At 45.8% G+C, this 72,089-nt stretch overlaps 1 protein-coding gene across 1 annotated transcript; it reads left to right on the top strand.

Annotated features, from left to right (window-relative positions):
- Positions 1–32,931: 32,931 nt before the first annotated feature.
- On the top strand, positions 32,932–44,623 carry LOC149331183 (uncharacterized). Its single transcript, XM_089555899.1, has 4 exons — positions 32,932–33,042; positions 38,388–38,462; positions 41,467–41,520; positions 44,515–44,623. Exons 1-4 carry the CDS (start codon positions 32,932–32,934, stop codon positions 44,596–44,598), a joined length of 324 nt encoding a protein of 107 aa, XP_089412025.1. The 3' UTR covers positions 44,599–44,623.
- Positions 44,624–72,089: the final 27,466 nt, after the last annotated feature.

The raw sequence follows: 72,089 nt of genomic DNA, 5'->3' as shown, positions 1-72,089 counted from the left end.
GCCGGCTGGCTGGCCGGCTGGCTGGCCGGCTGGCTGGCCGGCTGGCTGGCCGGCTGGCTGGCCGGCTGGCTGGCCGGCTGGCTGGCCGGCTGGCTGGCCGGCTGGCTGGCCGGCTGGCTGGCCGGCTGGCTGGCCGGCTGGCTGGCCGGCTGGCTGGCCGGCTGGCTGGCCGGCTGGCTGGCCGGCTGGCTGGCCGGCTGGCTGGCCGGCTGGCTGGCCGGCTGGCTGGCCGGCTGGCTGGCCGGCTGGCTGGCCGGCTGGCTGGCCGGCTGGCTGGCCGGCTGGCTGGCCGGCTGGCTGGCCGGCTGGCTGGCCGGCTGGCTGGCCGGCTGGCTGGCCGGCTGGCTGGCCGGCTGGCTGGCCGGCTGGCTGGCCGGCTGGCTGGCCGGCTGGCTGGCCGGCTGGCTGGCCGGCTGGCTGGCCGGCTGGCTGGCCGGCTGGCTGGCCGGCTGGCTGGCCGGCTGGCTGGCCGGCTGGCTGGCCGGCTGGCTGGCCGGCTGGCTGGCCGGCTGGCTGGCCGGCTGGCTGGCCGGCTGGCTGGCCGGCTGGCTGGCCGGCTGGCTGGCCGGCTGGCTGGCCGGCTGGCTGGCCGGCTGGCTGGCCGGCTGGCTGGCCGGCTGGCTGGCCGGCTGGCTGGCCGGCTGGCTGGCCGGCTGGCTGGCCGGCTGGCTGGCCGGCTGGCTGGCCGGCTGGCTGGCCGGCTGGCTGGCCGGCTGGCTGGCCGGCTGGCTGGTCGGTCGGTCGGTCGGTCGGTCGGTCGGTCGGTCGGTCGGTCGGTCGGTCGGTCGGTTGGTTGGTTGGTTGGCTGGTCGGCTGGTTTATGGGGTTTAACGTCCCAAAACGACTAAGGCTATGAGAGACGCCGCAGTGGAGGGCTCCGGAAATTTCGACCACCTGGGGTTCTTTAACGTGCACTGACATCGCACAGTACACGGGCCTCTAGAATTTCTTCTCCATCTAAATGCGACCGCAGTGACGGGGTACGAACCCGCGTCTTTCGAGTCAGTAGCCGGCCGCCATAACCACTAAGCCACACAGTAGTCTGAAGTAGAAATGAGCCTTTTTTGTCAGACGAAAATCCGAAACAGGTTCGTTGCAGTCTGCGAATAATGACGTGTCCAAAGATAGTGAATGATGATAGTTTAGTTACATTGTGCCACTAAACTATATGTCACCGACTCACTTCGAAGAGTCGTTGCCAATAACGGTTAAGTGGTCGAATTCGAATTCAAGGTCTTAGGTCTAACTAAATGCAGTGTGTTTACCTCGCTATAACGACACTTGGCGAAGCAGTTGTCTAGCTTTTAATCACTTGTTACATTTTCTTCTATTTGCATAATTTTTCTACATGGAACGAAAAAATGCTCGCAATGCATTCACACCAGTTATCTGTAATTATGGATGAAAATTTCTTCAACACAGCCTTGTCCCTAGATGGCGCTACCGTTTACGCGTGCCCCTGAGGGACGCTACGACACCGCCAGCTAAAAGAGTCGAATATCAGGCACAGATAGAGAGAACAAACATCTAATGTCCAATAGAGAAAGTGCGCGCCCCAACACCCTTTGGCCTCAGGCCTAGGATGTCAGGGGGAGACACTGCCTTGGAAGCAGGCCGGGTTGTGTTGCTCCTCGGGGGCCTCCTCAGCCAGTCGGACGAGATTCCGCTGGGTCTCCGGGTCCGAAATCCGCAGGGCTTGCCAGGCTGCTTCACTATCGATATTCAGTGCCCTTCTGATGGAAAAAGAGCATTTCCAGACAATGTGTTAGGGTTCGAGGGACCCCTTCTCGCCGCATTTTTCACACTGAGACGATGCCACTTCGGGGAACATTGCGTTCACGAGCACTGAATTCAGGTATGTATAGGTTTGGAGTCGCCTCCAGGCTATCCCCTGTTTATTCTATAACGGCGATATCAGGCAAGAATTTCCCCAGGTGATTCACCATGGACAGAATAGAGCGCAGCTTTGCCTCAGCCCGGCGACTAATTTTCATGATCGTTTTTGTTGTTTTAAGGTCTGCTGTGACGCTTCTGCACATACCAAGAAATCCGGACAATGCATTTTTCAACAAGAAGCTGCTTATGAACGAACATTTTAATATATCTTAACAGGCAACTATTACAATCAAAACACACGCAGACGTCCTCTCGGCACGTTTGCATCTTTTTGCTATATGCGTTTCTGCTATCCTCAAGAACGTTCCCCATTGGTTTTCGGCAGCAGACTCAACTACTGGATGCAAGCGATGGGCAAACGTTAACGAAACCATTTTGTTGAGCATCAGAAGAATGCGCCATTAGCTTCAATACTTTCATAAGAGTACCTTCCAATAATATGTATGAAAAATTATGCGCAACAATCTTGGACTCGGTCCATGATGTGACCTAAAAACCTGACGCTTCCCTTGGCAGAGGTGCATTTGCTCCAGTCTAGTCTCTTGATCATGAACTCAGGACTTCTCTTGTGATATGCTTTTGTCTCTGCCTAAAACGTGAATATCTTCCATGCGACGTACTTGACCCGGTACACCTTTAAAGGTTATTAGCATCGCATGCTCGAAAATGTTAGGGAGTGTTCCAATGCTGAAAGTATGTTCCATGAACTGGAAGCCCAAGGCAGGTGAGATGCATAATTCGTTCTTTTCACACTGGATTAAGACACCGATCTTTCAGGAGGCGTGGGATCGAATTCTACCGCAGCCACTTTGCCTTGTAACCAAAGGCGTGGGAGGACGGCGACAGAATGCTCGCTTTTTTAACTCTTACTGCCTTTACTGTAGCAAATATTGTTCTCTTGCGTGGCGGTTTCTGGCTATTATTGTATGTTTATGTATTCGACTATTTTGGTGTCTGCGTGCCTGATGACTGGCTGTATTGCTCGTGTTCACTCTGCTGCCGAAGGCCTAGTGATGTGACTTATATGTCGGCCTTGAATCGCTTCCGCGGTAAAAATATATTTGCCAGAATTAAAAAAAGACAAAATGAGTACAAAAATGGTTTTCCATAGTTCTTTGTTACTTGAGTACTGATTGCTAGAGAGTTTGGTCGATTGCTTCGAAGAAAACAAAAGAGCAAATAGCGTGCAACTGCATGTGCAACGACTGTGCAGAACGCAGTTAGTGCAATCATTTCTAAAGTAGTTGTTTGGACTGAATCGCTTCCCCCAATCACGATTCTTAATAACTACTATGGTCATGAGAGTTCTCCAGTACGCTATGGGTGATATCGAGGAAACGCTAAGAGTACTGTGGGGGCAAAGACACGAGAAATCGAGTGTCAGTGAAGCCGCGAGACTACTGGCGGTGAGGCAGCAGCTATTTTCTCTGTTGATCATCGTTAATGAACACGTACAGTACATGCGTCCCGCTAACCTGCGATGGCGAATAGTGCATTACGGGTTGCCGCTCCAGCTAGAGAGGTAAACAGCAGAGGGTCTCGCTGTTCTGTATGCCGAGTGACGCCGAGCAACGTGAATGTGGAAGCGGGCATTGTGGTGGATTTAGCTTCGACTCCAAGCATGTCTGCTTTTGCGAGAAGTATTCTGACCCTACAGATATTATGACAAGTTTGTTGTAAATGGCGAAACCGTGTCGCTGCAACAGTGGGGCCCGGCACAGTCCTACGGATATTTGAATGGATACCAGCGTACTTGAGCAAGCAGCGGTGACCTGAGGATGCTTTACAGACAGGTATACCCTCCTCGGTACTTATCGCTTTTATACTGCACCTTTTATTCCATGCTTCCTATCATTGGTCAATTTGTGCTTATTGCGTGGCCACCCACAGCTTCTCTGATTTTAGTAGCGCACAGTCAGCAGATGAGCACTTAACAAAATTTCATAAATTAATTGCATCCTCCAGCGTCTTCGTCGTCACAGCGCGGTAAAGTGCATATAAATGGCTCACGTAGCAAGACTCTTCAGCAGCTGGATTTGCCCCCACAGCAAGTGCCAGCAAAACAGAACTACCAGAAAGTGTAAGGAAAATAAAATAAAAAGGATCTATGTTATAACTTTTATTGCGCACAGCTAAATCAAGAGGAGGCTAATGAAGTGTCATTATCAGTCCTGCTGCAGAAGGACACACATTAGTGTTAAAAAATGAACGTAACACATGAGCTAATTTTCTATTAAAACGCCTGACAGGCGGCAACTGAATATTAACAAGATTATATTTCACTGCTTCTAGCCAGCTTCGCCCAAAGTGGTACAGGGCGCACGGGACATTTCAAGAAAGGCTTTGAAGGAGCTACATAAGATGGTATTGTGAATAGGATGTGCCGCCATCCTAAAAAATTAAGCCGAAGGCGCCTAATTCGTCTTGCGCAAAAAGGCGCGAGGCGAACTATGCGTAGGTTCTAATGACCTTTAGAGAGAAAGTACAGTTCTCAGAGAAACAGTAAAAAACGTTGATATAGATTCGCCTAGTAGTTTTCAAAGTGATTGCGTTATGAGAGATTTCATTAGATATTATGGATGTTTCACTGTATACGTATTTTTATTACATCCATCGTCGAAACAGAATAATGTGTTTAATGATTATTAGGCAGAAGACTCATGCCATGGATCTGTGTTCACTGAAGAGCTCTGTGTTTGTCACCGAAGATAGGTAACAGAATTATGACCTTCAAAAAAATAATTTCCTTGCCTAGCAACGTTTGCACAGCTTTACCATACTCGTGCTGCCTTTTGCCTTGAGTATATACATATTGCTCGACACGTGTGTCTAGTTGTCAGCATCATGATAAAGATAACACTGTCAAGTAAATATTTACGTAGACTCGCGCTGCTAGAGGCAGCTGCAAAAACTGTAAACATGGCGCTTGAATATAGGTCGTCAGCCTGTAATAATGTTCCTTGCAGCATTGCTTTTGTTTTAAGTACTGGAAGAGACGAGAATGATGAATGATTAAATGTAAACAAAGGCTACTTCAGAGCAGCTCAGCTGCCGAGCATTCGTTATTTTCTGTGCCGGTTGACTCTGCGAAAGCAAGCTTAAAGTCAAATCTCGGTTGTTTTGCAGCCATCAAAAGCAAAAAAAAAAAAGCCTCGACACAAACGTATAAAAGTGCTCAAAGAAAGGCTGGTCGAACATCCGGCGATTAGCTATGGCAATGGAAAAGAGCTGTGTCGCCACCCTGCTTTTCTGCATAGCCGTAAACGTTGAAAGTCTAAAACCGGAAGCTGTTGACTTGTGCACTGTACGATTGAGAAAGTTTTCGCTACATTTTTTTAATATGGTTTTCTAGATAACGCCGAATCTCGCCTTTTTGTTTAATAGGAATATAGTAACGACTGAGCCGATGACAAAGCATCGTATCATTTTATTCGTTTTTGCCTTTGCTGGTTGGATTTCTTTTTGATGTTATCGCCATAATATCACTCAAATATTTTTCTGCCGGGATTACAATTGTGATAAAGCAATAGTATTCTTTCAGAATACAGTTGAATCTCATTGACCGTGGCCATAAATTATTGCAACCAGTGACATTAGGACGTCTTTTGTAGTGACCAGTGAATATTTGCTTATAAGTTACTTATGCTACTGTTGAGCTTTGTGCTGAAAATTTTATGCTAAAGTTATTTATTATTTCTACACAAAGGTGCTTAAATAGTTTCCATGTATGTATTGTTTTGTATTCGAATCGATGATCCGCAGCATAGCCCTAAATCCAAGAAGACGCACAGAATTCGTCTTGGCCGGTACGAATTTAGAATTTGATTCCAAATCCCCATAGAACCACGAGTGTTGGTTCAAGGAGCATTAAACCGTGCTGCGCATCGCCGATTACAATGCACCTTTAGATCCGCCCGCGCAAAAATGACAGGAGTTTTTGCTTTCCCTGCGGAGTCTTTGTAGTTCACGTTTAAGAAGCCCAACAACGCTTGCCAAGAGTGTTTGTTTCGGGCCATTAATTTTTCCCACGAACAGTAGTGTGGGTGTCAGCAAGGATGAACCTTCTGCAAGTGGTAATGTTATACCTTATTTATTCTCTTTCACGATATTTTATTTTTGTTCTTTCTGAAAATTACCATTTTCAGAGTGCCTTGTGGATGTTTTCATTTAAGAATGATTTGGATTAGAAAATGCGTATGCCGTGAAAATGCAGATGCATACAGTCCATGCTAGATGGCGTACAGCCCATGGCTTGCGGCGAACTTAGTGGCCTACTCAGTGCCCAAAGCTTGAATGCTCGGATCCGAGCTTACCAGAACGGCCTTCTATTGCTCAAAGGAAGGAACTTGTACTAGATCTTCCGGTGGAGGTTCTCCTTTACATTACCCTAATATGTGATCATACGTTTATGTTTCGCAACAGAACCTGCATTTGGGGTTAGGAGCCCGAACCCGAACTCGAGATAAAAAAAAAACGTATTTGATGGTAGTTTAGGCGTTGTGAATAGCAATAAATGAAAATAAAAGACAGGTACCGTCCGTAATTAGTCGAATTACGAAAAAATAGCTCACACGGCTTACAGTGCAGCGTTACACAAGAAGGGCTAATCGTTACGCTAATTTTTCGGGAGTACCCTGCGTCTTGCAGCCAAGGCCGACTGACCACAAATAAAAGAGCGCATAGTTGCCTGCACACTGCGGCAACCTATTGTTTCCATCGCCCTGTAGTATCACACAACAGATTTTTTTGTAGAGTTTGCAAAATAAATTCCCTTAACAAGTACAGGCCCATCTCGCTCACTTGCGTTTCGTGCAAACTCATGGAACACATTATATCTTCCCAAATCATACAGTATCTGGTGAATTCCAAGCTCATATTATCTAACCAACACGAGTCTCAACGTGGGCGTTCGTGTGAATCACAGCTTTTTGAATTATTGACTGATCTTCACCAATCTGTTAATTCGTCTCATCCTATTGACGCCATCTTCATTGATGTCGCTAAGGCCTTGGATCGTGTTCCTCGCCATCCATTGATCTGTAAGCTTCACATTTTGAATTTGTCACCTGAGGTTATCAAATGGATTGAAGATTTTGTAACCAATCTCTCTCAGTCGGCTGTCATTAACAAAAATGTCTCTACTCCTGTCTCAGTGAAATCAGGAGTACCTCAGGGCTCCGTCCTAGGATCGTTTTTTTTCCTCATGTACATAAATGACTTGCATTACAACATCACCTCTAGTATTCGTTTATTTGCGGACGACTGCGTCATTTACCATCCGAGTAAAAATCGTCGTGATCACAATTTTTCGCAAGATGACTTAAATGCTATTTCTGATAACTGCACAGGGTGGCAAATGCAAATAAATATTGACAAAAGAAAGCACTCATGTGTACTAAAAAGAGACAGGTTGCACTTCATACGTACTGCATTACAAGTTGTGCCATTGAACATATATCATCCACTAAATATCTAGGAGTTCATTTATCTTCTGATCTCACTTGGAATGTTCACATTGAGTACATTATTAACAAGGCCACTAAAACATTAGGTTTCATGAAGCGTAATTTGTATCAAGCTAACCAACAAACAAAACTTCTAGCCTATACATCCCTTGTCAGTTCCAACTCGAATACGCTTCCATCATCTGCCCCCTCATCAAACTTACCTAGTAAACTCCATTGAATCAGTTAAAAATAAAGCAGCCTGGTTTATTGCCCACGATTATTCATTTCGAACCAGCGTAAATAGCCTTAAGCAACAATTTAACTAATTGCCCCTCCAAATTAGAAGACGAAATGCCCGCCTATCGTTGATGCACAATGTATATCATGGTTCATCAGAATTTTGACAATTGTTTCTGCGTCCTGCTGCCCACATATCTTCTCGTTTAGACCACCAATTTAAAATTAGCTCCATAGCCCCATATTTGTGCGCACAAAGTTGTTCAAATATTCACCTCTTTTACTTGGAATCTCACAATGAAACAGTTTGCCTGCAGATGTCGCCTCCATATTTAATCATGCATCTTTCCTCAAGGCTTTAGAAGGTATCTAATCTTAGGCTCTTTTGATTGCTTCGTTGTTATTCATTCTTTTAGACTACTTATCTTGTTTTTTTTTCCCGTCATGTACAAATCTAATTCTGTTATAGCCTTGTGCAATCATTCAAATCTATATATCTATTGTATAAATACACAGGTTCGAAATTACTTTATTTCTTCTTACACTTTTCCCTTCTATGCATTCGATGGTTACCTTTAACTGCGTTTTTGTTTATGTGCATACATAGCCAATCTTGAATAATTATAATCCCTGACCCCCCCCCTATGCAATGCCCGAAAGGGTCCTTAGGCTGAATAAATGAAATGAAATGAATAATCGCTTGAAAAACTAAACATTCACCCAGAATCCCAGCGAGACGTTTATATGCGCTCCGGGGCTCATCCTCGTCGCTTTGTTCACCCTTATTCTTTGCTGTCCAAGCAGAACTCAGTTGCAACCGCAGCAGTTGAAGGCCAATTTAAATCAAAGGCCTTCCACACTGTCCATCTTCGTCCTGGACCTGCTGACTAGCATGACAAGCGGCAAATTAAATGGGAAACTGGCCTGTAGTCTCGAATCTACAGGCCGGTGCAAGTTGTGGGTGTTATCGGATGTGAAGTTCCTTACCATAAGTTTTCTCTCGCGATGCCTACCGCTCGTCTGGAAATTCGAGGGCCCCAAGGCCCTCGCTGATAAATAAAACATAGTTTGAATTCTCGTAGCAGAGCAGATATTAGCGTGAATTTCCGACTTCTTTTTGAGCGATCGCTGCTCGGCCCGCCTATACATGGCAATGCACATATACGTGCACCTTGCTCACATTTTTGCCTAATGCCTTCAAGTAGGCAGCTGTGCCAACTGCCAGCGCAGAAAGGCTTAACCAAAATGTCAGCATGGACATCAGATGAACATCAGTGTTTCATCAGTTTTTAACTCTCATACCTGTTCGAGGCTCGATTACCGTCAACGAAGACACGTGATAGCATCAGGTAAATAAGAGCAGTGCCTAATTTAAAATAGCTTAATAAAAAACACAACTGCATTTACCTGCATCTTTTCGAGTTCACTTAAGACCCGTTAACAGAGCACATAAATTTTATTCAAGAGCGCATATTTCTTTCATTCTTTAGACCCCTGGGACTACGGTAAAGCGATGCGAGTCGCTACAGATATTATGTGGGCATGTAAGAGCACAATAATCACCCTCAACTTACCAGCAGAGATCCATAAGGTACGTCATACCATAAAATCTGTGAAAGTTTGTGAACAGTGATCAACTTTCAGGGCTGCATAAAAGCATTTTGCTGCAGTTTAAACACCATAATGAATATTTTCACGTGGTTGTGACAAGGACGTGGACAATAAGCGAGCAGGGTGGCGTGAAATTGAAATCTATTTAATGGGCGAACCTGCGCCCACAAAGAACTGAACAGCTCAGCGGCCGCTTTCGGCCGCGCTAAATTTAAAGCCGGCTAGGAACCATCTAGATAAGGCACCAAAAGCGACTACGACAAACCGAAACTCTAAGCAAGCACTTGCGCGTTGCTGCGATCCTTCCAGAAAAGTCTGGTCGCAACTCGATTCACAAGAAAAAGGATAAAGCAGATAGCCGGCTGCTTTGAGCGTGAAGAAACAAACACTACAGATCTTCCTGGCAGTACGCGTTGTGCGCGCTTGTTGGAGGTAAAATAAAAGAAAAACTGGCACACGGCAGCTGGAATCATTTATCGTCGACGTAGTGACTAGCGCACAAAGGAGACGCACACGGAAGGATTCCTGACAGGGCAAACGCTAAACTAGGACTGAAATTTTCCTCTGGAAAGAACGTATTTAAGCAAGATTTTACCTTCCATTTTCCTTTACTTGCGCCGCTGGTGCCGACTACAGTTGCAGTCGCGTCAAAGTGCGATAATGAAACCTAAAAAACCACGTGTTACAAAAAGCCGTGGGCGTTACTAAAAGTGATAACGCTGGAATGCAGAGGTGGAGAAATCATGAAAGATGATTACATACAATGTAAACCGAGTTCTTCTCTCCATTTCAGTCTCATCACTTTTAATAACGCCCGTGGCTTTTTGTAACACGTGCCTCTTTAGGTTTCATTACCAAACTTTGACGCGACTGCAAGTGTAAGTGGCACCAGCGGCGCAAGTAAAGGAGAATGGAAGATAAAATCCTGCGTAAATACGTCCTTTCTGAAGGAAAATTTCAGTCGCAAGTCTAGAGTTTGTTCTGTCAGGAATCCTTCCGCGCGTCTGCCTTGCGCGCTAGTCCCTATGCCGAATTATAGCAACCAACTACGCCAATTAAGAGCCTTGGCCATTTGTTAACCCTGCCTTTCGCAGTTGTTTTGCTTGAGTTTTAATGCCTGGTCGCTGTGTGCAAATACGTTGCATTTCAATCTGTTGAAAGCCCTGGCGGACGGAGGCTAATCATTTCAACTGAACATTTTCATTAGGTGACCTTATCTCTACAAGTGAAATTTTTCTAATGAATGCGAAATTGTGTGAGGTGTTTTTTTGGTGTTGAGAAAGCTAGCTCAAAGTAAGAGTGCATATTTTTTTTGAACTGAAGGACTCGTAAGGTTTGAATGTACTGTGCGATGCTAACCTTTTGTTAAAATCAGACAGTGCTCTTTTATAGAATAAGCTAAAATACGGTACATTTGTGAACGACTATTTTAAATAGTAAGCATGTTTCGCCCATTTCGCACGTCCGCCTTAGAGGACATAATTGTGCCAACGAAACATCTAGCGTTGCGAGAGGGAAGGACGTAATTTAAAATCTTTCCTAACGTCTTAATACGTCCTGGGTTGTCATGATTAACTATGTGTGTTCAACGTAGCAGAATTGATAATCATATGTGCCGTTTTGTGGATGTCCCAGAAATAATTTCTGGAACGACGATTTCTTGGGGACATGCCATTGTGCAATACCAACAACCAGAAGGTGTCCGTTATTTTACAGGAGGGTGGAAGACTGTGTGCTGTGCTCCGCTTGTGCTACTCAATTGCTGAAGACCAAAGCAAGGTAAGAATGACAAATCATGGCTGATTCTTGTCTGGAAAAACACAACGGGGACAATAGCCGTTCCTTGAAAACGCATTCTTGGCTTTGCAACAATCCCTAGGGGTGTGCGATAACTCGATGCTTTAAAATAGCGAATCGAATATATAGTAACTCAATTCGCTGATTGAATACAGTGGCGCACCTAAAAAATATTCGAATACCCGCCGCTGTGGCTCAGTGGTCATGGCGCTCGGCTACTGAGTCGTAGTTCCCGGGTTGGAACCCGCGCGCGGCGGCCGCGTTTCGATGGAGGCGAGGCGCAAATGCGCCCGTGTACTGTGGGATGTGAGTGCACGTTAAAGATATCCAGGTGATCGAAATTTTTCCGGAGTCCTCCACTACGGCACCTCTCTCGCCCTTCCTTCTTTCACTCCCTCATTTATCCCTTCCCTTATGGCGCGCTTCGCGTGTCCACCGAGATATGTAAGACCATTATTGCGTCGTTTCCCTTCCTCAAAACCAAAAACCAAACGAACCTAATGTACCAGGTGTTTCTGGAAAGCCTGCCACTAATTTTTAAAAAGAGGGTTTTGAAGTAAAGAAAGTGCTTTTTGGCACAGTAATACCATTGTAGGCGTACGTCAGAAAACAGGCGAATCATGTCGCTATTGGGTTGATTTACGACATTTTAATAATCAGTTTCAGAGCTATAAAGCATAGGCGCCTGAGTGCGGTTAGAGATTTGTAACCTTGAGTTAGGAATAGCCATATCAGTTTTTAAAATTTCAAGAATGGGAGCACCCTCGCCGCTGAGCCTCAACAATGTTCGGCCATTTTTCGCGTTTCGAAAACCGCACGCCTGCGTGGAGCTCCAAGCGACGTCAGTTGAGTCGCGAGACTGTCTGATATGGTACCACGTGACAACCGTCCCCCCCTCCGCGCTAGAGCATAGCTTCCTCAAGCATAAAGGAGGCTATGGCTACAGCAACGAAGTGGCATGGAGTGACGAGGAAACGATTATCACGGGATACGTCTCTACAGAGTGCCGTGATTTCATGGACCTTGCTTAGGGCTCCCCGCAGGTGCGCGGTTTTCGAACTGCGCGGTAAATTGCTCAAATTTGGTAAGCCACAGTGGCGGCGGTAATTGCGTTTTCGAAATTCTAAACCAAAATGGCCATTATTAACGGTCGGCTACCAATCTATATAAACGCTCAGGTGCCTATCTGTAAATGTTAAGAAGTTAACGAAAAGTAGAATTTACATGATTTACATTATTTACATGGTTTGCCTGTTTTCTGACGTCCTTCAGCACTGATATTATTACGCCCCAAAAAACTTCCATCTGCTTAAAAACCCTCTTTTAAGGATTAGTGATGGGCTTACTAAATACTTCGTTTTTTGAAATTAACGAAAAGTTTGCAAATAAATTGCCGGGAGTTCGATTAAATTTTCTGCGAAAATTCGTTAACAAACTGTCTATACCGACGCCAGGCAGCTTGAAAATCAGTTTTGAAAAAAGGAAAGCCGCAATAGTAATCTCACTTCTCGGCCCACACCTCCAACGGGCTTTCAAGAAAGAATGCACGGAACAGAGAAATAGGCACCGTGCCACAACCGCAATAATTTCGAGCATTCTAGGATTTTAAAACACAAGCTTTACTAGCCTAACGGCGCCGATTTCGCTGTCTGCACGAATGACCTTGAACAAGAGGAGCGTAGCTGCATAGGTAACCATGTGACGTAGCACGTGACTCGCAGCAGCTGCTACCGCACGCTCCGCTGTCGCCGCGGCCGCTGGTCGGACCGCTGCGCGCTCCTATCCAGTGTCCAGCTATGGACGAAGCAAGTCAGCCGCAGCCGACGTCTTCGAGAGTGGGTACTCCAGACGCTGGCCGAGTCTGACGGTCCGATCGACGTTGCCAACCGTGCGAGGGATTTAGCAGTCGATAGGGAGCGCAAACGCGCAGCACACGGAGTCGGGTCGCCGCGTTCTTGCTCGACTCCATATCTAACATACCGCTCTCCTGAAAGACAGGTTTCACATCCCAGAACTGTGGAGAAGTGCCCTCCATGTGCGACCTCTTCCCGCCATGTCACACGAAGATCGCAATGGTCGGCGCCGGGCATGAAAGGAAGCCCTAGCCCGACACTGTGCCATCAGGTCAGGTGTATACTATGGGCGCCCCCGGCCCCCACCTGTGTCGGCCTGTAAGTGTCTGCCTGTAATACTGTAATTGTCTCCAAGTGACAGCTTCCTCTGTTTTGAGAAATTTGGCCGCGGGGGATACCGCATTCTTCTGCCTATATAGTTTTCTAGTATCGCCGAGTATTCCTTGGGTGCTGGCGAGAGTTCCGCGATCTCGTCGGATGTTCGGAAAGTAGTGCATCCTCGAGCTATCGTGTAGCCCTGTTGGTTCCCGAACACCACCAGTCCCGGTACGCACACAATTTTGTGTGTGGTCTTGTGATTTTCGTCTTCTTGGTTTTTCCTTCCGTACATCACTGCGAGGAGTAAAACCGCCGCTTTAAGCCAGTAGTGACAAATATGCGCTGTATGCGTTGGCATCGACAACGTCGTAGCATAAACGTGGTCCTGAAGCGGTGGGCCGTCAGCGTTCATTGTGTCATCGGCGTTGGCGTTGACAACGTTATATACTCCGACGATTTTGAGGGAAGGAAGGGCGCATGTCTCGCTTGGTAAATGAACACCTCACTCGCTCTTTGAGGTACGTGGCGGTGGTTAGAGAGAGATGTGGGCTGCATGCGGTAGCGCTGAAAACGTTGTACCAGACACGTGGCCCTGCAGCAATAGGCCGCCGCGTGATTACACGCTGGTTATGCAAGCGTGACTTTCGTTTGCATAGGCAGGGTTAGCCGAGCTAAGCCGAAGTCATTTTTGTTTAACGTGCAAAAAGCTCGCACAGGACACGGGTTCCTTTCGTGCTTCGCCGCGATGAGAACGCTGCCGCCGCGGCCGAAACTTAGCTCCCGTCTTTTGGATCAGCAGCCGAGTTCTTCAACCACCTAGACGCCGCGGCGGGACACTCCTCAAAGTATAATGCCAATATCAGTGGTCCATTCGTATGTCGGCCATCTTAATGCTGATGCATTGCCTCTAAGACAGGGCAACATGGCAGTTCTCGCAAGATTTGGCGACTCAGGCCTTGATGCCTAACCTCGAAGGACTTGGCTTCAATTTCGCTTGCTCTCGCTCGAATCTCCTGCTCACATTTGGAACTAGTTTATTTGTGTTCGCCATAAGTAGCAGATGTTACATTTCCTAAACGAACGACATCAAGGTCATACTGACGAAGCTCTGTATATCTTTTTGTGGCATTCTGTGCTGCCTCTTTTGGCGGCTGAAACTCCCCTAGTTATGTCGCCATAGGGCTGCCCTAACCACTAGCTCTTCACTGTTTCGCACAATTTCTACAAGTAGCAAATATTCTTAAAACCATTGTCGTCTTATTCGATTTGCTCCTACCACTGTCTGCTTTGTATTTCCTTCAGTAGCGAAGCTACGGTACTAGTGTTTTACTTGATTTTCAAGGAGTATCCCTCTCATGCCCGTGGTGGGCACAGTACGAATGCATGATATGTTTCCGCTCAGCGATCTTCACTTCCTTCGTATTTGAAGTGGTGGAACCTGTAAGAGCGGCGGATATAGAGACTGGCTGTCGTAGCCCAAAAATCCCAGCGCTGTACGTGCGCAGTTCACTGAGTTATTTGTTTTGTTTCTGCGTGTCACTGCAGGAATCGGGCCAACTGCGCCATCATTTAAGCAACTGCTTACTGAAGATTGGTGAAGCTGGAGACGTAGTCCTTCCTGTAAGCCTGATTGTAATGATTCTTTAATATTTCCTGAAAGTTGTATGCATGAATAAATTATTAGCTACAGGAAAAAAGTTTTCAATGTTTAGTGCTATTTTGAGGACGTATTTTTCATTTATTATTTACTAGGTTTTGCCGGCCTTGGTCTCAAGCCTTCTGTACGTGTGGGAAGTTCGATGAACACACAGACAAAATGAATAGCAAGAACAAGCATTGCAAGAAAGATATTAAACAACATAAATAATAGCATAATACAAGAAATAATTTTGCTGAAGTCGGTTACTACAAAAATGTCACCATAGCCGACAATAAAAAAATTTCTTGATGCGCGCAAGTTTACACGCATTATGCAAAGATTAGAAACGCTGAGTGCCAAGGAGAAAAAGAAGCAGTGATAATGCGAAGGAAGTCGAAAACTAGACATAGGTTACAAGGCACAGAAAAGGCCCAGCATTCAAATCGACACGTCGAGAGACAGAACACATGCTCGATCACCTTAGCCACGAACAAATAACTAATTATCGAATTATTATCAGCCGATCATTCCTGAATTCTCCCTAAACGATTCTTGAATACAACAGACGAGCGTTAGTGCATGTACGCGGCCAAACCGACAATAACAATATTTCTGTATGATGGAAGACAACAACAAAGAGAAAATCTCTACTATGATATACATTAGAAATGGCTTTAAAAAGAAAGACTAATAAAAGTACCCTGCCCCACAGCGAGCGTAGTGGAATGTACAATTGGGATCAAAATATTACGGGACGCCGCATTTCCAGTAAATCTTTATCGCAGCTCTGCCTCCTCCCAGATGTGTGATATTGTTACCAATCGATAGAGCCCCCTAACCTGAGCGCATTTCATGCGAGTGGATTACGTGCCTGGGTAGAAATAAATGTTTTTCAGGGCACTCGCGTGCCGTAAATTTTTTGTCGCGATAGTGCTTCTAAACCGGTTATCTTATGTAGCTAACTAATTCACTAGAATACAGCTACAAAATAATTTACTATTTTCTCGGTCAGAAAAAAAGGAGTGTTAGTGCATGTAGAGGTCTGGAAGATTCCGCCGTGCGTACTGCGTACAGCTAAATCCTTTCACCATGTTGTATAGAGATAGGGCTTTGCAGAAAAAGAGGCGTCTGAGTAATATAGCTGCAATAGAATTAGCCTGCGCTAATTTCTTCCTCTTCAATTAAATGAACGTAGCCCTATTTGATTAATGTGTGCACGCTCCAGAAAGAGATGCGCGGGCAAGGGGGCTATCGGCTTCTTTTGCTTTCGTAAAGTTGTGCTGTTATTCTGAGCAGAGGTATTGCCTTAACAGAAACTTTTTCTTAAGTATACGGACATATGCGCAATAAGTTCAATCCACTTTGTTCTTACGATAATCTAAGAACCAACCATCTACTCATATCTCGCTACCGCATTAGGAACTTCTGGAAAATCTCCACTCAGTAGCTCCTTATCGGTATGGAGCTTGGAAAATTCAAAGCCATGCCACATTAGACAGGAGGACCGCTGTTGCCGATGTAGACCAGTCCGGTTCACAACCGTACTGACGGAGTGTTGTTAGATGACCCTCCACTTGCCGAGTCATACCAGGTATGTCCGTACACCCCAGTAGACGGCTGCAGCTCATATAGACGACTAAAAAGTTTGAAATTAAAATTTCTGTTCCAGCCAGTTCGTTAGTGCTTGAATCATAAGAGGGCACCGCAAAAAGGATACGGAACACAGATGTGACACTGGAAAAAATAACGGGTGCTGACTACCATTTGTTTATTCTGAAGTCCTAGCTCTGGCACATTGTGAAGCCATAACACAGATAAGGTGACAACGAGGGAGCAAGTGAAGCCCCTAGACAAACGGCAGAAAAAAAGACGAGAAGCGTGTTTTTTTCATCTACATGGCTAACAGCAGTGAGGGCAAAGGACGGTGTCAGGAACAACAACAGAAATCATGACAAATGGCCCAAGAAAAGCACCAAAAAGAGCGAAGCAAAACCAGAGTCACATTCTATAAACCGATATCTTCAGAAAGGACAACAAATAAAGCGGCTGAACTGTGAAGGCAGAAAAAATTGTAATTAGGAGACAACCAGAAAGGAGAGCAAAAATTTGCTAAAACCATCCAAGCAAGGTCAGAGTGAACCACCCAAAGGAACAAAGTTTCAACCCGACGGACGGCTTCGAGAATGCCAGTAAAGGACCTGGCACAATAAGGGCAAAGACCAATCGATCAAAAATGAGTGTGTGATGATGAAAGATCACCAGCCGAACTCATAACCACTGAGCCACCGCGGCGGCTCGCGTCCACCATGTATTCAGTGATTCCAGTGGTCAGTGTTGATTGTTTTTCTGTTCCTTCTTATGATTAATCTAAAAAGGGGCAATTGGTGCCTTAAATGCGATGCCGGTGCGGTTTAGAGAAACATTTAGCACTAAATAAAAATCAAACGGTTTTTTTTACTCCTGACATCTACTCTGGTTATGATGTTCTCTTGTATAGCTACAATTTACCCCTTCGCTTTCCATGCTCCGTTGTCTACATATCTCGCAGCGGTGAATGGTAATGTTATGATTTCTGGGATGTGTATATCGATGCCTATTACTGATTATGTCTCTTGCTCCAGTGAGGTACTTTCTTCCTCTTGGTGTTATTACAAATCAAAGGAAAAGAATGACGCAGATTACTAGTCAGTCACCATATTTTGAATTTACACGTTTGATCGTCAACACGCCGTTTCGTCTTCCCTGCAGTTCCAAGCTCGCCCAATTTTTCAGTTACAAATTTGCCCGTCTTTTAGTTAAAATGATTTAATGATAGAAAAAAGTTTGAGAGCATTTCTGCTTCTAAACGTTTTTGCAGATAGGCTGAAAAACACACCAGAGGTCCAAAGAAATCTCTCCAACGAGAGCACGATATCGTACGCGGAAGCAAGACCCATCTTTTACGCTTCGACCTTTTTTTTGTGTGTTCTCAAAATCTCGTTAAAGGCTGGAACATGACGCTGACAGAGTGGGCCAACCACGTGATTGTAAGTTGACGCTTATGACGGTTATTATCTCCTTGCAAAACGCCACATTTGTAGGCAAGGAGCTTTGATAGCTTAAAAAACGAGCGACTTTCTCAGCGTTGTCGATGTAATTGGCTAAACCTAGGAATGGCTCAACTCAGGCTTCTCTCGTTTCTTTCTCCATGTGGTAGCGACGTTTTAACACGTAAAGTTGCTCTGGCTAGGCCGGTACAGCGAAGGATGAAATAAACGCTGGTGCTTTTAGTGGTTCCAACGCGTGTTGCTGATCCGGTTTACATTTTGAAATATTTTGTGGAATAACCTAGCCTGCACCACGCGAAATCTCTCGCACCCATCTATTTTTATCGTTTCCGATTGAAACAAATAACGGCGTAATCTGAGATGGGGCATGCCGCAGTACGTGGTTGCGGGCTTTCCCGACCCAAATGCCTAAGAGTTGTGCAAGAATTGTACTACTATTTTAAAGAAATAGAGATGAGCGCTTTTACAATTTCACGAGAGCAGTCTGTGCTGCTGCACTCACAAGTCGGCTCAATGAGAGGTATGTAGCACTTGCATGTTGCACGGCCTTTACACAGAACACCCTCTGCCGGTATGTGGGGGATTAAGCACTCCTTGACATAACAAGCAATGTCATCGGTATCTTCAGCACTACACTGCGGAGGATATAGTTAAATATCTCAGTGCTGAATCAAGGAAAACCTGCACAGAAAAAAATACGCTGCATACGCTATGCTACCTCTCTAAATGTGCTTTAAATGCTCAGCACGCTAGGATAATCGGTTAGTTGCATCTACAAGGTCATCGTAGAGTCGGCATCATACGCAGCAAAGAGGAGTGTTGCACATCTGCTTTGCTTTTTCACTGGCCGGAAACTGCGCAAGGCAACGTCACCTAAGAACGGCACAACATTCGAGTAACAACGCGTAAATTTCCTGCTCTTTATTTTAATGTTTTTCTGAAAGCGCACGCTCAGTAAGAAACGCGAATTAATGGTGGTTTGCGTCTTAAATTAGGTATTTCGGCGCTTGTAAAAACCATGCAGCCCATGATGGCAGGACAGGAAAGAATTAGAGATCCTGTCAACCCCGAGAGATCAGGCAGATTTGGTATATCGTACGCAGGCATACGCAAATGAATAGCGTACGCGAAGAAGTTCGCTCTTCTTACTGCTCAAGCATAACACGCTCTTTCAGATAAAGCTCTATGATATGCTTTTATATCTACTCCGGTTTGACCTAAAAGGATATTGCCTATGAACCGAGATAGGGTGACATCCATGCTTCCAAGCAGGGATGCCGGTTTCAGACTGGCTTCGTTGATTTCGCAGCGTTCTTGCGTACATTCGTAGGCCATAAATCAAGGATAAGGCTTTCATTTACTGTTATCTCGCATGTAATAAAATAAATATGCTCTCTAATTATTCATATTATTTTTCATTTCAACGTTCTGCGGTTCATTGGTATAAATAGTAGCATCGTATTCCTGAAGAAGATCACTTCCGGCTTTAAACAGGTGCCTTCAATATCTATCAAACTATCACTGCGTTTGCGGTTGCGCAATTTCTGACTTATAAGTAACGAAAAGCACAGGTGTGTGATGCAGTAGTATGTGTCGGTAAATGGTTGAGTTCTTCTTGCGTAAGCGTTAGTACGTTATGCTAAAATTGTGCTAAAATCGTTATTTTAAGTTTAAATGTTCATTACCCGACCGCAACCCTGGAGTGTGTATTGTACCATGCCTGTTTACTAATCAGAACTGTCTTTTGTTTGAGGCTGGCTATGTGGGAAACTATTTACACGGGCCTTTCCATCGAAGCTCAAGCACCAAGACACTCGGAACAGTGCAACGGACTTTAAACAGGCTAATATCTCAAGTGATCAGCGTTTAGCGCTAAATGGTTTAAGATATGATATCGAACAGCTCTGTGCACAGAGAACTGGATCTTAGACAACGAATTGAGAACTTCTCTTTTCGGAGCTGAGGTACCTTACTACTAGCCGACTGTGCATGGGCGGGCCACATTGCACTCTTTGGTTATTTTTCGTATGTTTTTGTGGGACGTTGACGACAGTAGTGAACAGTTTAAAAGGAAAAAAGGAAAAATTTCTCCAGTAATGAAGATACTAAACGGAGACAGGACAAAGAGGAGTGACAGACCAAAGACTCTTTCTCATAAAAAAAGCAATGGGATGCACGTGCCTTTATGCATGACATTTTTTGCGGGGGACCATTCTTGAAACAAGGTATTTTCAATACCCTGAAACTTTTAAACTCTCTAGGCGTGACTAATGGTCTGTGCTACTGTTGTATGCTGCACTTGTCTGCTGCTTTCGCAGCGTGATGAATGTTGCGCCTCTTTTACATCATAAGCACAGACATTTTGCCTAAATTCTGACCATCGCACTTTTTTTTCAGAATTGTTCAGGCTCCGTTTTCCCACGTGACCAAAGATATGCTCTCCACTCTGTGGGCGTGTTTAAGAACTTCATCACTGGGTAGACTGCTTTGTGATGTCCTAAAAAGGAAATATTACTGATACTTGCAGATGTATCCGTGGAAAGAAGGAAAAGTGCCTTTTTTATGCACGAGGAAGTTATAATTCCTAACTCAACGCAAAATAAAATATAAAAATTGCTCTAACATGTTTTTTTTTTCTTTTGCTCCCGGCCCATCTTAAGGCCACCAAGCCGGCAGTAAGCAATTCGTGCGCGAAAAATGAACGTGCTATGTAGGTTTTGCTAACTACTGAAGCGTAAAGCCGCTGCACAATTTCCCTATTAATTAAACATGCGGCCAATACTTCGGAGGTCCACAAGGGCGGTTTTGGGAATTTCACTACATGCCACAGCTATGGCGGCCGTAGGAACGAACGGAATTTGCCATCAGTCAGTGGTGAGCGGAGAAGATATGTAGCAAAGCAGAAATGACTTAGCAGGTGGTTGAACACAATCTGCTCACTAAAGTAATAAATACTGAATTTAAAAAAGCGTTTGAACCCAGATGAAAATGCTGGGTAACATGCTTTTTTTTCTTTCGAAAGCATTCATTGCATGTCGAAATAAAAGGTCAGCATACTCAAAAGCCGTTATTCTGGCCGAAACGTACAGTGCCGCTCAACTATAATGATTTCATCGCCCCTTGAAAGAACGTTTCTTGAAAGCTTCGCATTAAACAGCTTAACCCCGTTCTTTTACAATGGATCGTCACTGATGCTGAAAATCACACTAAACATGCGCTCCACGCTGCCGCTGCGTTGTTACAGATACTCTCTGAAAGGCCGGTGGATATGAAGGTCGATGTAACTTCCGGGTTTTCAGATCTGTATTAAAAGTAGGCGTGCAATGCTTGAAGAGCAGAAACATCTATATTACGAGTAGGGGAATCGTCTAATTTTAAACATCCGGATTTGCTTCAGCAGATTCTTGCTCTTTTTGATTCAATACGGTCAATAGTAAACTCTGGCAACCGGTAACAAGCCCAGCTTTCCGGGACATGGCCGTTTAATTCGGCAAACTGTCACCACGGGCCGCTTCACCCTGGACTCCTCCTTTCTCTTTTATTTTCCTTTTTGTAATAAGGGAGCAAAATACTCATTGACGTCCACCCGAGCGCAGCCACACGGCTCCAAAGGAAAGCTATACAGCTTTCACAGAAACTTCTTAGTTAAAGAAAAATTCGTCCTGGTCCGGGGATCGAACCCGGGACCACCGCTTCACCGGAGCAGTCACTCTACCAATTGAGCTAACCGGGACGGCAAGCTTATGGTAGGGCGAGAGCGAATTGATCAATAACTCGAAGTGGGAACAGTGTTGACCAAATGTTTAGGGGACCAAATGTTGACCAAATGTTCCTGCCTCGCATAGCAGCACGCGGGCAGACGGGAACGATCATCGCGGCGGGGTTCGGCGGGGGGCGGGGTTAATCTGTGTTTGGATTGCCTTCAGGACTGTGGGAGGAGGGGGGGGGCAGGAAGGGCTTTGTGGGCGAAAAAAAAAGATATCAGTGCTGGGTGAAGCCTTTTCTGGGCCTGACGAACGCATGTTCAGCAGTCGGAGATTGAGAAAGGCGCCTAGTGGAGAGAGAAAGAGGGGACGCAAAAGGCAAGATGGCTCAGGGGCTTGTTGAAGTCGCCTGAGTGGGTGAGGATGCTTTGCGTGATTCTTATTGACGAGTTGTAAGGTTTGTAAAAGGCGTCTCCAGGATGTATAGTAAACATACATTCCTGGAGGAACCTGACGCAGTAATACACAGCGTTCCATGTCTCTCCGGCGCCGTATTTTTCGCTAAGCACGCGCTTCGCTACGCTACACATACGCACGCACACCCGCACCCACGCAAGCACACGCACGAATGCCCCGCCGCGGTGGCTCAGTGGTTACGGCGCTCGGCTGCTGACCCGAAAGACGCGGGTTCGATCCCGGCCGCGGCGGCTGAATTTCGATGAAGGCGAAATTCTAGAGGCCCGTGTACTGTGCGATGTCAGTGCACGTTAAAGATCCCCAGGTGGTCGAAATTTCCGGAACCCTTCACTACGGCGTCCCTCATAGCCTGAATTGCTTCGGGACGTGAAACCCCAATAAACTAAACTAAACACGCACGAACGCAAGCTGGATCACCGAAAGCGCACGTAGCGGGCGTCTTCATATCTGCGCCGTGTGAGGTGGCCGATTGAGCAAATATCGCATTGGCAATGTGCGCTGAATTTTGAGCAAACAACTATAACCGCAAAATCAAGAAACGAGAACGTAAGAGAAATACTATCAGCCTTCTTTATGGTGATAGGGACTGAGGAATACGTGAGTACGCTGTCTGCCTCACCGACCAAGTAAAAATATCGTAACAGAAATCAGAGTATAAAGGAAATTGAGGAATTAGTTTTATAAATTCTGTCCATGCGATAAGGTGATATATTTTGTTTTTGTGTGATGCTGTTCACTTGTGGGCAAGAGTATATAGGGCAACGCGTATTAATGCAGGCATGCATTTCAAGGCTACACCTTAGACTTGCCTCAAGAAATCTCCCGAAAAAAATAGATCTGGAATAACTAAGTTTCGTCATGTTTCTCACCTTTAAGTGGGTAGCCATAGAAGGGTGTGGCGTTGTAAACAGCTCCACTATAAGCATAAGTAAGCAGTGTTTGTGTCTAGTAGCCATTTATACTCGCAAGAATTAGGGCCCTACCCTTAGCGGTAGCAAGCGACTGCATCATGGGAGAAAAGCAACACGAAAATATTAGAAACGGAGCCAAGAGATATAAACACTGAACGATAGAAACACTGAAACGTTTTCGGAATGTAGATTAGCCGCGCCTAGACCCCGCGCTTGGCCACTTGGCCAGAGAAGCTAGAACACTGAATGAGGTTTATTTTGAAGTTTACCTCGCGCTGAAAGCTTACTAGGCGACAGAACGAAATGCGAGCGCTACGAAACAAATTCATAAAGGTTTCTGTAGTGACAATGCTCGGTGTGCGCGGTGCATTGCTTGAAAGCACGGCGCACTAGGCATGCATTGCTGCAGTGTGGTAGTCTAGGTGAAGCACGGATTAGAAGAGTTTTTAATGCGAGAGCATTATACTCCTGTCACACGGCGCAATTAGTGTCACTTTCAACAAGTGACATTCGTTTAAACTACCATTTGCGCACTGTCACACGATGAGGTTTAGTGACACTCGCTGCAGAATGCACTTTCCTCGTTGTGAGTTTGGCGGGCTCACTCCACTTGGCCCAGCAACGCGAGTGTGTAGTCTCAAAAGCAGTACTCCGGCATTAAAAAAAAGTTTTGAGAATTAAAAATTTCCAACTTATTTTCTGGATTGCGCCTTTTAACGAGAGCTTGTTTTAAATCACCAGTAAATAAAAATAATGCGCACGCCTGAACAGGTACTCTCGCTTTGAAATGACGACGACTCCCGCGTTAGGCCTAATAGTTCAAAGGGTGCGTCTATAAAATTTCGGCGATTGTGGAGAGAGAATTCTCAAGTTTCAGGCAGCGCAAATGGATAACGAGTGTAGTTTTAACAAATGTGACCTGCAATTGACTACTGGTTATATTACAGGACGCGTATGCACTGAACAGGAAACGACAGTGGGTCCCAGGCTGCCGCTCATATTTTAGGCAGCGAGGAGCAGTCGCCGCCGTCGCTTGTGGATAGCATACGAGGCCTTTGCAATGAATAAAAATGGTCATCGAACATGCTTCTGGATAAACGTATCTAAATGAAGTATTCGTCGCATGGGAGAAAGCAGGGACGATTAGCGAGAAGCGCCGCTTATGAATATTAACAAGATTAAATTTCACTGCTTCTAGCCAGCTTCGCCCAAAGTGGTACAGGGCGCACGGGACATTTGAAGAAAGGCATCAAAGGAGCTACATATGTTGCTATAGTGAATAGTGTAGTTCATGTGACACCATCCAAAAAATTCAGCCGAAGGCGCATAATTCGTCTTGCGCAAGAAGGCGCAAGGCGAATTATGCGTAGGCTCTAATGACCTTTAGAGAGAAAGTACAGTTCTCAGAGAAAAAATAAAAACGTTACTATAGTTTTGCCTACTAGTTTTCAAACTGATAGCGTTATGAGAGATTTCATTAGATATTAGGGATGTTTTACTGTATACGCCTTTTTATTACATCAGTCGTCGAAACAGAATAATGTGTTTAATGATTATGAGGCAGAAGGCTCATGTCATGGATCTTTGTTCACTGAAGAGCGCTGTGTTTGTCACAGAACAGAGATAAGAGAATGATGACCTTCAAAAAAATAATGTCGTTGCCTAGAAACGTTTGCACACCTTTACATACTCGTGCTTCCTTTTGCCTTGAGTATATATATATTGCTCGATACGTGTGTCTAGTTGTCAGCATCACGATATAAATAACAATGTCAAGTACATATTTGCGTAGACTCGCGCTGCTAGAGGCAGCTGCAAAAACTGTGGAAACGGCGCTTGAATAGGTCGACAGCCTGTAATAATGTTCTTTGCAGCATTTCTTTTGTTTCAAGTACTGGAAGAGACGAGTCTCTACGGGATTTCGAATGATGAATGATTAAATGTCAACAAAAGCTACTTCAGAGCCGCTCAGCTGCCGAGCATTCGTTATTTTCTGTGTCGGTTGACTCTGCGAAAGCAAGCTTAAAGTCAAATCTCGGATTGTTCTGCAGTCATCAAAAGCAAAAAAAAAAAGTCTCGGCACAAACGTATACAAGTGCACAAAGAAAGGCTGGTCCAGCGTCCTTCAATTAGCTATGGCAATGGTAAAGAGCTGTGTCGCCACCCTGCTTTTCTGCATAGCCGTAAACGTTGAAAGTCTAAAACCTGAAGCTGTTGACTTGTGCACTGTACGATTGAGTGAGTTTTCGCTACATCTTTTTCATATGGTTTTGTAGATCACGCTGAATCTCGCGTTTTAGTTGCAAAGGAAGATAGTAACGGCTGAGCCGATGACAAAGCATCGTATCATTTTCTTCGTTTGTCTTTGCTGGTAGGATTTCTATTTGATGTTATCGCCATAATATCACTCAAATATTTTTCTGCCGTGATTAAAATAGTGATAAAGCAATAGTTAGTCTTTCAGAATACAGTTGGATCTGAATGACCGTGGCCATAAATTATTGGTACCAGTGACATTAGGACGTCTTTTATAGAGACCAGTGAATATTTGCTTATAAGTTACTTATGCTACTGTTGAACTTTGTACTGCGAATTTTATGCTAATGTTATATATTATTTGTACACAAAGACGCTTAAATAGTTTCCATGTATGTCTTGTTTTGTATTCCAATCGATGACCCGCAGAATAGCCCTACATCGAAGAAGACGCAAAAAATTCGTCTTGGCCAGTACGAATTCAGAATTTGATTCCAAATTTATTTACAGAATACTGCAGACCCTATAGATGGGTCCAAGCAGGAGGGGCAAAAGCACAAAAAAAGAAACGCGACAGATTACATAGCACAAAACACACATAACAGTAATAGAAGATAGTAAAGAACAAGGAAAAACAAACAAAAACAAAAAACAAGTCAGCAATTATCAATAAGTAATTTTGTTAATGGAATCGATGCTGTTTACAACCTCAGGCGGGTGTTCATTCCGTTGAGTTATTGTGTGAGGAAGAAATTAGTATTTAAAAGCATTGATTCTAGCGCTGTAAGGTGTCAGTGATTCCGTGTGACGATGTCGTGTTAGTCGCGTTGCGATCGGTTTAAGAAATAAATCTGGGCTGATGGAGAGTTTGTTATTTTTGAGTAGGAAAAGAAATTTCAATCGTTGAATTTTTCTTCGTGTTTGCAATGTCTGTATGTTGTTTTGTGCCATAAGAGTGGTTGGAGAGTCTGTAGAACGATGTTTATTAAAGATGAATCTAACACACAGATGAATCTAACATAGAACCACGATTGTTGGTTCAAGGAGCAAGAAACCGTGCTCCGCATCGTAGATTACAATGCTCTATTGGATCCACCCGCGCAAAAATGACAGGAATTTTTGCTTTCCCTGCTGAGTCTTTATAGTTCACGTTTAACAAGCCCAACGCTTGACAAGTGTGTTTGTTTCGGGCCATTAATATTTGCCGCGAAGAGTAGTGTGGGTGTCAACAAGGATGGGCCTTCTGCAAGAGGTAATGTTATACCTTATTTATTCTCTTTCACGAAATGTTATTTTTGTTCTTTCCGAAAATTACCATTCTCAGAGTGCCTTGTGGATGTTTTCATTTAAGAATAATTTGGATTGGAAAATGTGTGTGCCGTCAAAATGCAGATGCATACAGTCCACACTAGATGGCGTATAGCCCATGGCTTACGGCGAACTTAGCGGCCTACTCAGTGCCCAAAGCTTGAATGCTCGGATTCGAGCTTACCAGAACGGCCTCCTATTGCTCCATAGAAGGAATTTGTACTAGATCTTCCCGTGGAGGTTCTCCTTTACATTACCATAATATGTGATCATACGTTGATGTTTCGTAACACAACCTGCATTTGGGGTTAGGAGCCCGAGCCTGAGCTCGAAATAAAAAGAAACGTATTTGATGGTAGTTTAGGCGTTGTGAATAGCAAAAAATGAAAATAAAAGACAGGTACCGTCCGTAACTAGTCGAATTACGAAAAAATAGCTCACACGGCTTACAGTGCAGCGTTACAGAAGAAGGGCTAATCGTTACGTTAATTTTTCGGAAGTATCCTGCGTCTTGCAGTTAAGGCCGACTGACCACAAATAAAAGAGCGCATAGTTGCCTGCACACTGCGGCAACGTATTGTTTCCATCGCCCTGTAGTATCACACAACAGATTTTTTTGCAGAGTTTGCAAAAAAAAAATTCCCTTAACAAGTATAGGCCCATCTCGCTCATTTGCGTTGCGTGTAAACTCCTGGAACACATCATATCTTCCGAAGTCATACAGTATCTGGTGAATTCCAAACTCATCTTATCTAACCAACACGGGTTTTAACGTGGGCGTTCGTGCGAATCACAGCTTTTTAATTGATCACTGATCTTCATTAATCTGTCCATTCGTCTCATCCTATTGACGCCATCTTCATTGATTTCGCTAAGGCCTTGGATCGTGTTCCTCACCATCCATTAATATATAAGCTTCACATTTTGAATTTGTCCCGCCTATAATTCATGCACAATGTATATCATGGTTCATCAGCATTTTGAGAATTGTTTCTGAGCCCTGCTGTCCACATATCTTCTCGTTTAGACCACCATTTAAAATCAGCCCCATATTCGCGCGCACAAATTTGTTCAAATACTCACCTCTTTTACTTGGCATCTCACAATGAAACAGTCTGCCTGCAGATGTCGCCTCCATATTTAATCATGCATCTTTCCTCAAGGCTTTAGAAGGTATCTAATCTTAGACTGTTTTGATTGCTTCGATGTTATTCATTCTTTTAGACTACTTATCTCGTTTTCTTTCCCGTCATGTACAGGGCTATTTCTATTATAGCCTTGTGTAATCATTCAAATCTATATATCTATTGTATAAATGCACAGGTTCCAAATTACTTTATCTCTTCCTACATTTTTTCCTTTGATATATTCGATGGTTACCTTTAACTGAGTTTTTGTTTTGTGCATATATAGCCAATCTTAAGCAGTTGTCATTAACCCCCCGCCTTACCCCCCCCCCCCCCCCCCCCCCCCCCCCTATGCAATGCCCGAAAGGGCCCTTAGACAGAATAAATGAAATGAAATGATTAAGCGCTTGAAAAGCTAAACATTCACCCAGAAGCCCATAGAGACGTTTATATGCGCTCCGGCGCTCATACTCGTCGCTGTGTTCACCCTTACTCTTTGCTCTCCAAGCAGAACGCAGTTGCAACCGCAGCAGTTGAAGGCCAATTCAAAGCAAAGGTCATAAGAAAGCACACCTTCCACGCAGTCCATATCCGTTTTTGGACCTTCTGACTAGCATGTCAAGCGGCAAATCAAATGGGAAACTGGCCTGTAGTCTCCAATCTACAGGCCGGCGCAAGTTGTGGGTGTTATCGGATGTGAAGTTCCTTACCATAAGTTTTCTCTAGCGATGCCTACCGCTCGTCTGGAAATTCGAGGGCCCCAAGGAGTGTGGCTGATAAATAAAACATAGTTTGAATTTTCGTAGCAGAGCAGATATTAGCGTGAATTTCCGACTTCTTTTTGAGCGACCGCTGCTCGGCCCGCCTATACATGGCAATGCACATGTACGTGCACCTTGCTCACATTTTGGCCTAATTCCTTCAAGTAGGCAGCTGTGTCAACTGCCAGCGCAGAAAGGCTTAACCAAGGTGCCATCATGGACATCAGATGAACATCAGTGTTTCATCAGTTTTTAACTCTCATACCTCTTCGAAGCTAGATTACCGTTAACGAAAAAACGTGATAGCATCAGGTAAATAAGAGCAGTGCCTAATTTAATATAGCTAAATACAAAAACACCAAAGCATTTACCTGCATCTTTTCGAGTTCACCTAAGACCCGTTAACAGAGCACATCAATTTTATTCAAGAGCTCATATTTCTTTCATTCTTTAGACCCCTGGGACTACGGAAAAGCGATGCGAGCCGCTACAGATATTATGTGGGCATGTAAGAGTACAATAATCTCCCTCAACTTACCAGCAGAGATCCATAAGGTACGTCATGCCATAAAATCTGTGCAAGTTTGTGAACAGTGATCAACTTTCAGGGCTGCATAAAAGCATTTTGCTGCAGTTTAAACATCATAATGAATATTTTCATGTGGTTGTGACAAGGACGTGGACAATGAGCGAGCAGAGTGGCGTGAAACTGAAATCTATTTAAGGGGCGAACCTGCGCCCACAGAGAACTGAACAGCTCAGCGGCTGTCGAGCAGAATCCCTGCCGCTTTCAGCCGCGCTATATTTAAAGCCCGCCAGGAACCATCTAGATAAGGCACCAAAAGCGACTACAACAATCCGAAACTATATGCAAGCACTTGCGCGTTGCTGGGATCCTTCCAGAAAAATCTGGTCGCATCTCGCTTCACAAGGAAAAGGATAAAGCAGATAGCCGGCTGCTTTGAGCGTGAAGAAACAAACACTACAGATCTTCCTGGCAGTGCGCGTTGCGCGCGCTTGTTGGAGGTAACATATAAGCGCGTCTTCAAAACTGGCACACGACAGCTGGAATCATTTATCGTCGACATAGTGACTAGCGCACTAGGGAGACGCACACGGAAGGATTTCTGACAGGGCAAACGCTAGACTAGCAACTGAAATTTTCCTCCGGAAAGAACGTATTTACGCAAGATTTTATCTTCCATTCTCCTTTACTTGCGCCGCTGGTGCCGACTACAGTTGCAGTCGCGTCAAAGTGTGATAATGGACGAGATTGTTTTTGGAGGCTAGTTGGTGCCTAAGCATTCTGGGTTTTTTGAGCAAAAGACACGACACAAAAGAAACGAAGTAGACAGGACAAGCGCTTACTAACAACTCAGGTGTTTATTGACGGAACATTTGCTTAAATACAGCAGCTGCTCTTATCAAACAAGAGGAGGGAAAGAAGAGACTTCGCATACATATATATCAGATCAGCACAGATCCTATCATCGCACGAGTGAATGCATGTTTTGAGCTCTAATTCTGCGCAAGAAAACTCATTTCTTTTTTTGAGAGCAAAATTGAAGGATTGCTGACACACGAGTTACCCTATTTTCCTATCTCATTAGCCTCAATTATCTCTCTTCCAAGTTGTGTCTTGCACCGGCGCAGTACTGACGTTTTTTCGAGCGCGGGAGTGCAGTTGCGGCAATTCCGAATATGGTCAATCATTTTGCTACCTGACTTGTTCTTGACACCTCTTGCGTGCTCCCTCAGCCTTTCATTAAGGCCCCTGCCAGTTTGGCCAATGTACTGCTTACCACAGGCAAGTGGTATCGAGTACAAACGCTCTTTTTACAGGCCACGAATCGCTGCTGGTGCCGCTTCGAACAATCGACGGCCGCATCCTCCGCATTCACTCTCTTGCATATCCTGGAGAGTTTTTCAGGAGCGTTAAAAACCACTCTAACACCAGCCCTAGCACCGATCTTAATATTATGCGAGATTCCGTGAATGTACGGAATAACCGCCACTTTCTTCCGGTCAATTTGATCGGGTGTGCTGGATGGTTTCTTCAGCAGGTTCTTGGCAGTCGATGCCAGCAAGGCGGGCTGGCAGCCTGCGCTCGAAAGGCGCTGCAACTGGATGTCAAAGCTGCGTCCTACCAAATGCAGGCAGGACTTGCTCAGAGCGTTGGAAAGGCACGATTTCACAATGCCTCGTTTTACGGCTTTGGATTGTGCCGAGCTGAAGGGAAGCAGGGGCTTGTTGCCCCTGGGCTCAAAGGCCCAACATACGTGTTCACTTGAAAAATGAAGCCCTATATCTAAAAACCTGATGAAATTATCTTCCGGTAACTCGTGCGTCAATTCTAATGGTGCTAGGCACTCATAAGCATCTAACGACGTTTTCAGAGTGCCTAGCACCATTAGAATTTACGCACGACTTACCGGAAGATAATTTCATCAGGTTTTTAGATATAGGGCTTCATTTTTCAAGTGAACACGTATGTTGGGCCTTTGAGCCCAGAGGCAACAAGCCCCTGCTTCCCTTCAGCTCGGCACACTCCAAAGCCGTAAAATGAGGCATTGTGAAATCGTGCCTTCCCAACGCTCTGAGCAAGTCCTGCCTGCATTTGGTAGGACGCAGCTTTGACATCCAGTTGCAGCGCCTTTCGAGCGCAGGCTGCCAGCCGGCCTTGCTGGCATCAACTGCCGAGAACCTGCTGAAGAAACCATCCAGCACACCCGATCAAATTGACCGGAAGAAAGTGGCGGTTATTCCGTACATTCACGGAATCTCGCATAATATTAAGAAGATCGGTGCTAGGGCTGGTGTTAGAGTGGTTTTTAACGCTCCTGGAAAACTCTCCAGGATATGCGAGAGAGTGAGTGCGGAGGACGCGGCCGTCGCTTGTTCGAAGCGGCACCAGCAGCGATTCGTGGCCTGCAAAAAGAGCGTTGTGTACTCGATACCACTTGCCTGTGGTAAGCAGTACATTGGCCAAACTGGCCGGTGCCTTAATGAAAGGCTGAGGGAGCGCGCAAGAGATGTCAAGAACAAGTCAGGTAGGAAAATGATTGACCATATTCGGAATTGCCGCAACTGCACTCCCGCGCTCGAAAAAACGTCAGTACTGCGCCGGTGCAAGACACAACTTGGAAGAGAGATAATTGAGGCTAATGAGATAGGAAAATCGGGTAACTCGTGTGTCAGCAATCCTTCAATTTTGCTCTCAAAAAAAGAAATGAGTTTTCTTGCGCAGAATCAGAGCTCAAAACATGCATTCACTCGTGCGATGATGGGATCTGTGCTGATCTGATATATATGTATGCGAAGTCTCTTCTTTCCCTCTTCTTGTTTGATAAGAGCAGCTGCTGTATTTAACGTCAATAAACACCTGAGTTGTTAGTAAGCGCTTGTCCTGTCTACTTCGTTTCTCTTGTGTCGTGTCTTTTGCGCAAAAAACCCAGAATGACAATGAAACCTGAAAAGCCACGTGTTGCAAAAAGCCGTGGGCGTTACTAAAAGTGATAAGGCTGGAATGGAAGAAATCATAAAAAATGATTACATACAATGTAAACCGATTTCTTCTCTGCATTCCAGCCTCATCACTTTTAATAACGCCCGTGGCTTTTTGTAACACATGGCTTTTTGTTCCATTATCACACTTTGACGCGAATGCATGTGCAAGTGGCACTAGCGGCGCAAGTAAAGGAGAATGGAAGATAAAATCCAGCGTAAATACGTCATTGCTGAAATAAAATTTCAGTCGCAAGTCTAGAGTTTGTTCTGTCATGAATCCTTCCGTGCGTCTGCCTTGTGCGCTAGTCACTATGTTGAATTATAGCAACCAACTACCATAATTAAGAGCCTTGGCCATTTGTTAACCCTGCCTTTCGCAGTTGTTTTGCTTGAGTTTTAATGCCTGGTCGCTGTGTGCAAATACGTTGCATTTCAATTTCTTGGAAGTGCTGGCAGACTGAGGCTAATCATTTCAGCTGAGCGTCTCTCATAGCCTTAGTCGCTTTGGGACGTTAAACCCCATAAACCATAAACCAACTATTTCAACTGAACATTTTCTTTAGGCCGCCATACCTCTACAAGTCGAATTTTTCTAATGAATGCGAAATTTTGTGGGGTGTTTTTTTTTGGTGTTCAGGTACCTAGCTCGAAGTAACAGTGCATGTTTTTTTTTTTTAACTGAAGGACTCGTAAGGTGTGGGTGTACTGTGCGATGCTAACCTTTTGTTAAAATCAGACAGTGCTGTTTTATAGAATAAGCTAAAATACGGTACATTTATGAACGACTATTTTAAATAGTAAGTACGTTTCACCCATTTCGCACGTCCGCCTTAGAGGACATAATTGTGCCAACGAAACATCTAGCGTTGCGAGAGGGAAGGACGTAATTTAAAATCTTTCCTAAACGGCTGAGTACGTCATGGATTGTCATGATTAACTAGGTGTTCAACGAAGCAGAATTGATAATCATGCGTAGCATGTGCCGTTTTGTGGATGTCCCAGAAATAAATTCTGGAACGACGCTTTCTTGGGGACATGCCATTGTGCAATACCAACAACCAGAAGGTGTCCGTTATTTTACAGGAGGGTGGAAGACTGTGTGCTGTGCTCCGCTTGTGCTACTCAATTGCTGAAGACCAAAGCAAGGTAAGAATGACAAATCATGGCTGATTCTTGTCTGGAAAAACACAACGGGGACAACAGCCGTTCCTTGAAAACGCATTCTTGGCTTTGCAACAATCTCTAGGGGTGTGCGAAAACACGATGCTTTAAAATAGCCAATCGAATATCCAGTAACTCAATTCGCTGATTGAATACAGTGGCGCACCTAAGAAATATTCGAATACCCGCCGCGGTGGCTCAGTGGTCATGGCGCTCGGCTACTGAGTCGGAGTTCCCGGGTTCGAACCCGTACGCGGCGGCCGCGTTTCGATGGAGGTGAGGCGCAAATGCGCCCGTGTACTGTGGGATGTGAGTGCCCGTTAAAGATCTCCAGGTGATCGAAATTTTTCCGGAGCCCTCCACTACGGCACCTCTCTCGCCCTTCCTTCTTTCACTCCCTCATTTATCCCTTCCCTTATAGCGCGTTTCACGTGTCCACCGAGATATGTGAGACAATTATTGCGTCGTTTCCTTTCCTCAAAACCAAAAACCAAACGAACCTAATGTACCAGGTGTTTCTAGAAAGCCTGGCACTAATTTTTAAAAAGAGGGTTTTGAAGTAAAGAAAATGTTTTTTGGCACAGTAATACCATTGCAGGCGTACGTCAGAAAACAGGCGAATCATGTCGCTATTGGGTTGATTTACGACACTCTAATAATCAGTTTCTGAGCTATAAAGGATAGGCGCCTGAGTGCGGTTAGAGATTTGTAACCTTGTGTCAGGAATAGCCATATCAGGTTTTAAAATTTCAAGAATGAGAGCACCCTCGCCGCTGAGCCTGAACAATGTTCGGCCATTTCTTGCGCTTTTCGAAAACCGTACGCATGCGTGGAGCTCGAAGCGACGTCAGTTGAGTCGCGAGACTGTCTGATATGGTACCACGTGACAACTGTCCCCCCCCCCCCCCCCTCCGCGCTAGAGCATAGCTTCCTCGAGCATAAAGGAGGCTATGACTACAGCAACGAAGTGGCATGGAGTGACGGGGAAATGATTATCACGGGCTACGTCTCCACAGAGTGCCGTGATTTCATGGACCTTGCTTAGGGCTCCCCGCAGGCGCGCGGTTTTCGAACTGCGCGGTAAATTGCTCAAGTTTGGTAAGCCACAGTGGCGGCGGTAATTGTGTTTTCGAAATTCTAAACCGAAATGGCCATTATTAACGGTCGGCTACAAATCTATATAAACGCTCAGGCGCCTATCTGTAAATGTTAAGAAGTTAACGAAAAGTAGAATTTACATGATTTACATTATTTACATGATTTGCCTGTTTTCTGACGTCCTTCAGCACTGATATTATTACTCCCCAAAAATCTTCCATGTTCCTTAAAAACCCTCTTTTAAGGATTAGTGATGGGCTTACTGACTATTTTGTTTTTGAAATTAACTAAAAGATGCAAATAAATTGCCGGGAGTTCGATTAAATTTTCTTCGAAAATGCGTTAACAAACTGTCTATACCGACACCAGGCAGCTTGAAAATCGGCTTTGAAAAAAGGAAAGCCGCAATAATCATCTCACTTCTCGGCCCACACCTCCAACGGGCTTTCAAGAAAGAATGCACGGAAGAGAGAAATAGGCACCGTGCCACAACCGCAATAATTTCGAGCATTCTAGGATTTTAAAACATAAGCTTTACTAGCCTAACGGCGCCGATTTCGCTGTCTGGACGAATGACCTTGAACAGGAGGAGCGTAGCTGCATAGGTAACCATGTGACGTAGCACGTGACTCGCAGCAGCTTACCGCACGCTTCGCTGTCGCCGCGGCCGCTGCTCGGACCGCTGCGCGCTCCTATCTAGTGTCTAGCTATGGACGAAGCAAGTCAGCCGCAGCCGACGTCTTCGAGAGTGGGTTCTCCAGACGCTGACCGAGTCTGATGGTCCGATCGGCATTGCCAACCGTGGGAGGGATTTAGCAATCGATAGGGTGCGCAAACGCGCTAAACGGGCAGCCGAAACCGATGAAAAGCGGGGGCTGCGAAAACAAACGAAAGGTGCATGACTGACTCCCTAGGACAGTGGACACCTCAGTACTCGCACTCTACATCCACAAACACAGAAGGCCAGACACCACATTGGACAAACTCCTACGGGTGGGGCACCAGGTGGTCCGCATGGTCCACCGAGTTTCCAACAAACGCGGGGTGTTACGAAGTAAGGATGCCTTGCGACTGGCAAACGCCTTTGTGATTAGTCGAATTCTGCGTTCGACTCCTTATTCCTGTCTACGGAAACAAAAGGAGGATGGCCCTGAGGTCATCCTTCGCAAAACTATTAAGCTTGCAATGGACGTCCCCCCCACTACTCCAAACAGCCGACTTATGGCTCTTGGGGTGGTGAATACTTTCTGGGCGTTCAAGGAGGCTCACCTTACAAACCAGCACACGCGCTGGTCGCACACAGAGTCGGGTCGCCGCGTTCTTGCTCGACTCCCCATCTAACATGCCACTCTCCTGAAAGACAGGTTTCACATCCCAGAACTGTGGAGAGGTGCCCTCCATGTGCGACCTCTTCCCGCCATGTCACACGAAGATCGTAATGGTCGGCGCCAGGAACGAGAGGAAGCCCTAGCCCGACACTGTGCCATCAGAACAGGTGTATACCGTGGGCGCCTCCGGCCTCCACCACCAGGGATGGTAGACGGCCGCGGTAGTTCACAATAGCAACAGAGTTAACGGACTCACCTTCAGCGCCCGCAGTGCAACGCACGGAGAAGAGGTCGCGATTGCTCTCGCTGCCTCACATTCCGATTCAAAATACACAATCACCGACTCGCGAGGGGCCTGTCGGAACGCCGAACAAGTCTGCGCTCTCTTCCTAGCCTATCGAACCTACCAAAATTGCATAAGGGATACGGACCCCGCATACCGTTACCTTAAATGGGCCCCTGCTCATCAGGGGTTGCCAGGAAACGAGGCAGCAACGTAGCCGTCCGCGCACTCTCTCACCGGGCTGTTTTCTCCTTCCCAACCGATCAGGAACCCGATTTTAATCTTGTCTATAGCTTCAAAGATATTACAACCACACTATAAAGATAGTAATCGGCTTTACCCCCGCCCGTGTAAAGGCCTCAAGAAGGCGGATGAGCGGCTTCTTCTCCGCCTTCTCACCAATACAATGCTGTGCTCGGCAGCACTAAAACATTTTGACCCCTCTTTTAGCGCCATATACCCGCACTCTAAAACGGTGTCTTCGGACACCTGTCACGTGATGTGGCCGCAACTCGGGCGCTCCCGGTTGCGGCTACCACCACTGCGGTCCCAAACTAGGGACCTCCACCCAGTGCTTTTAAGGAACAGTCCCTTACGGGCTGATCCAAAGGATATCTCCGGTCTCGTCGAAATAAATGTCTCCGCCACAACCACCGCTTTAAAGAAGGAAGGAAGGGAAACATTTTTTTACTCTAGTGTTTCTTTTTCTGCTGTTTTGGGGCATCTTCAGGGATGTTCTCTTGTTGGTTGTATCCCCACGAGCCATGTCTGTCGACGTCGTCCACTTCTAAAACAATTGTCGGTTGCCTTTATTTAGGGCTCCGCTGGCCACTGCCACCCGTTGAGCTTGATGTACCATACCTTGTTGGTCTTCACATCGGTCGCTGGACAGCAGAGCCTCTCATTTCTCCGCACTCGGGCTTTGTATTTTGGGGACGACGTCGATGTTTTGGCAGAGACATGTGGTGTGATATATAGTTTGTTATTCGTTGCACCAGGGACATTTGTACGCGTAGATCGTAAGGTGCGTTTTGTTTATTGTGTGTAGGTTTCGGTAAGTGTCTGTCTGTAATACTGTAATTGTCTCCAAGTGACAGCTTCCTCTGTGTTGAGAAATTTGTGCGGTGGGGGATACCGCATTCTTCTGCCTCTATAGTTTTCTAGTATGGGCGAGTATTCCTTGGGTGCTGGCGAGAATCCCGCGGTCTCGTCGGATGTTCAGAAAGTAGTGCATCCTCGAGCTATCCTGTCGCCCTGTTGGTTGCCGGCCACCACCATGTGTCATGGTACGCACACAATTTTGTGTGTGGTCTTGTCATTTTCTTCTTCTTGGTTTTTACTTCCGTCCATCACTGCGAGAATTAAAACCGCCGGTTTAAGCTACTTACTTGCCGGTAGTGGCAAATATGCGCTGGATGCGTTGGCATCGACAACGTTGTAGCAGAAACGTGGTCCTGAAGCGGTGGACCGTCAGCGTTCATTGTGATCATCGGCGTTGGCGTTGACAACGTTATATACTCCGATGATTTTGAGGGAAGGAAGGGCGCATGTCTCGCTTGGTAAATGAACACCTCACTCGCTCTTTGAGGTACGTGGCGGTGGTTAGAGAGAGATGTGGGCTGCATGCGGTAGCGCTGAAAACGTTGTACCAGACACGTGGCCCTGCAGCAATAGGCCGCCGCGTGATTACACGCTGGTTATGCAAGCGTGACTTTCGTTTGCATAGGCAGGGTTAGCCGAGCTAAGCCGAAGTCATTTTTGTTTAACGTGCAAAAAGCTCGCACAGGACACGGGTTCCTTTCGTGCTTCGCCGCGATGAGAACGCTGCCGCCGCGGCCGAAACTTAGCTCCCGTCTTTTGGATCAGCTGCCGAGTTCTTCAACCACCGAGGCGCTGCGGCGGGACGCTCCTCAAAGTATAATGCCAATATCTGTCGGCACGGTCCATTCGTATGTCGGCCTTCTTAATGCTGATGCATTGCCTCTAAGACAGGGCAACATGGCAGTTCTCGCAAGATTTGGCGACTCAGGCCTTGATGCCTAACCTCGAAGGACTTGGCTTCAATTTCGCTTGCTCTCGCTCGAATCTCCTGCTCACATTTGGAACTAGTTTATTTGTGTTCGCCATAAGTAGCAGATGTTACATTTCCTAAACGAACGACATCAAGGTCATACTGACGAAGCTCTGTATATCTTTTTGTGGCATTCTGTGCTGCCTCTTTTGGCGGCTGAAACTCCCCTAGTTATGTCGCCATAGGGCTGCCCTAACCACTAGCTCTTCACTGTTTCGCACAATTTCTACAAGTAGCAAATATTCCTAAAACCATTGTCGTCTTGTTCGGTTTGCTTCTACCACTGTCTGATTTGTATTTCCTTCAGTAGCGAAGCTACGGTACTAGTGTTTTACTTGATTTTCAATGAGTATCCCACTCATGCCCGTAGTGGGCACAGTACGAATGCATGATATGTTTCCGCTCAGCGATCTTCACTTCCTTCGTATTTGAAGTGTTGGAACCTGTGATAGCGACGGATATAGAGACTGGCTGTCGTAGCCTAAAAATGCCAGCGCTGTACGTGTGCATTTCACTGAGTTATTTGTTTTGTTTCTGCGTGTCACGGCAGCAATCGGGCCAACTGCGCCATCATTTAAGCAACTGCTTACTGAAGATTGGTGAAGCTGGAGACGTAGTCCTTCCTGTAAGCCTGATTGTAATGATTCTTTAATATTTCCTGAAAGTTGTGTGCATGAATAAATTATTAGCTACAGGAAAAAAGTTTTCAATGTTTAGTGCTATTGTGAGGACGTATTTTTCATTTATTATTTACTAGGTTTCGCCGGCCTTGGTCTCAAGCCTTCGGTACGTGTGGGAAGTTCGATGAACATACAGACAAAATGGATAGCAAGAAAAAGCATTGCAAGAAAGATATTAAACAACATAAATAATAGCATAATAAAAGAAATAATTGCGCTGAAGTCGGTTACTACAAAAATGTTGTCACCATAGCCGACAATAAAAAAATTTCTTGATGCGCGCAAGTTGCACACAACACTCGAGCATTATGCAAAGAATAGAAACGCTGAGTGCCAAGGAGAAAAAGAAGCAGTGATAATGCGAAGGAAGTCGAAAACTAGACATAGGTTACAAGGCACAGAAGAAAAGGCACCGTATTCAAATCGACACGCCGAGATACGCGAGACATGCTCGGTCACCTTAGCCACGAACAAATAACTAATTATCGAATTATTATCAGCCGATCATTCCTGAATTCTCCCTAAACGATTCTTGAATACAACAGACGAGCGTTAGTGCATGTACGCGGCCAAACCGACAATAACAATATTTCTGTATGATGGAAGACAACAACAAAGAGAAAATCTCTACTATGATATATATTAGAAATGGCTTTAAAAAGAAAGAAAAATAAAAGTACCCTGCCCCACAGCGAGCGTAGTGGAATGTGCAACTAGGATCAAAATATTACGCGACGCCGCATTTCCAGTAAATCTTTATTGCAGCTCTGCCTCGCCTCCCAGATGTGTGATATTATTACCAGTGGATAGAGCCCCCTAACCTGAGCGCATTTCATGCGAGTAGATTACGTGACTGGGTAGAAATAAATGTTTTTCAGGACACTCGCGTGCCGTAAATTTTTGATCGCGATAGTGCATCTAAACCGGTTATCTTATGTAGCTAACTAATGCACTAGAATACAGCTACAAAATAATTTACTATTTTCTCGGTCAGAAAAAAAGAGTGTTAGTGCATGTAGAGGTCTGGAAGATTTCGGCGTGCGTACTGCGTACAGCTAAATCCTTTCACCATGTTGTATAGAGATAGGGCTTTGCAGAAAAAGAGGCGTCTGAGTAATATAGCTGATAGAATCAGCCTGCGCTGATTTCTTCCTCTTCTATTAAATGAACGTAGCCCTATTTGATTAATGTGCTGCACACTCCAGAAAGAGATGCGCGGGCAAGGGGACTATCGGCTTCTTTTGCTTTCGTAAAGTTGTGCTATTTTTCTGAGCAGAGGTATTGCCTTAACAAAAACTTTTTCTTAAGTCTACGGACATATGGCCAATAATTTCAATCCAGTTTGTTCTTACGATAATCTAAAAACCAACCATCTACTCATATCTCGCTACCCATTAGGAACTTCTGTAAAATCTCCACTCAGTAGCTCCTTATCGGTATGGAGCTTGGAAAATTCAAAGCCATGCCACATTAGATAGGAGGACCCCTGTTGCCGCTGTGGACCAGTCCGGTTCACAACTGTACTGACGGAGTGTTGTTAGATGAGCCTCCACTTGCCGAGTCATGCCAGGTATGTCTGTACACCCCAGTAGACGGCCGTAGCTCATATAGACGACTAAAAAGTTTGAAACTAAAATTTCTGTTCCAGTCAGTTCGTTAGGTCTTGAATCATAAGAGGGCACCGCAAAAAGGTTACGGAACACAGACGTTACACCGGAAAAAATAACGGGTGCTGACTACCATTTGTTTATTCTGAAGTCCTAGCTCTAGAACATTGTTAAGCCATAACACAGATAAGGTGACAATGAGAGAGCAAGTGAAGCCCCTAGACAAACAGCAGAAAAAAAGACAAGAAGCATGTTTTTTTTTCATCAACATGGCTAACAGTAGTGAGGGCAAAGGACGGTGTCTGAACAACAACAGAAATCATGACAAATGACCCAGGAAAAGCACAAAAAAGAGTGAAGCAAAACCAGAGTCACATTCTATAAGCCGATATCTTTAGAAAGGACAACAAATAAAGCGCCTAAACTGTGAAGGCAGAAAAAATTGTAATTAGGAGACAACCAGAAAGGAGAGCAAAAATTTTCTAAAACCATCCAAGCAAGGGCAGAGTGAACCACCCAAAGGAACAAAGTTCCAACCCGACGGACGGCTTCAAGAATGCCAGTAAAGGACCTGGCACAATAAGGACAACGACCAATTCATCAAAAATGAGTGTGTGATGATGAAAGGTCACCAGCCGAACGCATAGCCACTGAGCCACCGCGGCGGCTTGCGTCCACCATGTATTCAGTGATTCCAGTGATCAGTGTTGATTGCTTTCTGTGCCTTCTTATGATTGATCTAAAAAGGGGAAATTGCTGCCTTAAATGCGATGCCGGTGCGGTTTAGAGAAACATTTAGCACGAAATAAAAATCAAACGCTTTTTTTTACTCCTGACATCTACTCTGGGTATGATGTTCTATTGTATAGCTACAGTTTTCCCCTTCGCTTTCCATGCTCCGTTGTCTACATATCTCGCCGCGGTGAATGGTAATGTTATGATTTCTGGGATGTTTATATCGATGCCTATTACTGATTATGTCTCTTGCTCCAGTGAGGTACTTTCTTCCTCTTGCTGTTATTAAAAATTAAAGGAAAAGAATGAAGCAGATTACTAGTGAGTCACCATATTTTGAATTTACACGTTTTATCATCAACACGCCGTTTCGTCTTCCCTGCAGTTCAAAGCTCGCCCAATTTTTCAGTTACAAATTTGCCCATTTTTGGTTAAAATGGTTTAATGGTAGAAATAAGTATGAGCGCATTTCTGCTTCTAAAAGTTTTTGCAGATGGGCTGAAAAACACACCAGGGGTCCAAAGAAAACTCTCGAAACGAGAGCACGGTATCGTACGCGGAAGCACGACCGATCTTTTATGCTTCGACCTTTTTTTTGTGTTCTCAGAATCTCGTTAAAGGCTGGAACATGACGCTAACAGAGTGGGTCAACCACGTGATTGTAAGTTGACGCTTATGACGGTTATTATCTCCTTTCACAACACCATATTTGCAGGCAAGGAGCTTTGATAGCTTAAAAAACGAGCAACTTTCTCAGCGTTGTCGATGTCATTGGCTAAACCAAAGAATGGCTCAACTCAGGCTTCTCTCGTTTCTTTCTCCATGTGGTAGCGACGTTTTAACACGTAAAGTTGCTCTGGCTAGGCCGGTACAGCGAAGAACGAAATAAACGCTGGTGCTTTTAGTGGTTCCAACGCGTGTTGCTGATCCGGTTTACAGTTTGAAATATTTTGTGGAATAACCTAGCCTGCACCACGCGAAATCTCTCGCACCCATCTATTTTTATCGCTTCCGATTGAAACAAATAACGGCGTAATCTGAGATGGGGCATACCATAGTACGTGGTTGCGGGCTTTCGCGACCCATTGATTGTAAAACATTTTATTCGCCGCGAAGAGCTTGGCAAGAGGTCGCGTTAAGTGGTCGAGAGTACATAGCCCTGGACGACTTTGTCAGCCCACTCCACCGCCAAAACTTGCGTTCTGGGGTCAGAGCTAGCCAGCACGGTCTCCCACCGCTCGAGAGAAGGAGCTGTAACTAGATCACCCGGAGGTGGCTCTATTTTGCAGTCCCACAGGATGTGATCGTAGGTAGCACGTTGGCCACAGTGTTTGCAGTTTGGGTTGTAAAGATCTGGATAAATGTGCGCGAGGAGTGAAGGGGTGCGTATCGATCTCGTCTGTAGACGACGCCACGTAACCTCTTGTTCTTTAGTAAGTCTTTTGTCTGGAGGGGGGAAAATTCTCCTCTCTAGTTTAAAATGATTGGTGAGATCGTGATATGCGATCATTGAGTTCTTCGTGAAATTCAGGGAGCCAGACTCATCCACTGCCCGGTCGATGAAACCTCGGGCTTTATTGTGGGCTGCCTCGTTCCCCGGATTCCCCGAATGGGCTGGGACCCATATCAATTCGCGACCCAAATGCCTAGAGAGTTGTGCAAGAATATTACTCCTACTTTAAGGAAGTGGAGATGAGTGCTTTTACAATTTCACGAGAACAGTCTGTGCTGCTGCACTCACAAGTGAGTTCAATGAGATATATGTAGCACTTGCGTGTCGCACGGCCTTTATACAGAACAGCCTCTGGCGGTATGTGGGGGATTAAGCAAACCTTGACATAACAAGCAATGTCATCGGTATCTTCAGCACTACACTGCAGAGGATATAGTTAAATATCTCAGTGCTGAATCAAGGAAAACCTGCACAGAAAAAAATACGCTGCATGCGCTATGCTACCTCTCTAAATGTGCTTTAAATGCTCAGCACGCTAGGATAATCGGTTGGTTGCATCTACAAGGTCATCGTAGAGTCGGCATCATACGCAGCAAAGAGGAGTGTTGTACATCTGCTTTGCTTTTTCACTGGCCGGAAACTGCGCAAGGCAACGTCGCCTAAGAACGGCACAACATTCGAGTAACAACGCGTAAATTTCCTGCTCTTTTTTTTTTTAGTCTTTTTCTGAAAGTGCACGCTCAGTAAGAAACGCGAATTAATGGTGGTTTGCGTCTTAAATTACGCATTTCGGCGCTTGTAAAAACCATGCAGCCCCTGATGGCAGGACAGGAAAGAATAGGAGATCCTGTCAACCCCGAGAGATCAGGCAGATTTGGTATGCCGTACGCAGGCATGCACAAATGAATAGCGTACGCAAAGAAGTTCGCGGTTCTTACTTTTCAAGCATAACACGCTCTTTCAGATAAAGCTCTATAATAGGCTTTTATATCTACTCCAGTTTGAGCTAAAAAGTCAAACTGGTAAAAGGTAAAACGCCTATGAACCAAGATAGGGTTGACATCCATGCTTCCAAGCAGGAATGCCGGTTTCAGACTGGATTCGTTGATTTCGCAGCGTTCTTGAGTATATTCATAGGCCATAAATCAAGGATAAGGCTTTCATTTACTGTCATCTCGCATGTAATAAAATAAATAGGCTCTCTAATTCTTCATATTATTTTTCATTGCAACATTCGGCGGTTCATTGGTATAAATAGTAGCATCGGATTCCTGAAAAAGATCATTTCCGGCTCAAAACAGGTGAATTCAATATCTCTCAAACTATCACTGCGTTTGCAGTTGCGGTATTTTTGACTTATAAGTAACGAAAAGCACAGGTGTGTGATGCAATAGCATGTGTTGGTAAATGGTTGAGTTCTGCTTGCGCAAGCGTTCGTACGTTGTGCTAAATTTGTTCTAAAATCGTTATTTTAAGTTTAAAAAGGTCATTACGCGACCGCAAACCCTGGAGTGTGTATTGTACCATGCCTGTTTACTAATCAGAACTGCCTTTTGTTTGAGGCCGGCTAGGTGGCAAACTATTTACACGGGGCTTTCCTTCGAAGCTCAAGCACCAAGAGACTCGGAACAGTGCAACGGACTTTAAACAGGCTAATATCTCAAGTGATCAGCGTTTAGCGCGAAATGGTTTAAGATATGATATCGAACAGCTCTGTGCACAGAGAACTGGATCTTAGACGAATTGAGAACTTCTCTTTTCGGAGCTGAGGTACTTTACTACTAGCCTACTGTGCATGGGCGGGCCACTTTGCACTCTTTGGTTATATTTCGTATGTTTTTGTTTGACGTTGACGACAGTAGTGACCCGTTTAAAAGGAAAAAAGGAAAAATTTCTCCAGTAATGAAGATACTAAAGGGAGACAGGAGAAAGAGGAGTGACAGACCAAGGACTCTTTCTCATAAAAAAGCACTGGGATGCACGTGCCTTTATGCATGATAATTTTTGCGGGGGACCATTCTTGAAACAAGGTATTTTGAATACCCTGAAACTTTTAAACTCTCTAGGCGTGACTAATGGTCCATGCTACTGTTGTATGCTGCACTTGTCTGCTGCTTTCGCAGGTTGACGAATGTTACGCCTCTTTTACATCATAAGTACAGACATTTTGCCTAAATTCTGACCATCGCACTTTTTTTTCAGAATTGTGCAGGCCCTGCTTTCCCACGTGACCACAGATATGCTCTCCACTCTGTGGGCGTGTTTAAGAACTTCATCACTGGATAGACTGCTTTGTGATGGGCTTTAAGGAAATATTACTCACACTTGCAGGTGTATGCATGGAAAGAAGGAAAAGTAATTTTTTTATGCACGAGGAAGGTATAATTCCTAACTCAACGCAGAATAAAATATAAAAATTGCTCTAACATGGTTTTTTTTTCTTTTGCTCCCGGCCCATCTTAGGGTCACTAAGGCGGAAGTAAGCAATCCGTGCACGAAAAATGAACGTGCTATGTAGCTTTTGCTAACTACTGGAGCGCAAAGCCGCTGCACAATTTCCCTATTAACTAAACATGCGGCCAATACTTCGGAGGTCCACAAGGGCGGTTTTGGGCATTTAACTACATGCCACAGCAATGGTAACCGTAGGAACAAACGCAAATTCCCATCAGTCAGTGGTGAGTGGAGAAGATATGTAGCAAAGCAGAAATGACTTAGCAGGTGGTTGAACACAATTTTCTCACTAAAGTAATCAATACTGAATTTAAAAAAGCGTTTGAACCCAGAAGAAAATGCTCGGTAACATGCTTTTTTTTCTTTCGAAAGAATTTATTGCATGTCGAAATACAAGGTCAGCATACTAAAAAGATGCCCAGGCTTACCTTGGTTAGGCCAAGAATGCGTTGCATATTGCGCGGTCTTTTTGCGCGAGGTATTGCTTGGCGGCACTCGATTTTCTCAGCAGCTTTTCCTCCGTGACGGACGGACGGACGGATGGACGGATGGATGGATGGATGGACGGATGGATGGATGGACGGATGGATGGATGGATGGATGGATGGATGGATGGATGGATGGATGGATGGATGGATGGATGGATGGATGGATGGATGGACGGATGGACGGATGGACGGATGGACGGATGGACGGATGGATGGATGGATGGATGGATGGATGGATGGATGGATGGATGGATGGATGGATGGATGGATGGATGGATGGATGGATGGATGGATGGATGGATGGATGGATGGATGGATGGATGGATGGATGGAGGCAGTCGGCGGCAACCTTTTGCTGCGAACTGACTGCAATCTTTGTGTACGACAGGTAACTGCTTCCGACGGCCACCTGATACCATTATCCTGCGCATATCGTGGAAGAACTGGACAGCTCGGCGCAGCAAATCAGTCCACTTCGGGACAGCGTGACCGGAAGGACCATCGCTGCCAGGCTTCCTGGAGGCGGCACAGCTGCCTCTAGACAGCTATAAAACTGTGGTTCACCTGGTTCACCTTCGCAGTCGGCGGCAACCTTTTGCTGCGAACTGACTGCAATCGTTGTGTACGACAGGTAACTGCTTCCGACGGCCACCTGATACCATTATCCTGCGCATATCGGGGAAGAACTGGACAGCTCGGCGCAGCAAATCAGTCCACTTTGGGACAGCGTGACCGGAAGGACCATCACTGCCAGGCTTCCTGGAGGCGGCACTGCTGCCTCTAGACAGCTATAAAACCGTGGTTCACCTGGTTCACCTTCGCAGTCGGCGGCAACCTTTTGCTGCGAACTGACTGCAATCTTTGTGTACGACAGGTGAGCATTGTTGAAAACTCATCACTAGCCTTTTGTCTCGTTATGCCGCCGACTGCAATCTGTGCAATTTGTACCTTGTCATACCGTGTGCTTTGCTACACCTGCTAATATTATTCTCGGCTGTTCACAATGGCACGTTGTGGGGTTTGTAATGAGGCTCTACCTACAGATGGAAAACGAACTGTTTGCTGCGAATGTAGCATTGGGCACCATCTCGGTGACTGCTCCGGTCTTTCCGAGGATACGTTTTCATCCATGGGACCAGGAAAACGTGAAAAATGGCGATGTCGCGTGTGTCGCGGGGAGTCACTTCCCGTGAAATCCAATGATAAGCCAACTGAAGAACCATCGGACGTTTTTAAAAAAGTGGCTGCGTTGGAAGAAAAATTGATGGTTGTTTCTGAACTGAAGATAAGCATAGATAGCCTCCTGGCTCTGCCGGCGCAACTCGAGAAGCTTGTCATGACAATTCAAGGCCTGCAAACGACAGTTACTGCGGTTCAAACATCAGTAGAATTCTTGGCATCCAAATACGACACGCTCCTTGCGACTTGCAACGATGCCGTGCAGGCAACAAAGACGCTTGAGCAAAAGGTTGCATTTCTAGAAGGGACTATTGACGAACAGGCTTCGATGATTCACCGAATTCAGTGGGAACTCAATGAAAGTGAACAGTACAGCCGTCTGTCTAATCTAGAGATAAGCGGACTGCCAGTTCAGCCACAGGAAGACCTACGGGCTGAAGTTACGCAGATGGCTGAAACACTTGAAGTACGTGACTTCAACCAATCTGAGATAGCCTCCTTGCACCGTCTATCATCGAGACAAGGGAAGATTCCGGTCGTATTGGTCAGGTTTTCGTCCCCGAGCTTACGGGAGAAATGGCTGCAGGTAAAAAGCAAACTTAGGACGCTAAATGAGTCCCACAAGCTCTCCTCCGTTTTCTTCAATGAAAACTTGACCCGTATGAACAGTGAGCTGTTCTGGAAAGCTCGAATCAGAGGAAAGAAAAAATCTTTCAAATTTGTCTGGGTCAAGAAAGGCAAAGTTTTCGCCAGAAAAGAAGTGGGGGCTTCCGTTATCAAAATCGCGTCTCTTTCAGACATTGACAAAATGACGTAGGGAAATTCACTATTACTGCTATGGCTTCTTTTTCAAGTTTTGACGTCTGTTTCCAATCGTTCCATCCAGTTTCTTTGAGTTCTCTTACAATTCTTCACATTAACATTAGAAGCATTCGAAAACATTGGAATCAATTTCTGGTAATCGCACAAGACCTTTACCAAGTAGTAGACGTATTTGCTTTCACAGAGGTAAATATTGCTGACAATATTACCTGCATGTTCAAGCTTCCGGGTTATACGGAGCATTTCCTTACCCGCCAAATGGGTAAGGGTGGAGGAATTGCTGTTTTCTTCAAGGATTCATTATCGGTTTCCAATATCAACATTTCCATCAACGCTGCAGAGGCAATGGGATTTGAAATTTCGTACAGCAACATTTCCAGTCATTTCCTTATCATATACCGACCACCGTCTGGAAACGTGGCTAATTTTATCACAGCATTGCATGACGTTTGTAAGCAAAGGTTTAGCCAAGGTAACCTATGCATAATGGGTGACTTGAATATTGATCTGTTAAAGCCTGAGAGAGCATATGCACAAAGCTACCTAAATGCCCTTGCAGATCATGGTATAGAAACACTACTTTCAGATCCTACTAGAGAAGAGATCGTAAACAACAGTTTGTGTAAAACTTGCATAGACCACGTTAACGTACGCGCGTCGGACTTGTCTTATGTTATGGCAGCTGTCATTCGAAAGAAATTAGCGGATCATTACTTTACACTATGCCACTTTGCTAAGGTCGATTCTGCACAAAAACCTAATGATAGCAGGTGTGTTATGACTATACTAGATCGAAAACTATTTGACAGTAAGGTGTCATCCTTCGACTGGAACTCATTTATATGATAGGATAGGATAGGATAGGATTTATTTCCGTCAAAGCGGTAGGGGCTTGAACAAAAGTGAAAAATAGTTCACTTGACGAGGTTCAAGCCCCTCTTTACAAGGCATACAACGGTTGCGCAACGTAGTGATTAATTATCCAAACACACTCAACACACACAAAAAAAAATGAATGTGTAAAGCCACTGCACTAACTGAAGCAAAATAGCAAAATAAGAATATTGCATTTTCATGTCGGAAGATAGCATAGGCACAATACATATATAAAAGTAGGAAAAAAAAAATACATCATCATTATACAATTCTTAGTGAAGGTACCATCTCTATTATGACGAAAAAAAAGTCTTCAACATTGACATGCTAATATTTTCTAAATGGATGTTATGACTGTGAAGATATCACGAAATAACAAAGATACCGCCTACGATAACTTTGTTTTGGTTCTTAAAAATTTAAAAGAATCCTGCAAAAAAAGTATCATTGTCAAAAAACGAAATAATAATTGCTTCTGGCTTACAGCTGACATTCTCGCAGCCATTAGATGCAAAGAAGCGCTGTGGTCAAAATGTCGCGCTTCACCAAAAAATGCAAACTTACGAAATGAATTTCGGGCTGCTAGGAACAAAGTAACCGCTCTTCTTCGGTCCTCTAAAAGGCGTTACTATGCTAGCCAGTTTCGCAATTGCCACCATGACGTGGCCAAAACTTCGGCTATCGTGAACGAACTGCGTGGGCGTCAGCGTAGACCGGTCAAGGACGCAATAGAGCATAGTTTTGGTCACTTGACATCCTCTTTGGCAAATGATTTTAATAACTTTTTTTTCTAAAGAACAGCGCATTGCCCGTACCACATCACGTTCGCCGTTACTTCCTTCTTCTGTGATTGACTCAGCATTTCTTCCACACATAACAGAGCCAGATCTTTTCAGCATAATCTCCAGTCTACGGCATAACAAATCGGCTGGAATTGATGGAATATTTATCAGCGACCTTTCCAGAAACTTCCAAAGCTTGAAGTGTGTCCTTCTCTTTATGCTAAATGATATGATTGAAAGTGGCTTCTTACCATGCTCTCTTAAACAAGCGCGTGTTATACCACTTTACAAGTGTGGCAAAAGAAATGATATCTCGAATTATCGCCCAATATCTATCGTGTCGTGTATATCACAAATTTTAGAAAAACACGTCTTATGTACAATGTCAGCATTTTTGCTGAGGCATAACGTGCTTAGCCCACATCAATACGGATTTATTGCTGGTTCTGGTACCCAAACGTTATTAGAAAAGATGTCGGATTCCGTTCATTCTAGTTTTGATCAAAATGAAGTGGCATTTGGTCTCTTTCTTGATGTCAGGAAGGCATTTAATACTGTTCACCATGATATTCTCTGTGAAAAGTTGTTTTGCTATGGTTTTCGTGGTCCTTTTCAAATGTTACTAAGAAATTATGTGTCTCAGCGATCTCAAATGGTGGAACTTGGACCTGTGCAAAGCAGAATTGTAGACTTATATAGTGGTGTTCCCCAGGGATCCATCTTATCACCCCTCTTATTTAATCTCTATGTTAATGACCTCCCCACCATTATAACTTCATCACAGATTTATCAATATGCAGATGACACCCTCCTCATCTCATCTAATACAGATTTTTCTTGCGCACTCCGTCAACTTCAACAGGACGCTACTAATCTATATGATTGGTTTCAATGTAACCTGATTGATATAAACCCCCAAAAAACTCATCTAGTGTGCTTTAGAAATGCACACAAGCCAATCCCGAAAAACGCTGCGGTTTTTTTGCACAGCTCCAGTTGCACTGCATGTTCTTGCTACCCAATTACATGTGTTCCGTCCGTGAAATACCTTGGCATTTACTTTGACAGTGATTTATCCTGGAACACGCACATGGCACACCTCAGTAAGAAGCTCAGAGGCGTCGCATGCTTGCTCTATGCTCTAAGGGCCTACCTGCCATTTGCCATAAGACGTTTAATTGCACAGTCTTTGGGGTATTCTCTGCTGAGATATGGCATGTGCTGTTTCTTCAACTGTTCTGCAACATGGAAAAATAGGATAAACCGTATTCTCAAGAATATGTCTAAGAGTGTCATCTATTCAATACCCCATAAACAGCAAAGTGTATTCCTTTCTTCAGGTCTGCCTTCCTTTGACATTGTGTTCAAACAAGTCACTGTACTCAGATATTTCTGGAACTCTGAATTTCGGTTCCACAACGTTAAACCAATCCCATTAAAAAAGTTTCTCGATATATCGTCCCTGCAGTGCGAACTCATTTTGGTATGTCTATGAGGTCATATTATATCCCATGTATATTCAATGAGATGCCTGATAATGTTTTCAACTTGAACACTCGCAGACAGTTACGTGATGCTATTGCCGAGCTTGAACAGCTCTAGTGCATATGTTTTAATGTACACAAAACAAAGAATTGATTTGGTAACACAGGTTGTTGCTGCTGCCGGACGGCGCCCTACAAGCCCAATTGAGGCTTTGGCGCGTCCGCGTCTTGTATTGTTTCTTTGGTGTGAATAAAGTATTTATTATTATTATTATTATTATTATTATTATTATTATTATTATTATTATTATTATTATTATGATGGATGGATGGATGGATGGATGGATGGATGGATGGATGGATGGATGGATGGATAGGAGCGCCCCCTCTGAAACGGGGTGGTGGCAATTGCCACCATGCTCAGCTTTTCTTTATTTATTATTTTTTTTGTTTACTGTGTTGGCAATTTTCATTAAGATTCTCCATCACCTTTGCCTACGGTTTCCTACAATTCTAACCTTATGCCACATCTCTGCTTTTCAGCCACCAATCCTCCAATCGCTTTTTGCTGACTTCCACTGCAGATTTATTTACATGAACATTGTTATCTTTAAAACCTAGGGCCTCAGAAAGAGTGACTGTGCCTGCATCGACATCCGGAAGGATACCATCACATTTGATTATGAGGTGTTCAATTGTTTCCACAGATATACCACACACTGCACATGTGTCATCTTCTTCGTTAAATTTCTTTTTGTAGCTGCGCGTTCTAAGACACCCTGATCTAGCTTCAAAAAGTAGGGCACTGCCTCTTGAGTTATCATAGAAAAATTCGTTCCTGATCTGCCTTTTCCAGAATCGGTATAGTTCTACACTATGTTTCTTTTCCATTGAATTCATCCAATTTTTAACTTCCGCGTTTTTAACCTGTCGTTTAATGCTCTTTCTTTCTCCGTCCTCATGACCTGCATACTTACTGGTTAGTTTTCTAGTTCTTTTCCGCCACTGTGAGTCAACGTTCTTTCTGTATAAATATTTATATACCTTAGCTGCCCATCTGTTATCGTCCCATTTCCTCAGGCGTTCTTCATATAGTATTTTACTCTTAGCTTCCCGTGCCTCGAACGATGCCCAGCCCATATCCCCTTGTACTGCCTCGTTTGTGGTTTTGCCGTGGGCACCTAGTGCTAATCTTCCAACAGCTCTCTGATTTACGTCTAATCTCGACTGAACTTCTGCCCTTAAGCATAGAACCGCATTGCCGAAAGTAAGTCCCGGCACCATTATTCCTTTCCAAATACCTCTTAGTACTTCATATTTGTTGTACCCCCATAATGCCCTATGTTTCATTATCCCGGCGTCTCTTCGTCCTTTTGCCCTAAGAGGCTGTTCATGCTTTTCCGTGTATATCTGCCCTTCGTTTAGCCATATCCCGAGGTATTTGTATTCGGCCACTTTGGGTATTTCGTGGCCTTGTATTGTAAGCACCTGATCAGTTGTATCGTTAAAAATCATCACACCTGATTTAGTTGCGCTAAAACTGAATCCTAGAGCGTCTCCTTCGTCTCCACAGCAATTAACCAAAGTTTGTAAATCTTCCTGGCTATCTGCTAACAGTACAATATCGTCCGCATACATTAAACCCGGGAGTCGCTGCTCAACTACATTTCCGCCTAATCTGTACGATAGATTATAACCCAGATTACTTTCTTCTAGCCTTCTTTCCATATTTATCACGTAAAGCATGAACAGCAGCGGTGATAGAGGACAACCTTGCCTTAATCCTTTGTGCACCCCCACAGTTGTGGTACTTTTTTTCCCTTCCCATGTAATTTCAACTTCATTATCTCGGTAGATTTCCTGTAGAAAATCAATTACCTCATCACCAATACCTAAATCTTTCAATATGCTCCACAGGAGTTCCCTGTTCACGTTATCGTATGCACCGCTTATGTCCAGAGAGGCTATAAACAGAGGTCTATTTTCCGCCTTAGCTATTTCTATGCATTGGGTAAGCACGAACAGGCTATCATCTAACCGCCTACCCCTTCTGAACCCATTCTGAAGTTCTCCGAGTATCCTATTCCCTTCTACCCATGACTGCATTTTTAATTTCACCGCCTGCATTGCCAGCCTGTACATAACAGATGTTATCGTAATCGGACGGAAGGATTTTATGTTCATCTTATCTCATTTCCCTTTATAAATCAAATTCATTTTACTCTGTCTCCAGCTGTGCGGAATTTGCTGATTTGTTATGACTGCCTCCAATGCTTTTATCAGCGCGTCCTTGCTTCTTGGGCCAATTTCATTAATCAGCTTAATTGGAATTTCGTCTATCCCTGCGCATGTGGTTTTAGGAATATTCGCTTCCGCCTTTTCCCAGTTAAGACTAGTCAGTTCTAAGCTGTTCTCTTTTGTGCTGTCCTGTGTTGCCGCCTCACTTGGGGAGATTACCCCATTGGCGTCGCTAAAAGACGCAGCTATAAATGACGTAATGTAGTCCACAGCATCGTCTCCCTCTAAACATTCTCCCTCAGCATCTATAATCTGTTCCTGCTTTCTTTGATTTGTTTTTCCCAACCAGCTTATATGGTTCCAGAATTTTCTTGGCCCCCCTTTATTTGCTTCGCGAACTTCAGCCAGCCATTTATCAGAGGACTGCTTTATTTTAGCCTGGTCTAGGACCTGAACTTGCTGTTTCTTTTGTCTATAAGATTCCCATTTTTTCCCTACTTACTCTAAAGATAACTGCTCCCTCTTTGCTTCTCTGTGTTCCCTTGAAGGCACCCGTCGTTGTTCGATGGATGGATGGATAGGAGCGCCCCCTTTGAAACGGGGCGGTGACAACCGCCACCATGCTGAGCCGTCCTTTTTTTTTCATTTTTTTTCTCTTATTTTTTTTTTCTTTTCTTTTCTTCATTTTTTTTTCACGCGGTTTGGTGGCTGCCCAGCCGCGCCCAAGGGCTGAACTGAGTGATTGCAATATGCTACGCATAAAAGCCTTTATTTTGACCGAAACGTACAGTGCCTCTCAACTATAATTTTTCATCGCCCCTTGAAAGAACGTTTCTTGAAAGCTTCGCATCAAACAGCTCAACCCTGTTCTTTTACAATGGATCGCCACTGATGCTGAAAACCAGACTAAACATGCGTTCCACGCTGCCGCTGCGTTGTTACAGATACTCTCTGAAAAGCCGGTGGATATGAAGGTCGACGTAACTTCCGGGTTTCCAGATCTGTATTTAAAGTAGGCGTGCAATGCTTGGATAGCAGAAACTTCTATATTACGAGTAGGAGAATTGCCTAAGTTGAAACATCCGGATTTGCTTCAGCAGATTCTTGCTCTTTGTGATTCAATACGGCCAATAGTCCACTCCGGCAACCAGTAACAGGCCCACCTTTCCGGAACATGGCCGTTTAATTCGGCAAACTGTCACCACGGGCCGCTTCACCCTGGACTCCTCCTTTCTCTTTAATTTTTCTCTTTCCTGCCTCTCATAGCAGCACGCGGGCAGACGGGAACGATCATCGCGGCGGGGTTCGGCGGGGGGCGGGGTTAATCTGTGTTTGGATTGCCTTCAGGACTGTGGGAGGAGGGGGGGGGGGGCAGGAAGGGCTTTGTGGGCGAAAAAAAAAAGATATCAGTGCTGGGTGAAGCCTTTTCTGGGCCTGACGAACGCATGTTCAGCAGTCGGAGATTGAGAAAGGCGCCTAGTGGGAAGAGAAAGAGGGGACGCAAAAGGCAAGATGGCTCAGGGGCTTGTTGAAGTCGCCTGAGTGGGCGAGGATGCTTTCCGTGATTCTTTTTGACGAGTTGTAAGGTTTGTAAAAGGTGTCTGCAGGATGTATAGAAAACACACATTCCTGGAGGAACCTGACGCAGTAATACACTCTTCCAACACTCACTCAAGTAATACTCAAGTAATACACTTTGACCAACACTCTTCCCACTTCGAGTTACTGATCAATTCGCTCTCGCCCTACCATAAGCTTGCCGTCCCGGTTAGCTCAATTGGTAGAGCGACTGCTCCGGTGTGGCGGTGGTTCCGGGTTCGAACCCCGGACCAGGACGAATTTTTCTTTAACTACGAAGTTTCTGAGAAAGCTGTATAGCTTTCCTTTGTAGCCGTATGGCTGCGCTCAGGTGGATGCCAATGAGTAATTACTCCCTTATTAGTAATACACTGCGTGCGATGTGTCTCCGGTGCCGTATTTTTCGCTAAGCGCGCGCTACGCTACGGTACACATACGCACGCACGCCCGCGCCCACGCAACCACACGCACGAACGCCCCGCCGCGGTGGCTCAGTGGTTACGGCGCTCGGCTGCTGACCCGAAATACGCGGGTTCGATCCCTTCCGCGGCGGCTGAATTTCGATGAAGGCGAAATTCTAGAGGCCCGTGTACTGTGCGATGTCAGTGCACGTTAAATATCCCCAGGTGGTCGAAATTTCCTGAGCCCTTCATTACGGCGGCCCTCATAGCCTGAGTTGCTTCGGGACATTAAACCCCAATAAACTAAACTAAACACGCACGAACGCAAGCTGGATCACCGAAAGCGCACGTAGCGGGCGTCTTCATATCTGCGCCGTGTCAGGTGGCCGATTGAGCAAATATCGTATTGGCAATGTGCGCTGAATTTTGAGCAAACAACTATAACCGCAAAATCCAGAAACGAGAACGTGAGAAATACTATTAGCCTTCTTTATGGTGATACGGACTGGGGAATACGTGAGTACGCTGTCTGCCTCACCGACCAAGTAAAAAATATCGTAACAGAAATCAGAGTGTGAAGGAAATTGAGGAATAAGTTTTCTAAATTCCGTCCATGCGATAAGGTGATATATTTTGTTTTTGTGTGATGCTGTTCACTTGTGGCCAAGAGTATATTGGGCAAGCGTGTATTAATGCAGGCATACATTGCAAGGCTACGCCTTAGACTTGCCTCAAGAAATCTCCCGAAAAAAATAGATCTGGAATAACTAATTTTCGTCATGTTTCTCACCTTTAAGTGCGTAGCCATAAAAGGGCGTGGCGTTGTAAACAGCTCCACTATAAGCATAAGTAAGCAGTGTTTGTGTCTTGTAGCCGTTTATACGCGCAAGAATTAGGGCTCTACCCTTAGCGGTAGCAAGCGACTGCATCATGGGAGAAAAGCAACACGAAAATATTAGAAACGGAGCCAAGAGATATAAACACTGAACGATAGAAACACTGAAACGTTTTCGGAATGTAGTTTAGCCGCGCCTAGACCCCGCGCTTGGCCACTTGGCCAGAGAAGCTAGAACACTGAATGAGGTTTATTTTGAAGTTTACCTCGCGCTGAAAGCTTACTAGGCGACAGCACGAAATGCAAGCGCTACGAAACAAATTCATAAAGGGTTCTGTTGTGACAATGCTCGGTGTGCTCGGTGCATTGCTTGAAAGCACGGTGCATTAGGCATGCATTGCTGCAGTGTGGTAGTCTAGGTGAAGCACGGATTAGAAGTGTTTTTAATGCGAGAGCATTATACTCCTGTCACACGGCGCAATTAGTGTCACTTTCAACAAGTGACATTCGTTTAAAGTGCCATTTGCGCACTGTCACACGATGAGCTTTAGTGACACTCGCTGCAGAATGCACTTTCCTCGTGGTGAGTTTGGCGGGCTCACTCCACTTGGCCCGGCAAGGCGAGTGTGTAGTCTCAAAAGCAGTACTCCGGCATTAAAAAAAAGTTTTTAGAATTAAAAATTTCCAACTTATTTTCCGGACTGCGCCTTTTAACGAGAGCTTGTTTTAAATCACCAGTAAATAAAAATAATGCACACGCCTGAACAGCTACTCTCACTCTGCAAATGACGACGACTCCCGCGATAGGCCTAATAGTTCAAAGGGTGCGTCTATGCAATTTTGGCGATTGTGGAGAGCGAATTCTCAAGTTTCAGCCAGCGCAAATGGATAACGAGTGTAGCTTTGACAAATGTGACCTGCAATTGACTATCGGTTATGTTGCAGAACGCACATGCACTGAACAGGAAACGGCAGTCGGTCCCAGACTGCCGCTCATGTTTTAGGCAGCGAGCAGCAGCCGCCGCCGTCGGTTGTGGATAGCATATAAGGCCTTTGCAATGAATAAAAATGGTCACCGAACATGCTTCTGGATAAACTTATCTAAATGAAGCATTCGTCTCATGGGAGAAAGCAGGGACGATTAGCGAGAAGCGCCTGTCCTACGCGATGTCAGCAACCCGGCTACCAAGTGTTTCCCAGGGTCGCGTTCGCATCGGCGGTTCCTACAGAGTTGTGGCACTTTGTGAACAGGCAACGGTACAACCGGTACAAAAAGGAGATTCATTACGATAACTAATGGGCACTAGCAGTTTGTACACAGCGATGTAAACAAGAGTACTGGTGTACAGTCGTCCGCATCGGTGGATTCCTGGGGAAATTTCGCGCTTATGTGGTCACGTTTGCTAAAGACAAGCAAAAAAGCAAACAATGCACATGAAAATAATACATCTCTGATTGATTGTCTTTAGCTTCGTCATTGACAAGCCGCACTTAAACTACTTGTTTTTTTTTTTCGGCGGGTTACTGCTTGATTTTGTTCTCAACCTACTTCCCTTTTCGTTAAGTCATTTCTCCTTGCGACCATGTTTGCTTTAGCCGTTTTGTTTCTATATGTCCTGAACTGATTTCCACCGGACGAGTGGATTGTAATTTTGATTGTTCTCTTTGCCTTACTCGACAGCAATTGTGTATGCATTTTTGCAACTTTTATTCAGTGAATTTGTTCTTTTTTTTGCTGCCTTATAACATGCTAATTTCATACTCTGCCCACTCTCGAAGAGAGGAATTTTATTGATCAGGCCGTATTTCATTTTCATTTATTGGTTTTGTTTGGCCAGTCCAGAGACTGCAAACAAGGGAGAGCAAGCTAAAGGCGCCTAGTAGCGCCTGACAGAGGCCTGCCCTCCCGATGTAAAAAAACTGTATTGCATTTTTTTAAAGAAGCAATGCCACTGTACCGCTGTCTAGTACTTGGGGGCGTGCGGCTCCGCCATTTGTTGCAGCTTTTACTGCCGGCCTCCAGTGTTATGTACCGTGTATGACACGAATGAAGGCATTATTATTATTAAACAAAACATCCACAAAATCAAAACAGTCTGGGGCGTTGCTGTGGGCGGGGCGAAGCGATGGCGACGGCTGTTGTCAGTGCGGGTAGTACGGGCTGTGTCCGAGTTTCAGAGCCATCCCAATATCTCGAGTGTATTCGCGGAGCTCCGTTCACTGGATTGTACCTCAGCCGAATGCTGTTAAAAAATTCGTCTAGCAGCACAAGGTGGCAGTCAAGTCGAATGACATTTGGTTGGGAGACATTTGAAACTCCCATGTAGCAGGGGCATTACTTACCACGGATCGTGATGCTTTTTGCAATTAACATTTATTCAAATGTGGAAATAAATCTGAATACAACTCAGAGTAAATATATTTGTGTTTTCTAGGTAGTTTACGCGCAAACTAAATAATTTCTCAAAGGTGCAGCAGCATCTATCGCCACTGTCATAGTTTCCAAAAACGCTTCTTTTTGCCGTGTGACAGCGCGCACAAAAGTGTCATTCGTTCAAGAGAGGTTCACTTTGTGGAAGTGTCCATAAATCTGCCTGTGTGACAGGGGTACTTGGCTCGTTGTGCGAAAACCCGTCCGTAGCCAGAAAGACGTGGGAGGCCAGAACTACCTAGACTGGCAGGCACGCGTGGCAGAGACGCCGCACGCGAGTGACGTCATCACCATCAGTGCGACTCTCCCCTTCCGAGAAGAGCAAGTCGACTTCCGTGATGAATGAAAACAGGGTTGGGGGCGCTCCTGCTCATGTGGTCGCTGACAGTTGACAGTTGACAGCCGTGTTGTGCGAACGTAGGTTTAGGTGCTCTTCGGATCACGCTTGGAGACCGGGACAGGACCGACTGCGAGAGCGACTGCGTAAAATAGATGAGTACTTTCCTCTAATATTTTTAAAAGTGTGTTTAGTTTTTTTTAGGCTGTTAGGGGAAGTGCAGGTTAAGGAATAGAATTTAGGTCAGTGACCTATATTCGGCCGGGACTATTTGGCCGGCAGTTGTTTCAGTGCTTTTTTGTGCGTTAACTTTTAGAGAGATAGCTATTTTTTTTCTAAGTGATCGATAGGCATTTGCGGTAGGCAGAATATTATTTTATTTGTGCACGTGTTTTCAAGTGTTTTTTTTTTGTCTTGAGCCTGTAGATCTTAGCATTTGGTGGAAGCAATAATCGAGTGTTGCTAAGATGGTTAAGCTACTGAAGGTTAGATGTATGGAGTGTGAGGCGTCGGTGAATTTAAAAGAAACGCGGTTCGATTCAGTGGAGGAGGCCGAAGGCGCAGATTTTATGTGCAAATTCTGCGTATTAGGTGCACGCCTGAACAGGGCTGAACAGGCGAACAGCAAACTAGTGCTAAGGATGGATGCTCTAGAAACAGTTACATATAGAGAGGGCAGAGAAGCGCAAGCTTCAAGAACAGCTTTGTCAGTTGGAGTCAAAAACGGCTGACACCGCCATTGGAAGCCACAATGGCGGGCATTCCAGCGCCAGCCCCGTGGATGGGGCTTGCACTGGCATGGACAGCGATAAGCCAGTAGGTCAGACATGTTCAGGCAGGAACAGCTACGCACAGGTGGCAGCTGGGAAGTCGAGAGGCGATACTGAGAAGGGGTATGAGCTAATTTCAGGAAATGAGGTCACAGTCGCTGATAAGAGGCAGCAAGATCCGGAAGATAGGAGGGAGGGGCAGAGTATGCTAGTGCTTATCGCTGGTGACTCAAACATGAGGCGCTGCAAAAGAGCTGTTCTGGACCGTGTGAAGGGTGATAGGCGGGTAGCAGTCGGGGTGTTTCCAGAAAGGACAATGGACGATGTTCTGAGACCGACAAAAAGTGAACTTTCCGAGAATGTTGCAAGGCGTAACTTGGTAGTGGTAGCGGCGGGGCTAAATGATGTCCTGAATGTAACGCCGCACAAGTAGGGAAAAGATTAGCTGAGGGAGTTGACGGAATAAGGGAGATAGCACAGCAAGCGCAGATCGTGGTGTGTACAGTGCCGGAGGTACAAGGAAGGAATGTAGAGGTTGCTAACGACGTTTTGAATCTTAATCGAGAGATAAGGCAGTTAAGCCTCGAGAAAGGCTTTGAGGTGGTAGACATAAACAAGGAAGTGCACAGAGCAGGTTTGGGCAGAGGCTTTGGACGAGATGGCATCCATCTCAGAGGAAGGGTAGGAGAAGAGATAGGCTGGCGCCTGGGAGGCCGAGCGGTAGCTTTTTTAGGGGGTCCATGGTGGCTCAGGGCGTAGGGGTAGGTAGAAGCGATGTAAATGTAACAATGGCGGCTGATCCCAACAAAATGGCCACTAGGAGGCCCAGAAAGAAAACTACGAAAAAGAAATTTAACTGCAGGATCAGTTACATAAACATGCTAGGGGGTAGAAAAAGAGAGAAATGGCTAGAAATAGAACAGCAGTTAAAGGACGAAGCAGTAGGTGTGTACACTCTATGCGAGACACATCTGAGGGATCTAGAAGATCCACCTTTAATCGATGGCCATGTCTGGGAAGGGTGCAACAGAACAACAGCGGAGAAGTAGGGAGGAGGAATAGGTATGCTGATACATCAAGGAACAAAATGGCAAAGAATAAAATCAACTTGGAAAGAACATTTCTGGGTATCAGGTACAATTGCTGACTAAAGGACATGGCTAGGGGTGGTTTATTTAGGGACCGGGGACAAATGCAGGCAAGAAAACAAGGATCTAGTTAAGTGCCTCAATGACGATATAAAGCAGATTGGAGACGGTGTCGATATTATTTTGCTCGGAGACATGAACGGCCACATCGAGGATCTGGATGGATACACAGATTGTAACGGGAAGTTAATGCTAGACTTTTGTGAGTGGCACAACCTAGTTATTGTCAATAAAGAAACTAAATGTGAGGGACAAATCATGTGGGAATCCCGTAATAGGCAAACAACCATTGACTACTGTCTAATGTCGCAGGGCATCTATAGCCAGCTCGGAATAATGGAAATGGACGAAGAGGGGAAGTACAGCCTAGGAAGTGATCATAAACGTATTAGTCTACAGTTGGGAGCCCTAGACAAAAGAGAAATGCAGCGAAATCACAAAGAAAGCGCAAAATTAAACGATGAACAAATAGCGCTAATATAAGCCGATATAGAAAAAGTAATCGAGAAATGCCCCATGGAAAAGTGGGATTATAATCAGTTAGAACTGCCCATCGCTACAAAAATGAAACAAGTGAAAGGAGTAAACCACTGGAGAGGAAAGAGGAAGCCACGAAGCTGGTGGAAAATGGAAATTTAGGAGGCCATCGAACAACGACGGGTGGCTTCAAGGGAACACAGAGAAGCAAAGAGGGCGCAGTTATCTGAAGAGGAAATAGGCGAAAAATGGGAATCTTATCGACAAAAGAAACAGCAAGTTCAGGTCCTAGTCCAGGCTAAAATGAAGCAGTCCTCTGATAAATGGTTGGCTGAAGTTCGCGAGGCAAATAAAGGGGGGCCAAGAAAATTCTGGAACTATATAAGCTGGTTGGGAAAAACAAATCAAAGAACGCAGGAACAGATTATAGATCCTGAGGGAAAATGTTTAGAGGGAGACGATGCTGTGAACTACATTACGTCATTTATAGCTGCGTCTTTTAGCAACGACAATGGGGTAATCTCCCCAATTGCTTTGAAGAAACCAAGTTGCGCTATAAAAAGACAGCCTGTAGTGCCAGAGCCCACATTTCGCTGGCTGGCCTCTCTGGAAACAAGCGCTGCGCGCCCGCCGTCGCTCAAAGCAGGCCCAGACTTTCTCGGACAAGTCGCGACATGCAGCGTGACTCATCCCTCCGCGCGGCGCCGACACGGACCCTTCCTCCTGTCCTCCTCTCCGTCGGTGCGAACTCCTCCGACGCTCGCCGGCTCTCGTCCATTGGTCTAATTTGAACGGTGGCCAGTGATTGGAGGATTTGAACGGCTGGCTGCCGTAACCGTTACCAGCGGCTATAAAAACGGAGCCGCGCTGAACCCGAGCAGCAGACGGGCAGGAGAAGAGCCATCACGCCGGAGCTACGCTCGCCGCCGGGGCCGCTCTTTTAGAGCGCATCTCTTTGGCGTCCGTTCCTGGGTTTCGCGTCGTCGTCGGCCTCGTAACCAGCTCCGCCCCCAATGTCACGCTTTTCAATTGGTCGAAATGCTCGTGACGTCACAGTGCGCGAATTTCAAATGGGGCCAATTGTACTTTGGCTAGTAACCATGCAACCAATCAAAGGGATCGTATAGTGATGCTGCAACTAAGTTGGACTGAGTTTAGTTAATTGCTTCATTAATCAATTAGCCTAATTAATATAGAGGAGAATGAAGAGGTGAGAAGAAAAGAAACGAAAGACGCGCGCCGCAGCGACAACAGCGTCCGCGGAAGGAGACGCTGCTGAAAAAAACAGATAAGTACGAAGCCGCGTTCCCTCCACCACCACGCACTTCCCCACTCAGTAAGACGTTGCTCGTTTCATATACGTTGTGTCGAACATCCTAGACAGTTCCAACAATTGACAGGTTAATGACAGAACACGATGGATAGAAATACAATAATATAAATAAGATATAGCCTAATTAACCTTTCTAGTTAGACCGCATAAATCAATAAAACCGAGAACGAAATTGGTCTAGTTGGGGAATCGAACCAGGGTCTCCGGAGTGCGATACGAGCACGCTAGCCACTCCGTAATGCCAGCTGAATGCTTTGGAATGAACAAAGGCGCGTCTAGCTAATACGGCGTCTTCTTTCACTCCCATCTTTCCCCTTTCCCTTACGGCGAGGTGCAGGTGTCCACCCAGATATGCGAGAGAGATACATTTGCTTTCCTCAAAAAATAAATTTACCGTCCAGCAAGGCGTACAGCCGAATTGGCGATGGCGTTCTGTGGACTCCCTGGCAGCGTTGCAAGACGCTGTCGCGTTCCACTCTTACAGGCGAAGCTTAACATGTTAACCACACATCAGTAACACACGCAGACAGCCAATGGACGCGTCATTCGCTGGCAGCACTTGATTCATCATTCACAACCACATTCTTAACGTACGCTCCCTTGCCGCACATGCCAAGGACGTACACCACGATCACATTCTGCGCCATTCCTCTGTACTTTGCTTTGCTGAAACCTGGATGGATCCCGAAGAGCCTCTCGAAATCATAGATTTCCTATACTGCTGTGGTGCTCGCAGAGACCACAACAGAGCGGCGGGAGTCGCTATCTACTTGCGCACAGGTCTCTCTGCAATACCAGTCGAAATGTTTGGCACGTCACATGAAGTTGGCGAACTGTGCGCCGCAAAGTTGCCCAACGGCTTGCTGGTAGTAGCTGCCTACTTCGCCCCTACCGCACTCACGAAAGACGTCGTGCACTTCCTGCAACTCGCATTAACCGTCCATCGATCCAGACCGATGTTAGTAGTGGGGGACTTTAATGTTGACATAAAGACAAACAGCAATTTCCTAACACTTATGCGGGAGAACATCCCGTTCCTCTCGCTCGTAACGCGTCCCACGGCTGTGACAACCTCGCGAGGCACTTGTATAGATCTCGTCTTTGAGAATCAAGCATTGGTGTACCAAGTCGAACCTATATCAGTCTATTTCTCCGACCACAAAGCTTCCTTCATGACTGTCAAGAACTGTTAGTGGAGTCTTTGTGAAAGGAATACGTGTGAAAAATAAAAAAATTCTGTGATAGCGCATACATGTGTTGCTCGATTTCTTTGCCTCAATCTATCGAAAAGGTGAAACAGCTTATTTGCTGCGCTCAAATTTCGCATTAGCAAGTAACGTAATCGTCGGTAATTTTTTCTTTGTGCTAGCCCGTGGTGCTCTTGGCCCTTGTATCATGTAAAAGCCCTTGTACATACTGTACATAAAGTTCATTTGACTCACCGTCGCCTCGACCGTTTCCTGGCTGGGATGCCCCAGGCCCAACAGTGGATGGCAGCTGCGGGATCGACCGGCGTCAGCTACCTCGGCGCGGTGAGTGCCTGATGTTTTCCCCTCAATTCGCCAGACTGCTCTAGCACACGTGATTGTAGTTTAGAGTAGGGCTGTATGTAGCACTGTAGGAAGCTTTGCTGTTTCGAGCCAAGTCGGAGCGCTTTGAAACGAAAGCTGGTGCAGAGGGAGTAAACGAGGCGTTGTTGGAAAGAATTACTTGCGCGTGTCATGCTAGTAGCGCTATAGTAGTGAGCGGCAAGGCAATTCTAAGAAAAGGGCAAACTACAAGAGGCTATTGTGCGCGATGGAGAACTTCAAAGTGAAGGAACTCATCGAAATTTGTGAAGAGTTGGACATTGATTTGGGGCCCGCAAAACGAAAGCATGCGATTCTTGAGATCATGCGAAGGGAGAATGTAACGGCTGAGGAAGCCAATGAGGCCTGGGGAGAGATCACAGAACGCCGTGAGCGCGAGGAGGCCAAAAGACGCCGTGAGCGCGAGAAGGCCAAAAGACGCCGTGAGCACGAAGAGGCTGAAAAACAGAAGCAGCTTGAGCGTGAACAGGCAGAACGTGAGCGCGAGGAGGCCAAGAGACGCCGTGAGCGCGAAGAGGCAGAAAAACAGAAGCAGCTTGAGCTCGAAGAGGCAGAAAAACGGAGGCAGCTTGAAATAACACGGTATGCTCGCGCTAAGAAACTGATGGACCTGGAGCTTGAAGCGCATGAGACCGATTTCGAGAGATATAAAACATTGTCCGCTCTGCATGAGACTAACGGTCAACAGCTGAGAGACAGGCCGCAGCCCTTCGTGATCGCCGAAGATATGGCGAAATATTTGGCGGAGTTCGAGCGCGTCTGCGAGAGAAAACGCGTTGAGCGGAATGGTTGGGCACAGAAGTTGGTAGCCCTGCTTTCCAGCGAAGCGTATGACGTTGTCAAGCGCCTGTTGGACGACGGCTTGGCGGACTACGATGAGCTGAAAAGCTTCTTACTGAAGAGATATAACGTGTCACCGCTGGACCTTCGTAAAAGGTACCTGCGAGAGAATAGCACCCCATCGTTTAACGATTTTCCCTACCAGTTTAAAGCCGACATTTTAGAATGGCTCGAAAATGCGGAAGGTTCGGAGGATCGTGACACAGAGGTAGTGTGCGTAGCTGCAGAGCAGACCTGCCAGTGCGGCACAGAGGAAGGTAGTCCGTACGTGGCAGATGTAACTGCTGCTGTAACAGTGGAAGGTGCCTCGCATTCGCGCACTGAGAGAACCTCTCTACCATCGGATAAGGTAGCCACAGCATCGGACGGTGAAATCACAGAGGTCGCGCTTATTGAGATTGTGGCGGAGTTACCCGAAAACGGATCTCCTGTCGTGTCAAAAGCAGGAGAAATTGCCGAACAGGGCAGAGAGGTCGTCCGTCTAGACATTAATGGAAACTCCTGCGCCGACGCAAGCGAAGTAAACGAGGACGGCACACCGTGTTGTGCAGCGCGTTCGGCAGAGATGCAGAAACCCGAAAGTTACGATCAACGGAAGCAGGCGCATGGAGAGTTTGCGGACGCTGAGTTGTGCGTTAGTGTCTCTGGCGAGGAATGCGAAACGAGTCCCGTGCTTCCGCACTGCTCTGAGCTTTACGACATTCCTGAAAGCAGCTGAAGTAGCGGGAACACCGCGACTGAGTGCACAGCCGACCCTCAACCGAAATTGGCTGAAACGCGTCAGGAGCATGACGAGAGCTGCGTGTCAGCAGTAATGTCAGTAGAAAACACTGGTTCGTCTGCGCCTGAAGAAACTAAGGTGCTGGACGACAGTGGAGAACAGAACGTTCCAGACGACATAGGGGCGGTAGACGTCAGCCCGTCCGAGAAAGATGAGGACGAATGCGCACTCAGAGACGCTGCCAAGGAAGAACGCAGAGTGGAGGAGGCTAGTAAAGGCGCCAAAGACAGGCCTGATCTAGGTAGCACATATGAATCAGCTGACAATCAAAGCGACGTTGTCAGAGAGCAGAAACTTAGGCGACGGAAGCAGAATGTGCTTTCACAGGCGAAAGTAAAAGGAAAGCTCACGATAAAAAGCTGCAACCGGAAGGAAAGGCACCGCCAGTTCAGGAACGTGAGCTATCGCCACAAGGTGATAGCGAAACAAGAGAAACAGTGCTGCCGTCGAAAGGATAGGAAAGGCAAGCTCAAGAGAGAGAGCTGTCACCGAAAGACGATGGAAGGCAGGCAAAAGAAAGAGTGGTGCCGCCGAAAGATGAAAGGCAGGCATAAGAAAGACAGGCGCCGCCGAAAAGAGAGAAAGGGCAAACGCGCGAAAACGGGTTTCCACCATCGGAAGCGCCAACGTCGCCGGCAAAATGACTTCAGTGAAGTCAGTCACGTTGTCAGCCCTGAAACTAGCGTCAGAACCAGAGCTAAAGAAATGTGCGAGGCATTACTATCGCGCAAAGCGAAGCGCATCAGTGTGTCGAGGCACATAGATCTGAGCAGTCGAATAAACTGCAAAAAGAAATCGTACAAGTATTCGTGCGGGAAAGAGTATCTTGGGGGGAAACTGAGATACAAGAGAGCGCTGCCCGTGAGGCGAAAAATTAAGGAACGGGACAAGTGTGAATCTTGCCGCCAGAACAGAGAGAGCAAGACGCGCAAAGGCACGTGCTCTCATGCGGGCTCTCTCTTTCCGCTGCAGTCACGGGAGAAACCGCGCTCCAACAGAAAGCGGCACGCGCGCGCAAGGAAAACGCGAGTACGGCTCAAAGAGCGAAATATTGTACGAGGCCGCAGTGACAGGGGCAAGAAAATTGCCAAGAAAAAACCGTCTAAGCGCTCAGCCAAGCACAGTTATCGCGATAGAAAGCCGCGATTCGAAATGACGCCACTTAGTAGGCGTAAAATCAAAAGGCCGTGTAGAGGTGAACTACACACCGAGCGGAAAGGCAAACGGATGCGCGAGAAAGTCAAGACTCGTGCAAGGTCTGACTTGCCCCCACGAACAGAGAGAAAGAAAGAACGGTCCCATCGGAAGCGTTGCGCACTCGCTATGGGACGTCGCGACTGGCGCGCGAAGCGCAAAGAAAGGGACAAGTTGCCAGTCTATGAAAGCGAATCGCTCTCGTACTGTAGCTCCCGTAGAAAGTGGAAAGACAAGTACAGAGAGAAAGAAAAGCGCGTATACCGCGAAAGAGGTCGAGACATTAGCTACCGCGGTAGTAGAGAGAGAAAGAAAAGCGCGTCTACCGCGAAAGAGGCAGAGACGTTAGCTACCACGGTAGTAGAGAGAGAGAGAGAGAAAAGCGCAGCACAGCGAAAGAAGACGAGTCACTAGTTTCCGCTGTAGCGGGTGTCGTTTACCGTCCGTTAGAAGCAAGGAAAACGCGAACGTAGACGCACTAAGCCGCGTGTTCTAAGCAAGGCTGGCTTCGCCTCCTCGTGACCTACATTTTGTCTCTTCGCGAACCGCTGTTAAGTTCGCTCGTAGATCGGGGAAAAATTGATATCCTCATTTGTGGCCTCAGCTGACTGTTCTTCTGGCCGAGTGATCTCAAGAGAGCGAATTTATTTTGCATTCATTTCATTCCGAGTGTTTCCTGTGTTTGACACTTTGTTTGAGTTAATTACTTTCGAGTTCTTGTATCCCACATGTGTCTCTTGTAGAAGAGGGAACAAAAAGGGGACAGAAATATAGCCAGCAGAGTTTTTTGACCTTTAAGTCTGGTGTATTGACGGGTGACGGAGGGCACTTGCTCGTGTTGGGTGTTGCCTGTTGTCGGTCGGTTCTTGGCAACATGCAGAACGATCATCGACCGATGCTGAGAAGCAAGCTCTTCCGAAGGACCGAGCGAAGCTGATCCAGTCACCTGGGCGACTAAGCTGCGGAGCAGTGATCCTGTCCTGACGAGCGGGACCCGTTCTCGGAAAGGAGCCTGGAGCTACCTGCGGCTGAACACCGGACGAGAACTTGTGGGATCCTGGCGTACGAGCGCGCCCCGCATCCGAGCCACGCGGAAGTAGCTCGTCTTCGCGGCGCATTGTCTGGCGGCGGTGGGGCAGTAGTGCCAGAGCCCACATTTCGCTGGCTGGCCTCTCTGGAAACAAGCGCTGCGCGCCCGCCGTCGCTCAAAGCAGGCCCAGACTTTCTCGGACAAGTCGCGACATGCAGCGTGACTCATCCCGCCGCCGCGGCGCCACAACGGATCCTTCCTCCTCTCCTCCTCTCCGTCGGTGCGAACTCCTCCGACGCTCGCCGGCTCTCGACCATTGGTCTAATTTGAACGGTGGCCAGTGATTGGAGGATTTGAACGGCTGGCTGCCGTAACCGTTACCAGCGGCTATAAAAACGGAGCCGCGCTGAACCCGAGCAGCAGACGGGCAGGAGAAGAGCCATCACGCCGGAGCTACGCTCGCCGCCGTGGCCGCTCTTTTTCTTTGTGCTAGCCCGTGGTGCTCTTGGCCCTTGTATCATGTAAAAGCCCTTGTACATACTGTACATAAAGTTCATTTGACTCACCGTCGCCTCGACCGTTTCCTGGCTGGGATGCCCCAGGCCCAACAAGCCACAGGAAAAAGCGAGGGAGACAGACAGAGTTCAATGGCTGTAAAGGTGAAGGAGGAACCTTGGCTTTTTCTTGTGGCTGTCTTTTTATAGCGCAACTTGGTTCCTTCAAAGCAATGCACCAACTTGTCCAACAAGAAGTTCTTCTAAACTACCTGATGAGCACCGTGGGCCCTTTTATGAATGTTCCTCCTTCACCTTTACAAGTCAAATAAAAACCTTGGCTTTTCCTGTGGCTGTCTTTTTATAGCGCAACTTGGTTCCTTCAAAGCAATGCACCAACTTGCCCAACAAGTTCTCTTTAATCTCCCCAAGTGAGACGGCAACACAGGACAGCACAATAGAGAACAGCTTAAAACTGATTAGTCTTAACTGGGAAAAGGCGGAAGCGAATATTCCTAAAACCACATCCGCAGGGATAGACGAAATTCCAATTAAGCTAATTAATGAAATTGGCCCAAGAAGCAAGGAAGCGCTGATAAAGGCATTGGAGACAGTCATAACAAATCAGCAAATTCCGCACAGCTGGAGACAGAGTAAAATGTATTTGATTTATAAAGGGAAAGGAGATAAGATGAACATGTAATCCTTCCGTCCGATTACGATAACGTCTGTTATGTACAGGCTGGCAACGCAGGCGGTGAAATTAAAAATGCAGTCATGGGTAGAAGGTAATCGGATACTCGGAGAACTTCAGAAGGGGTAGGCGCTTAGATGATAGCCTGTTCGTGCTTACCCAATGCATAGAAATAGCTAAGGCGGACAACAGACCTCTGTATTTAGCCTTTCTGGACATAAGCGGTGCATACAATAACGTGAACAGGGAACTCCTGTGGAGCATATTGAAAGATTTAGGTATCGGTCATGAGGTAATTGATTTTCTACAGGAAATCTACCGAGATAATGAAGTTGAAATTGCATGGGAAGGGAAAAAAAGTACCACAACTGTGGGGGTGCACAAAGGATTAAGGCAAGGTTGTCCTCTATCACCGCTGCTGTTCATGCTTTACGTGATAAATATGGAAAGAAGGCTAGAAGAAAGTAATCTAGGTTATAATCTGTCGTACAGATTAGGCGGCAATATAGTTGAGCAGCGACTCCCGGGTTTAATGTATGCGGACGATACTGTACTGTTAGCAGATAGCCAGGAAGATTTACAAACTTTGGTTAATTGCTGTGGAGACGAAGGAGACGCTCTAGGATTCAGTTTTAGCGCAACTAAGTCAGGTGTGATGATTTTTAACGATACAACTGATCAGGTGCTTACAGTACAATGCCACGAAATACCCAAAGTGGCCGAATACAAATACCTCGGGATATGGCTAAACGAAGGGCAGATATACATGGAAAAGCATGAACAGGCTCTTAGGGCAAAAGGACGAAGAGACGCCGGGATAATGAAACATAGGGCATTATTGGGGTACAACAAATATGAAGTACTAAGAGGTATTTGGAAAGGAATAATGGTGCCGGGACTTACTTTCCGCAATGCGGTTCTGTGCTTAAGGGCAGATGTTCAGTCGAGCTTAGACGTAAATCAGAGAGCTGTTGGAAGATTAGCACTAGGTGCCCAAGGCAAAACCACAAACGAGGCAGTAAAAGGGGATACGGGCTGGACATCGTTCGAAGCACGGGAAGCTAAGAGCAAAATACTATATGAAGAACGCCTGAGGGAATTGGACGATAACAGGTGGGCAGCTAAGGTGTTTAAATATTTATACAGAAAGAGCGTTGACTCACAGTGGCGGAAAAGAACTAGAACACTAACCAGTAAGTATGCCGGTCATGAGGACGGAGAAAGAAAGAGCATTAAACAACAGGTTAAAAACGCGGAAGTTAAAAATTGGATGAATTCAATGGAAAAGAAACATAGTGTAGAACTTTATCGATGCTGGAAAAGGCAGATCAGGAAAGACTTTTTCTATGATAACTCAAGAGGCAGTGCCCTAGCTTTTGAAGCTAGGTCAGGGTGTCTTAGAACGCGCAGCTACAAAAAGAAATTTAACGAAGAAGATGAAACATGTGCAGTGTGTGGTAGATCTGTGGAAACAATTGTTTCAATTAATTGAACACCTCATAATCAAATGTGATGGTATCCATCCGGATGTCGATGCAGGCACAGTCACTCTTCCTGAGGGCCTAGGGTTTAAAGATAACAATGGTCATGTAAATAAATCTGCGGTGGAAGTTAGCAACCAGCGACTGGAGGATTGGTGGCTTAAAAGCAGGGATGTGGCATAAGGTTAGAATTGTAGGAAACCGTAGGTAAAGATGATGGCGAATCTTAATGAGAATTGCCAACACAGTAAACAAAAAATAGTAAAGAAAGAAAAGCTGAGCATGGTGGCAATTGCCACCACTCCGTTTCAGAGGGGGCGCTCCTATCCATCCATCCATCGCTAAAAAATAACCCTCTCTCGTATTACAAAACAGACCAGGCTCAAGATGGGAGCGGCTGGCACCCTCCACCTCAGGCACTGGGCGAGATGCCACTGTCCCGCCTGGCTGGATGTGTACATGTAAACAATGGCATCTCGCCTCCGCGAGATAAGCTGGGAAATACGATACGTCACTGTCGTATTGATGTAAACGAGGCTAAATAGCACACAAAAGGGAAAGTCTCCGCCGCCTTTGAGGCGCTATGGAGCCTTCATCGTCAAAGTTGAATCACTCGCGTCTACATCGAAAGGCGATACAGTAAAGCGTGGCCGGAGGCGGCAGTTCACTGCCGATGAAATACTCGAACATCGCAACGCAGCGAAACTGGCGAAGCGAGCTGCTGCAGCGGAAGAACGTTCCCTTCCAAAGCCCCCGACAATAACTCAGCGAAAAGCAGTGCTCTTGCAGTTACACGTCATAGAAATTGCTGAGGTGCCCCAATAACTTTGTGTGTGTGTTGGTATTTCGTGTTTTTTTTGTTATACCCTTCACACCCTGCAAGCTTTATGCGTGCCCCTTTTTGATACGGTAAATATTCCGCGTTCTGCCCAAAGTTCGCCCTCCAGGAGAAAGAGCTGAAGAGATAATCAACAAAATTCTTTGTGGGAAATGCCTGACGAGGTACACTGGCGAAGCGAGAAGCTGAAAAATATAATTAGCGCAAGAACTATTTCGGAAAATCTTGAGGAAGCGCAGCGGCACTGCCGGTCATCCAGACTGCACCGACCACAAAATTAGAAAATTTGCTTCGACAACAGTGCTGCCCGAAATATGAAACCAGCCTTAGGAAGCGACTGCTAATCGAGTCGTTTTATACACATAATGCTATAAGTCAAACGCTAAAAGCCAAGCTCAATGTAGTGAGCACTGCAGTGCGCACCTACAAAGGTTCGCAGCGAAAACTCTGCAACACAACCAAAATTTCAGTAAAAGATTTACATTGTTGCAATCCACTTGTTAGCTTTCCCAAAACACAAACACTGAGCGAAATTCCGAGACCTGCTTCATGCTCCGCGAGCGACTCGCAGAAACGAAAATATGGAGAACAAGGCAGTGCATGGAACGACTCTCAACAACACGAGGCGTCGCCAAGCTCCTGCAAGACATCAAGAGCTTCTTCCCCCCTCAATCGTTGCCCCCCCCCCCCCCCCCCCCAACACACTAACAACTGCGCCATAGAATGCCCAACACTCATTAGGCGGCGCATCCCGAACCGCCTGTGTGTGCTGCGCCTTTCCATAATTGCTGAGGTAGGAACCAAAGAAGGAAACTTCAACTTTCAATACACCTTTCCCGGCATACGACATCGGCGCACGTGTCTCTGGTCTAGCGGGCAAATCATGTCACTTTTGACCGGTAGGGGCAGCAGGCGCTACTCATATCCTCTTCATTCTGAGGTGTCTCTAATCGGGAGAAGAAAGGCGAAGGGGAAATTATCGACACATGGAAATCCAGTTTGGAAGCAAAAGTGGTCAATTTTGTCCATCGGGCCTAGCCCCTTTGACGTCATGTTCTTTAGACCAGGAGAGATCTCTTTTTTATCGCCCATCTTAACAAATGTTTCTGGTTTTCTTTCTTTTAACAGTCGCAACATAGTATTTGTGTCAACATGGGCAGGATACTTTAGTTGTTCCTTACTTTTCTTCCCCCTCTAACGTAC

Source organism: Amblyomma mixtum, chromosome 8 (assembly GCF_055824585.1).
Source record: "Amblyomma mixtum isolate Tamu chromosome 8, ASM5582458v1, whole genome shotgun sequence".
Classification (NCBI taxonomy): Eukaryota; Metazoa; Arthropoda; class Arachnida; order Ixodida; family Ixodidae; genus Amblyomma; species Amblyomma mixtum.
Note: the sequence above shows the minus strand (reverse complement) of the source record. Positions and strands in the feature narration are given on the sequence as shown.

Excerpts from the sequence above, each read along its gene's own strand:
- LOC149331183 (XM_089555899.1), top strand. The coding sequence starts at position 32,932 with ATGCCATTGTGCAATACCAACAACCAGAAGGTGTCCGTTATTTTACAG. Across the intron at positions 33,043-38,387 it reads TTGCTGAAGACCAAAGCAAG|CAATCGGGCCAACTGCGCCA; the intron begins GTAAGAATGACA and ends GTGTCACGGCAG. Across the intron at positions 38,463-41,466 it reads CTGGAGACGTAGTCCTTCCT|AATCTCGTTAAAGGCTGGAA; the intron begins GTAAGCCTGATT and ends TTGTGTTCTCAG.